The sequence below is a fragment of the Pinus tabuliformis genome, chromosome 1_1 (assembly GCF_031772625.1).
Source record: "Pinus tabuliformis cultivar Carrire ecotype Pingquan chromosome 1_1, CPIR1, whole genome shotgun sequence".
Classification (NCBI taxonomy): Eukaryota; Viridiplantae; Streptophyta; class Pinopsida; order Pinales; family Pinaceae; genus Pinus; species Pinus tabuliformis.
Genome location: NC_142297.1, coordinates 857516718 through 857588806, shown reverse-complemented (window position 1 = coordinate 857588806; position 72089 = coordinate 857516718). Strand labels below are relative to the sequence as shown.

The 72089-nt window shown below is 35.4% G+C and overlaps 1 pseudogene; it reads left to right on the top strand.

Moving 5' to 3' along the window:
* The first annotated feature begins 25653 nt into the window (after window positions 1-25653).
* LOC149216974 (uncharacterized) lies at window positions 25654-53377 on the top strand (annotated as a pseudogene).
* The last annotated feature ends 18712 nt before the right edge of the window (window positions 53378-72089 follow it).

Below are 72089 nucleotides of genomic sequence, written 5' to 3'. Positions count from 1 at the left end.
CGACATTCAAAAGCGACTAAACAAGGAAGTGATAATAGAACTAGTGTATTCTTATCATAGATAAAGAGGTAATGGAGAAAGATATTGATATCCCAACTATCAAAAAAATGATAAGGGTCTCTTTTATAACATCTGTCTCCAAATGTGGAGTATACATATTGTGCTACATATTTAGTTAGAATCTATTAAATTATAGAAGTTATTGCAAGAAGTACAATGATTACCAGTAACATTAAGGAAATTTCTACGATGAGGATGCAGCTCACCAACAATAGATGCTACATATTATTCATAATTCTAGCTCAAAATGTGTGGCTCTAGTGAGAAAATTGTAGGTTAAGTTACATAGTAGAATATTTAAAACATTGCCTAAAAAGGATGGATTTCACTACTACACCAAGGGTACTTTTAAGACATTTGTTAAGACAAAATAAATCTTGTCTTAAAAAAACAATAATATGAAATACAATATGTGTCTCTTAACAAAAAAACAATTATGAAAGCCAAAACACTTACATCTCTCATATCCCATATAAACTTAATTTACTTTGATCACTCTTGGAGAATTACAATCCCTTCTAAAATGCAACTTCTAACCACTATTACCATTAAGAAAAAATGGCATTGATTGCCTTATAATCCTTAAGGGACTAATTCTAATATTAAGTAAACCATAGTGCAATTCGAGTTCCACATGTGCAGGACAGGGGTGGTTGATAATCCCTTTCTTGTTGAGAGGGAGCATTGAAAAATGGAGCAAAAAATTATCAATTTGATTTTTCCTTGATTAAATTGATAAAATTTGAATTCCAACATCAATAGACAAATTGGATGCAGTTAACTTGAGTGACATGACTTGTGTCACCCGGTTTACTCACTAAATTTGAGTTGGAGGAGTTAGAGTTTAGTTAAGCATGTATGATTGCTAATTTGTAGAAATCAAAGACAATGATGTGAATTTATTTTCAGATAAACTAGTTCCAACTGTTGGAGGAACTAGTGGAAGGTCAGTTGTGCAGTGGGACTTTAGTAGCAAGGCACATGTGGATGGTGACTACAAAGTGACTTGTGAATGATGAATCCAACAATAAACCTTGTTGATGATGGTGAAATTTCTTATAAAGAAGTGAATAACATGTTTGATCTAGTTGGTATGATTGTAGTTGATGGTGACCTCTTTGCATCAGAGTTTGAGAATATAATCAAAAGATGGTATTATTGGTATTGACTACACCTTATTTGGAGATATCATTTGTATTTTAGGGGTTGGTACCTTTCCATTGGATGTGGTTGGTGATGTGAAGACTACTCAACTTCTAGGAAAGATTCATACTGACCCTAACAATCCTATGGATGCTTCTTTACAAAAGGCGACCACTCTAGACTCAAATCATTGGATTCTTTTTTTCATACTATTTGTTGTTCTCAACTTTCACTACAACAGAAAAGGTCATTGGTGAGTGTCATGCCTATGACATAGCTTTAAGGGTCATCACCAATGTTGCATATGGTGACGGTCCCTAAAAAACTATTGTTGTAAGTGGATATAGTGATGGTACTTTAAGGATTGTCCTAAATACATTTTCAATGACAATTTTGGTGACGTTTGTTAAGTGCCCATCACTGATTCTTTCTTTGGTGACACTTCTAGTGACAAACTTTTATTGGCCCTCACCAATACTCTTTTTGGTTACTTTTAGTGATGACAAAAAAATGTTCGTCATCATTTATCATTCCAATGAGTTTTTTTTATGTTATGCGACTCTTACTATATTTTTTGTCAAAAGATAATGATTTAAGACCATTGTTATGTAGTCATTATAATTATGTGTCCAAGGCCATAGTTGTTAGAGTGAATCAATTTTTTAAGAAGTAATTAGTGTATATCATTACCCTTAATTAATTAGAATATAGTATGTGTTAATACATGATTCATCTCTCTTAGGTTTATTATTTAGAAAAGTCCCTCTAGATGAAGTTCCACTAATGTGTGTAGGAACCATATTATTTAATGCATAATCAAGCTTTGTAAATTCTATTAATGAGAGATGTGTGAAACTCCTAAACACTCTTGGCACACCTTAACATGCTTTTTGTAACAACACTAGTGAAAGTTCCATGTAATAAAAGTTACTAAAGGCTAAAATAATAACCATGGTTGATGCAACACTTATTTCAAGCTGAATGTTGGGCAAGACATCTTAATGTGGGTGTTCATTGGTTTATTATAGCTAAGGAAATTGGCAAAGGCTTTGGAAAGGAAAAATGGCATTTTAGGCACATTTATTTATGAAAATAATGGAAATTAGGAGGAAATGTGGGTGAAAGGTCACACATTGCATGTGAGGAGAAAATTGAAGGAAAATAATGGAAAATGTAGAAAATAGAGGCCTAATTGAAGAAAGGGTTTTGAGGATGACCGATGAATTGGTGATATGCGATAAAGCCAAGAGGTGTTTGCCATTTATTAGGCCTAGGAATTGTTGTCAGTGAATTGTGGGATATATGGTAAAGCATAGAGCGTGGTGTCTCGATTTAGGGCCTAGTGATATTTGGATCAGACTGTGGATTGTGGTAAATCCTGAGAGACTAGGAGACAAGAAAATTCCTCATGGTGTAGGTGGAGAAATCTGGTGGCATCCATTCTTGTTTTGGCCCAGTGATCTGGGTTCGATTACAGTGAAACTTGGTTTCCATTGAGGACAGTGAGGTAGTTTAGCCTCGGAATGCCCTTGTTGGTTCTTTTGGTTTTAGTCCTACATTAATGCTTCGAATATGGCACAATGTTCAATGGATGAAGAGTGAATTGGCTCAGCCATTCTATGGTTGGGTGGAACGTGGTAGTCCCATCCCGGGTTGGATTTTGCTTTCATTAATAAGAGGTTCTTTCCTTGATATCTTATGTATAAATGTGTTGGTTTATATGTGGATTTTATGGCTAATGTATCCTTGATATTTCTGTTGTTATTATGCTAGTTATAAGCATGTTTTATGATAGTGATGATGTATGGCTCTCCTCATGTTATTATCTGTAAACTAACAAAAAATGTATCTATGACGTAATAGATGATAACGCAACTAATGATATAAGGGGTCAATGCTTCAGCGATTCTCAAATAAGTATGAGACCCCAATGCTCATATTTTTTATTTACACCTATAGATTACATATTTGTGATATGTTTGACGAAATTCTTGTCATGATCAGTAGGGGTCCAGTTAATCCCTTTCTCAAGTAATTGCATTTGTATCATCATTCCACTATTATCTTTATGTTCTGAAGGTGTCATTTATTTCCGCGCAGTGACCTGGGCTCTAGGCATGAAAAAGTTTCTCAAATTTTGGGGATGCAGGTGTAACACTAGCCAGAAAAATGTCCCTGGACATTGACATCCATGTTGTGAGAGCATCCAGAGCCCTCTTAACACATGCATGCCCATATCATGGGAGCATCCAAGGGTTAATTGGTCTAAAAACTCAGTGGGAGCCTTGTTGCCAATGTGGAAGGTTTGTATGGTGTGCTTCTGTTAGTTCCACTTCCTTAAGGTCATCTAGGAGGTTTAATCCCATCATAGTACCCTCTCGTCACATGTTTACCCTGATTGGTCAGTTACTTGGGTACATGTGGGAGGAGGGTTTTACACTTTGGTACACACTAATATTCCTTAGTACCTAGCATGTCTTGGAACATATTTGTACCTACCACATATTGTCATGCCCTATCACATCATAGCACTCCCTTACCATGTGTTGCCATTCCCTGTAGTCACATTGGCATGCATTGACATACATTAACACTTGGCACACATTCAGAATTGGCATGTATTGGAACCTATTATTAATGTGTATGTCATGCCCCTCTTTAAAATGATAAAGTGTTGACTTATTAACCCTCTTATGTGTTCTTTCCTTGCATTTTAGCTTGGTTCTTCCTTTTATTTCCTTGACACATGTTGGCACACCTTGACACCCTGCGCATCCTGGAATAGCTTAGTAATTGGCATGCCTTGGCATCCCTTAGCACTATTTAGCACATGATAGCACACTCTAGAACTTATTAACATGCCCTGGCATTACTTAGCACACCTTACCATTGCCTAGCATACCTTGTCACTCCCTCGTTCGCATGAATAACACTCTTTGAAACTCCTTGACACACCCTCATGTTCATTCACTTCCATTCATTTTGATCTAATTCTCCCTGGTGTTTCCCTTGTACTCCCTCACGCTCTTTGACATGCATTGCCACTCTTTGGAACATATTAGCACTCTTTAGCATGCCCTTTTACTCCATGGAATACGTAACACTCCATGATGAACATTTTGAATTGGCACGTATTGGCACCACTTAGAAAGTCTTGGCATGCCTGACATTCATTGAGATGCCTTGGTATGTTTTTTTCATGTGTTGGCATGGTTTTTCATGGTTTAAGATTAAATTTATTTAAGATTAATTATTGGAAAGTAGGAGAGAATCAATAAAGGAAGATTTGGCACTTACAATGCACTAACACTTGGTACTCAGCATATATTAGAACCTGGTGTTGGTGTGCCTAGCATGCCTCTCTAGGAATAGGTAAATTGATGACTTATTAACCCCCTTATGTGTTCATTTCCTTGTAGTTTAACTTGTTTCTCCCTTTTGTTGACTTGACACTCCCTTCCATGCATTGTCACACCCTTACACATCTTCGCATGCCTTTGCACTTGGTACATATTAGCATGTTTAACACGGATTTTCATTATCTGTCACATATTAGCATGTCCTAACATTCCATAGAACGCCTTAGCACTCATGCCCTCACAGCTAGCCTTACATTTTTCGCAACTTGGGAACCTAATCAAGTCCTTGATACAATAGTTCATGTGACATTGGCTTGCTTTAGCTACATCAACTTGACCAGTTGCACCTCCTACAACTAGAATATGCCTTGTTCACCTTAGAACCGCCTATAACTCATCTTAGGAAACACATGTCCATGCTTAACTTGTTCCACTTAATAAGTTACGAAGACAAGGATCACATCTAGACATCGCCATAAAACAACTAAAAAACACAAGTTACACTTCATATAAACAATAGAGCATTAATTGAGAGTTTTCCAGAACCAAAAGATGCATAAGGCACACAAGATATAATTTGGCACAAGCTGAGTGCCCCAAAACTTATACCCAACAATTTACAATATGTAATAGTCTAGAATAGTTTAAAACATGACCACGTGATTGAAGTGTGCCACATCTCATATAAAAATAATAACCAAAGGAAAATTATTGTTGTGCCCAACACAAAGTCTCCCTTTGTTTGAAACTCCTTTGTCCAACCACTTATTGCAACTATAGGCTTACCTCCTGCAAATCCTGTTCTCAACTTCTCCTAACACAATTTTTCCTTGACACACATGGAATTCGCTTATACTCCCTGACACACACTCTTATTCATTTCCTTCCCAGTAGTTCTGTGCTTCACAACCCTGGCTTGTCTATTTGGTGAATCTTGCATCCTCATTTCATTGCAGGTATGGGTGTACCTATTGCTATCAAACTAGATGGTTTCCTAGTTTTCACTCTTAACCTTTCTTTTAGGATTTCAATAGACCACTATTCAATGTAAACCCCATGACTGGTTGGTTGTTTGAATTCCAGTCCCAACATTTGTCAATTTGTTGTTTCTTCCTTCAACAAGGATGGCAGCTCTCCACTTGGCTTCCAGTAGCCATCATGCTTCCAAATTCGCAAGGGTTGTTATCTTTTTTCCTCTCGTAAGAAGTTTAAGTTCGGGTTATTTTCTTTCTTCATTTAATGCTTTCTTTGTTCATTGTTTTCAAACTTATGGAACCACAACGCTCTGATATTAACCCCGCTCCTCTATCTCGCGGGTTTTTCTTCCTAGGTCAGCCTACTACCTACTAACCCTCGTCGGTAATAAATTGTATTAAAAAGTAGTTCTCATTTTTGGAATTTCTGGTCCATTTTTCTGACACTGCCCCACTGTTACTCGTGGGCTTTGTCTTTGCAGGGGAGATCTTTAGAATTTTTCCATCAATGGTCTCCAATGAACATCCATGGTGGTCAAGTCACCTCTCCACTTTAATCGTAAAACATGTCATTTCTAAGTTAACGTTAACCTTGTGTAAATTTCCACCAAGATAAGGCATGGTTGTCATTGTTTTATCATTGTTTTTTAGAGGTCGAACTAAGGGTTCGCTTTAGGTTGTACTTATATGAAGTACCCAGGCGAGCTCTAGCAGAGCTACTATTCCAATTGACTCAATTAGAGCATTCGTTGTTTCAGAATTGTGTTTTAACAGATTAATGGAATTGGGACTTGATAAACTATTTTTCCTTTTTACATATGGTTGAAATATTCTTAGTTGATAGCCTTGTATAGTAATTTTCCTTTTTACCATTCATTAAAAGCTTGGGAACGCTTCATTTCTTGACTGCGCTTATTTAATTGTGTCCCAATTCTAAATTTCTCGTACATGAGGCAAATGTTGTTTAGTCCACAATTGCCTATATCCTCATCTTTATTTTTTTAATACCGTACAATTCACTTATCTGTAGAGACAGGACTAACCATAGGATAGGCACAACTAGCCTCCAAAACTAATCTGCCACCTAGACTGTGAACTAACAAATTTGCCATGTTTTCACCGGTAAATTCTCTTTTTAAGAATGATTTCTTAAAAATTGAATAACTTTATGTTTAATGTCAGTCATTCTACTTGTCTTGGGGCATCTTCTTCATTAGATTCCATGTTCAATTTCTCATTTGGTTGCCAATGATGGGTTATACTTATCTTTTCCTCCTAGAGATTTCCTAATAGAATGATTACATTTTCCTTTAAGATTAAGATTTCATTTGTACTGTTCCAACAAAGAATACATTTATTTTGAAGTCTCATTAGAATAGTTTCATTAAGAAAAAGAGGGAGCAGCCCTTAAATTGTCACTTATTCACTTATTTTCTTTTCATTATTAAATATCTCAGATTAATCATAAGAGAAGGATTCTACATAAACCATAAGAGAAATTTGTCAATAGAATTATTCATTTCTTTGTTCTTCTTCTAGTATTTTCAACAATCATAACAATTACAGAAATAAAATTACAACATCATTTCTCTATTCTACTTTTACTGTTTACAATAGTCATAACAATTAGAGGAATAAATTCACAGTACTTATCTACATATTGATGAAAACTCATAAACAACGACCACACCTGCCTTCCAATGAGAATGGCCTAGAAACAAATTCTCCCCTCGAGCTCTCCTAACTCCCAGACAGTGGTTATAGTAAAGAGCTTCCATTTAAAGCTTACTCAAGGGAATCAGAGTCTCACTTGACCTAGCCTATATGTTCACGATAGAGTTAAAGCCTTCCATTGGTCTTTACTAGATCAATAAATTGGCTCTTGGGAAGTAGATATCCTCAACCCATCTCTCTATTGTTACTTTTCTTGAAAAAAATACCAACCCCCTTTGTTTCCTCGGATTCCTCTTTTGAAGAAAATCTAGGAATAAGGAGTAATTGTTTCTTCCAACTCTCTTCGGAGTTAGGAACTCTTATGGTCATGATCCAGGTGGATATTGGTGGCCACCCACCATTTTTTCTTTTAGTTTTTTAGTTTCCTTATTTGTAGCACAAGTTACTACTTTTGGTAGTTTTTTGGGTTGTGAACTTCTAGAGCCGCTTGGAGGCCCTAAACGATGTTTTTTGTGAAAAATGTGAGCAACATGGATTCTAGTACAATGTTTCATACTCAAAAGTTGTAGTCCTCAGATATATCTTTCTAACGAGGTATTGTGCATGTCAAACAAAGATCATATGCCAAAGTTACGACCCCGGGAAGTTGATGTACCAATTTACCCAAGCAAGGCCCATAGTTTGGCACTTCATCTGGTAGGGTTAGGTTTTTGTATGTTTAGGGTTTTCCATTGTTTCTCAATAATAAATAGGCCTTGGAGCCTCATTGTAACACAGTTCAGAGGCATGTAGCCACCACATCTCTTGTCAGAGATAAGCTACCATCGCCCGAGCTAGTCTTATTTCTACTCTATTTGTAAGCATATTTCAGTATTTGATATTAATGAAATGAAGTGTTATTTCTACTACATCTTTATATTGATGGTTATATCTGTAATTTTTTGCGTTCCTATTTAAATCCAGATCAGTGGTATCAAATTCATTTGCTCCTTCTCTATTTTTCTTTGCACGTCCTCCACCTCCTTCTCCATCGCCTCCATCTTCTCCTGCTCCTCCACCTCCTCCACCACCACCTATATCTCCACCACCTCCTACTCCACCACCACCTCCACCTCCACCACCTCAACCTCCACCCTCTCATCCACCTCCACCCTCTCAACCACCTCCTCCTCCTCCACCTCGGCCTCCACCTCCTCCTCCTCCTAATCCACCTCAACCTCCAACTCCACCTTCACCTCCTCCTCCACCTCGAACTCAACATCCACCTCCTCCTCCTCCTACTCCACCTCCTTCTCCACTAGCTCCAACTTCACCTCCTCCTCCACCTCCTCCACTGCCACCTATATATCCACCACCTCCACTTCCACCCTCTCATCGACGTCCTCCTCCTCCTCCTCCACCTCCACCTCGTCCACCTCCACAAGCTCCTCCTCCACCACCTCCCCCTCCCACTATGCCTCCTCGTCCACCACCACCTCCTCCTCTACCACCACCATGTCCACCTCCACTTTCACCTCATGCACCTCTTCTTGCAGCTAAACATTCACCTCCACTACCTCCACCTCCACCTCCTCCTCCACCACCTCCACCTACACCTCCTCGACCACCTCAACCTCCCAATCTTCCTCCTCTTCCAGCTCTACCTCTGCCTCCACCACCACCTCCTCCTCCACCACCTTCCCCTCCCGCTCTACCTCCTCCTCCACCACAACCTCCACCTCCACTTTCACCTCCTCCGCCTCTTCTTCAAGCTGCACATTCACCTCCACCTCCTCCTCCACGATATCCACCTAGACCACCTCCTCCTCCACCACCTCCACCTCCACCTCCACAGCATCCAACCCCTCCTCCTCCAACTCCAGCTTCACCTCCTTCACCACCACCTCCTCCTCCTTTTCCTCCTCCACCTCCACTCACACGTCTTCCTACACCTCCAACTCTACCTCCTCGACCACCTCTTCCTCCTCCTCATCCTCCCCGTTTTCCTCCTCCACCACGTCCACCTCCTCCACCTCCATCTCCACCTCCTACTCGACCACTACCACCACCTCCTCCTAATCCACCTCCTCCTCGTCCACCATGTCCTCCACCTCCACCACCACCTCCACATCCACTGCCTCCTCAATCTCCACCTCCACCACCTCCACCTCCTCCTCCTCCACCTCATCTTCCTCCACCACCACCTCCACCTCCTCCACCTCTGCTTCTACCTTTGCCTCCACCTCCACCTCCACTTCCTCCTCCTCCTCCTCCTTCACCACCACCTCCACCTCGTCCTTCTTCTCCTTCACCACCACCACCACCACCACCACTAACCATGCCTCCTCCACCTCCACCTCCACCCACTCCTCCACCAGCTCCGCCAACACCTCCCCCACCTCCACACTGGCGTCCTCCACCTCCACCACCACCTCCACGTCTGCGTCCTCCTCCATCTCCACCTCCACCACCTCCTCCACCTCCAACACCTACACCACCTCTACCTCCGCCTCCTCCTCCATCACCTCAACCTCCTCCACCAACACCACCACCTCCCCCTCCACCTCCGCCACCTCTTCCACCTCCTCCTCCTACTCCACCTCCATCATCACCACCACCTCCACCTCCTCCTCCACCTCCTCCTCAAACGCCTTCGCCTCCTCCTCCTCCTCCTCCACCTTCCTCGCCTCCTCAAAAAACCTAAAAAAAAAATCAAAATTGCATAACACTTAATTCTTTATTTATAATACTTATTGATTCATTTTTTACAGTGCTAATTCATATATCAATATATACATGATAATATAACAAATAATATGTATAAAAAATTGCAATATAAATAAGCAATTATGAGAACAACAATTTAATTTAAAAAATTGTAAAATTTATATAAATAATATCAAGAGCTATTAAGAAAAATCGCACCCAACTCAATATTTATTCTTAATGTCTAGAACTTTTTAGAATCAATAAAATAATTATATAAAATCACAAAAAAACACAATTACCATAAATTAATTATATAAAATCTTTAAGAAACAAAATAAACAAAAATCACAATTACTTTAGATATAAATCATGGAAACCCCAAGTAACATACAAACGCAAAACACAAGGAATTCATCAAACCTACACTGGTCATAAGTGTGTTCCACGGTACTTAGTGAAGGTTATTGTTATGTGTTGTGTTCTATTTTCCTCCTCGATGCCCATGCAGCTTGATCTAACAGTTGTTTGCAACATATGGAGCGTTTTTTTCTCGACAGTATATATATAAAATATAATTTTTATTTATTCAAAAGCTAATTCTATTGCATTTATAAATTGATTTTCCTTGTATGGTCGAAAATAATAATTTAGTTTCTTGATAATCACTCCAATGATTGGAAATAAGAAATTACAAACCCTAACAACATCAAGAAATTTTAAAACACTGAAGCTTGACAACAAGAAGATCAAATAGTACTTGCCTGGGCCGGAGGTAGACACAGTCGCCGACTATGAAAACCTGTATGGATTCATGAAGCGATTTGACAGCTTCCATGGAGTCTTCCTCTCCCGAAGACTACATACAAATCTTCAATTTCCGAGAAATGCAAGAGCCGGTGCAATCTTTTTAATAGAAAATCGATCGGCATGATTACGTCCTCGGCAGATATGTTCAGACACAGGTGGTCTCTGCATATTTATTCCACTTGCCAGCGATTGTCATGGATCACCATCTGTCGGACATGGGATTGCGCGAGTATAACCACTCGCCGGCTTTGCAGAAACTACAAATTGAACGTGTTGAAGCGAACAGGCTCCCAAGATACAGAAGCAACAACATTGTGTATCGAACACACGACCTTGATACTCTCCCGATAAAGATACAGAGGAGCGTCGATCGAACACACGACCTTCATACATTCAGTCTGACAATACATAGGCGACAACATTGTGGATCGATTTGGGCACATCTTGAAACAATGGGAGAGATTGCTAATTTTGAAATCGGCCTTTAAGAATGAGGAAACGGCTATGAAAGAAACGGATCGAATTCCTCCCTCATATCTTAACTAAATGCTCACGTTGAAGAGATCTCCGTTGTGAAATCCGCCCAAATGGCTGCAATTCCTCTACACGCCGTCCGTTAAATAAATGTTAGTGTTGAATTCAAAAAAACATTAATTACAACAGTGGGAAAAAGAAAAAAGTTATCTAAATTTAGAAAGGAATATTGAAAAAGAGAAAGGTTATCTAAATTTAGAAAAAGAATATTGAAAAAAGAAAAAAGTTATCTAAATTTAGAAAAGGAATATTAAAAAGTTACCTAAAAGGAATATTAATTACATTTTTGAAAGCTTCACAAAAAAACATTAAATTATAAAGAATAACAAACCAAAATAATTAACTTTTAAATTTTAAAAAATGAAAAATTTAAAATTAAAAGGTAAATTTAAAATAAAAACATTTAATTGTTTTTGAGATAAAAGATTGACAATTTCAAAGTTAGAATGATGGAAGTGTTGATGAAAAACAAAAAAAAATTAAATTAAATTTTAAAATAAAATTCACTTTTTTTTTTTTTAAAGTAAAAAATTGGCAGTTTCAAAATAAAACATAAAATATAGAACCCATTTCTAAATAAATTGTAGCTTGAAATTCACATAGTAACTTTTCTATAATTAATAATTTAGAACATAATTTAAATGTTGAGAACAATAAATTCAATAAAATGTACTTCCCATATAACCCTATAAATTTGTTGTGCATAGACTTTAGTGAGAGTATTTCAATTTTTATTTTTGACATCTGTATATTTTGGTGTATTTTGTCAATGGAGATACCTTGTTCTCTATATTTAAGTTGAATATGACAACCAAATTTATCAAGTAAAAGGGTTTAGTTGGTACTAATCATTTAAACCTTGAATAGAATATTAAAGAGAACATAAATAAATTTTCTACTTCAAATTATATTGTTGTTTCAATAATTGTAATGCTTAAGATGGACCATCTAATCTCCAAAGTTTGTTGTTCTCAAGCATTACTATGGAGGTGTGAATCACTTTTTTTTTTTGTCTAACCTAGAAATGATTACTTATCTTCAATTTATTCATAGACATGTCCATATTGAAACAATCCTTGCAATCTATTATTACATGGTCTATTAAAAAAATATAAAATGGTGTGCATAATATTTTTATGCTTGATATTCTCTATACATATAGAATAATTCTTAAAATATTATAATAATTATCTACACTAATTAATAATATTATAAAAAATTATATATTGGGAGTTGTTTTCAACTAGGATTAATACTTTGCATCAACACTAAAAATATTTTACAATAATAATAAATAAATAATATTTTTGTTTTCATTAATTTTCAATAATATTATAACAATAAATTATATTAGTTAATATAAATATAGAATAAATCCTTTTTGTATTTTGCTGAATCTAATTTATAATTTAATAATATTGTATTATGAATCACCCTTCACAATGGAAAACAATATTGATGGAATAGAATATTTCGTAGAGACCATCATGAAAAATAAAACACTAAATATAAATAATATTATTTCTAATAGAATAAATATTATTTGAAAAAAAATTGTACATCTTATTTATAGAGCTATTGGCTTTTTCATTAGAATCCATCAATAAAATTTCAAGAAATATCGTGATCTTTCATTGTTTTAAATTAGCTTGAAAAAATTCAGTGAAAAGGCCAATTTTTCTATTAGTTAGACTACGTGGAAAAAAAAAAAAAACCTTGATTATCAAATTTTCAAAAATATGTATTTTATATGTTTCGAATTTTTTCTAACTTTATTGATAATTCTAATTGAATATTCAATCCATACCTACTTTGACATGATAAAAGAGATTAGAAATAAGTGTTATATGTTATTTTCTATATGCCTTTCCATTATCCTCTTTATAAACACCATTCTGCATGCACATTACCATTTTTTGTTGTGACTAACTTAGATAAATGGATTCCATGGAATGCCTTTCAGAGAAATGGATTCCATGGAATGCTTTTCAGTTATGGTGATGGACCATCCATGGAGAAGGATTTTCTTTATGATGTAGCCCGGATGAATATCATGGATCTGGGTTAAACATTTTGGCAAGAGAGGGAGTGTTTAGGTGAAAAAAAGAGCACGTGATCAAGTAGTTTAACCACCCAATCTAGCCATCTATTTGTAAGTGGTCGATCAAGCTTCTTGAGTGCTAAGAAAATAGATTTATTAATATATTTGAATTGAAAATTCATGAGCTCGTTCTAGTGTTTAAGCTCTCCAAGCATGATTGAGCTTTCGAGGTCTTAAAATACACATTTCTAGTACCTCTTATGCAATTTTTTTTGCACCAACTTTTTGTACCCTAGTGAAATTAGAGAAAAATTTGTCCTTAAGTGTTGGATTAACGAAGGAATATTTTATCCAACGCATATGATTTTGAAATCTTCTAATTCATAATATATTTTTCATCTATTTTTCTCTTAAACATAATGCTTCATTTTTTGACAAATTTAAAGAGGCTGGATGAGAAAACAATAACAAAGAATAAAAAAAAAATTCAAAAGTTACCGCTATCTTAGTTTACTATTCATGTAATAGTTGAAAAAAAACTTATGGAAATACATATGTTTGCAAAATCCAATTGAAATATTTCTTCATAATCATAAAAAATAATAAAAATATATTTTTTCATAAACAAATAAATTTTTGATATCAAAAACATAGTTCTCTCGTTGTAGATCATGCTATATATATATATATATATATATATATATATATATATATATGATTTTTTTAATATTAAATTTTTTGTTTGTTTTTGTTTTCATTTTGTCTAATCAATTCTAAGTTAAATCTTGATGTTGTGTATTGGAATAAAAGGTATTTTTAGAAAAATAATTTAAATGATACAAATAAAAATATGCATGAATCCATTATACACATATTAATGTTTCACTAACCTCGTTATTCACTAAAAGCTCCCTTTGTATGAATGTGAGATATGTAAGACACCTTCCAAGTGATTTGGAAGAGAATGGTATTACAATATAAAAATATATTTTTTATGGTTATTGACAAATTAATAAAATTATATGTTACATGGATTTCCTTCCAATATTGTACAATCTTTCGATAATTTTCATTCTATGATCTGACCATAACTCGATTCTCATCTCGATATAATTTTTTTTTGTACAAGCATATATGTACAATACTATTGTTATTCCCTTTACTACAGAGCATCAGATTGAAGGATGTCATCTATATTACTAATGCTAGACTCTACTTATCTCAAAACCCTTTGTAACGTTCTTTTGACTAATTAATTTAAAGTGATTCCCCGAATCTTGATAAATTTCTGATGGTAGCAAATATACATCTTGTTCATAAATGCGAGGAAGCTAATTAAGATATTAAATTATTAGATACCACGTACTATAGATTTTTTTTGGGGCTAGCATTTAGAGTGGGTTAATTTTTCATGATTTTTCAAAAGAATATGATTTGTCAATTTCTATTTTTTTCTAAAAATGGTTTGCTCAAAATTTATACTATAAAATTATTTTAGCTTAAATTTTTTTAGGAATATCAATACTTCTAAGAAAATATAACCAAACATGTTATATTATGCATACTAGGGAGTAGTAAGAATAACCAAGGTTTATAAAATTAAAAAAAAAAAAAAATCCATCCTTAAATTTTCCCCTACTTGATATAAACCTTACAGAAGAAATAAAAATATGGTTCTAGTTAAAAACAAGGAAAATATATAAAAGAATTGAGTAGAAAATAAGAAAACATGAAAAATTGTTGATTAAAACTAACATATGGGGATAATCAATGGAGAATAAAGTTGTAGCTCATTCAAATTTTGCATTTTGTGAGTCTCTATGATATATTATTGACCACAATCCTCAATGCAAACAATGTGTACTTTTCATGATATTTTATCTTTGAAATGATGAAAGACATTTTAGTATGCATGGAATTAATCGTATTATAATTTACTAAAATAAACATTGGATGTCTCTTTTATTTGATTGTAGTTTTCTATGCACATTCAATTTTATTTCAATTTCATGCATCTATTTTATTGCAGAGAGAACTAAGGAATTTGTCTTTGTACCTATATACTAAAAATATCACCACTTTTAGTAGAAGACTTTCCATAGAAGGCGATATAAGTGTTACATAACCTAGACTATGTGTCATGTTGAACATTTATCTCCCTATTAACCAAAAAAATGATTAGCTTTCCCATTGAATTTAAGTATATTTTATTAGTTTTGCATATATTTTAATGTGTTTACTAAAACATATTTATTAGGTTGTCAATAACTATCTAAAATTTTATTTCCATATTGTAATATCAATCTATTCTGAATCACATGGAAGGTGTCTTACATATTTCACATTCATTTGAAGGGGATTTTTGGTGAATAAAGAGGTTAGTGAAAATATGTAATATCAATCTATTCTGGATCACATGGAAGGTGTCTTACATATTTCACATTCATTTAAAGGGAATTTTTGGTAAATAAAGAGGTTAGTCAAAATATATATTATCGTTTCATTATATTTTTGTTTCTTTCCTTTAAATTCCATTCATAAAGAAAAAAAATGAAAATGTATTCAAGTTTCGAATAATTTTAATAGAAATATATATCTCTGAAAGTTGTTGAAATTGAACACAACAACAGCAATAAATGACCTCCACATTTAACTCATCATTAGAAAACGTAAATGAAAATGAATATATCAAATATTTAAAAAATTATATTACAAATATATATTTATGCTAATTAATATAAATATTAGTGATTAAAAATATATATGGGAATAGAAAATTCAAAAATATCATACACATATAACTGAATTTGTTAAAACATATTTAAGCTTCGTTAATTGTCAAAGACTTTCGGGTTCAACTTAACGTGGATGACGATTTGTTTATTTTTGTTTTTATTTTTTTAATTAACCTTTCTAGGTTGATTGCCAAGGGAATATGGGTAGAAGATGCTTCATCTGAATTCTTATTAATGGTTGTAGTGTGTTACAAAGTTTGTTAGGTTTTATTGAATTTTAATAAATTAAAAAATTTAGATTCCCACCAATTTCCTACGGATTTGAGATTATTTCAATTTTACTATGGAATTTTTCTTTACCAAAAATAGTTGAATTTATAATAAGATGTGTAATTCTTTTTTTATCCTCAAGTTAAAATTGGCAAATAGCCTTTTTATACATGGTTAATTACGTAAATTTGTACCTTATTCTTTGTGTTGCAATAGTTTTTGTTGTTTTATTTATGAAGCCTTTGACTGTATCAACCATGTTAATAGTTTTAATGTGATTGTACTACGTGTATTACATTCATGAATAAGGATTCCGGATTTTTACTTTAATTATCAATAATTAATAGGTTTTCTCATAGGGAGTCAATCTGAATGCCCACTAAGTATTTTTAATATTACACATGAATAAAGGATTGAGATTTATTTAAAATTTAGCTTTGACTTATTTTCCTTTTCAATTTAATTAAAAGGTTGTTTGCAAAATTATATTAAAATATACTATATATAAAATATTTTGACAATAAACTGATTTATTCCTTTTATTATGACTATTGTAATGATATAAGTAAATGCTTGGTAAAATCATATAACAATAAATCCACGAAAAGCATCACCCTCTATTTAAGCATGTGCCATGATTTGCATCTTCGCATCAACCTCTATTTAAGCATGTGCCATGATTTGCATCTTCATCCAGTCCTGATGATGAACCACACTTGCTGGTTAGAAACACGTTGGAAAAATTTCTCCTATGTGACTTCTACCAAAAAGACTATTCTTAATATACTATGGATCACAAAAGCCCAAAATCAAGAATCAAAACCTTAAGAAATTTCCAAAAATAAAAAATCATAAAACTTTATTAAGTTATAACTTTATTATTATCGTTATTATTATTAATTGTAAGCCAACTTTTGATCTTTCTTTTTTGTTCAAAAATAAATATTGTACACGCATGTTCAAAAATGAACTTGATGGGCTCAACCTACACAGAGGAAAACCAAGACTTTTGACCATCTCGTGGAGTCATATGCTGACAAAAATTTAATAGCATTGATCAAGTATAATAGCACTAAAAAAATTGCAATATCATGCTAACCTCTAACACTAACTACAAATTACCCATAGGCTGCTAATTGTGAATAAAAGGTATCAATCATTAGATGATTCAAATGGGGATGGATAATTTGCAATGGATCCATGTTGGTCCAGTGGGAGATTACATGGGATATGAGTATATACTCTTTCCAATCACCCTATCACATGATTCAAAATAAAATTCACCTACTCTATGTCTTGATGGAGCAAGTCTAGCTCCCCCTATAACTCAATGGGGTTTCTAGTTCTGTTTCCATAAGTTTGACCATCAATGTCTTCATTGTCTTCTTTTAATAAAACCTTAAATGCTAAAAATTACAAAACGCTTTTTAAAATGTTATAAAATGCTTAGGGTTTAGGTTTTAATGTTCACTGTTTGGGGTTTAGCGTTTAAGGTTTAGGGTTTAGGGTTTATGATTTAGGGTTTTGGGTTTAGAGGTTAGGGTTTAGGGTCTATAAGACTTTAGTAAATTCTTTTAATAAAAACATAAATAAAAGTTTCAAAACACTTTTTAAAATGTTATAAAATGATTAGGGTTTAGGGTTTGGGGATTGGGATTGATGGTTTACGGTTTAGGGTTTAGGGTTTAAGTTTTGGGGTTTTGGGTTTAGTGCTTAGGGTCTAGAACATTTCCATAAATGCTTTTGATAAACACTTAAATAAAAGTTACAAAACAATTTTTAAAATGTTATAATATGGTTAGGGTTTAGGGTTTATAGTTTAGGGTTTAGGGTTTGGGGTTTTGGTTTAGGGTTTAGGGTTTAGGTTTTGGGGTTTAGGGTTTTGTTTTTATGGTTTAGGGTTTATAACACTTTGGTAAATTCTTTTAATAAACACTTAAATAAAAGTTACAAAATTCTTGTTAATCTGTTATAAAATTCTTAGGGTTTAGGGTTTAGGGCTTGGGGTTTAAGGTTTAGGGTTTAGGTTTAAGGGTGCATGTTTTAAGGTTTATAAAAATTTAGTAAAATCTTTTAATAAACACTTAAATAAAAGTTACAAAACTCTTTTAAAATGTTATAAAATGCCTATGTTTTAGGGTTTAATTCATTGAATTTAGGGTTTAGGGTTTATTTCCTATTAACTAGTTGTGCATACAACCTTTCTTATCGATAACATGATGAATTTCTTCAATATGGATCATACACTTTTGTAAGAGTATTTAAATTTTTCTTTCTGAAATCTTTATATTTTTTTGTATGTTGTCAATGGAGATACTTCGTTCTCTATCTTTAAGTTGAATATGACAATGAAATTTATCAACTAAAAGGGTTTAGTTGGTACCAATTAGTTAAACTTTGAATAGAATATTGATGGGAACATAAACAAATTTTCTACTTCAAATTATATTCTTGTTTCAATAATTGTAATGCTTAAGATGGATCAACTAATCACCAAAATTTGTTGTTCTCAAGTATTACTATGGAGGCGTGAATAATTTATTTTTTTGTCTAACCTAGAAATGATTACTCATCTTCAATTTATTCCTATACATGTCCATATTGAAAAATCCTTAGAATTATCATTATCTTGCATAACCAAATCCTAATTCAAATTATTAGAGAAAGTTTATATTAAATGGTCTATTAACAAAATATAAAATGGTATGCATAATATTTTTATGCATGATATTCTTTGTACATGACTAATTCTTAAAATATTATAATAACTATCGAGGCTAATTAATAATAATATAAAAAATTATATATTCGTAGTTGTTTTCAACTAGGACTAAGACTTTGCATCAACACTAAAAATATTTTACACTAATAAGAAATAAATAATATTTTCGTTTTTATTAATTATCAATAAGATTATAATAATAAACTATATTAGTTAATATAAATATAGAATATACCATTTTGTATTTAGCCAAATATAATTTATAATTTAATATTATTGTATTATGTATCACCCTTAACGATGGAAAGGAATATTGAAGGAATAGAATATTTCGCACCGACCATCATGAAAAATGGAACACTAAATATAAATAATATTATTTCTAATAGAATAAATATTATTTAAAAATTATTTGAAAAAAAAGTTACAATCTTACTTATAGAGGAATTGCCTTTTTCATTAGAATCCATCAATACAATTGGAAGAAATATTGTGATCTTTCATTGTTTCAAATTAGCTAGAAAAAATTCAGTGAAAATGCCATTTTTTCTATTAGTTAGACTACGTGAAAAGAAAAACTTATTATCAAATTTTCAAAAATATGTATTTTATTTGTTTTCAATTTTTTCTTACTTTAGCGATAATGCTAATTGAATATTCAATCCATACCTATTTTGACATCATAAAATAGAGTAGAAATAAGTTTTATATGTTATTTCTTTGACTAACTCAAAGAAATGGATTCCCAGGAATGATTTTCCGTTATGATAATGGACCATCAATGGAGAAGGATTTTATTTAAGATGTAGCCCGGCTGAATAAGAATTTTACCATTTTTTTCATAGTTGTATATATATATATATATATATATATATATATATATATATATATATATATATAGCATGGATCTAGGTTACACATTTTGGCAAGAGAGGGGGTGTTCAGGTGAAAAAAAAGAGCAAGCGATCAAGCAGTTTAATGGCCTGTAAGTGGTCGATCAAGCTTCTTGAACGCTAAGAAAATAGATTTATTAATACATTTGAATCGAAAATTTATACCTAGCATTTAAGCTCTCAATTTTGGATGCTCGATTGGGCTTTCGAGGTCTTTAAATACACATTTCGAGTACCCCTTATGCAAAAAAATTTGCACCAACTTTCTGTACCCTAGTGAAATTAGGGAAAAATTTATCCTTAGGTTATGGATTGATTCACGAAGGAATATTCCATCCAATGGCATATGAGTTTGAAATTTTCTAAATCATATGATACTTTTCATCTATTTTCTCTTAAACATAATGCTTCATTTTGTTTTGACAAATTTAAAGAGGCTGGATAGAAAAACAATAACAAAAAATTTTCAAAAGAAAAAAATTCAAAAATTACCACTATCTTAGTTAACTATTCATGTAATAGTTGAAAAACACTTATCGGAATACACGTGTCTACAAAATCCAAATATCCACGATATATATATATATATATATATATATATATATATATATATATATATATATATATATAATCAAGGAAATCTTCTCCTCCAATATCAAAACATTCTCCTCCTCCTCTTCTCCTCTTGAATTGGGTTTAGGAGAATGAGAATTGATTCATCAATGGTATAGCCCTTTAGAAATGATGTAATTAATCAAAGAGGTATGGATATAAAATTTATTGAAGTTACCTTTCATACATAAATAACCATAAAACCATCAATCTCTATGGAGGATGTCGTGGGTGAATTTTTTTTCTACAAATCCAGAAGGAAATACATTGGAGAAATTGAAATTCTATGGGAGATTGAAAAATACTTCCATGATCAAAACACATGTGTGAAACCATTTCCATAAAACCCTAGTTTTATGATGTGCAAGGAAATTAGTTTAAAATAACAACCTTTTTTGAGAAATTAAGGCAAATCACTTACAAAAATTACGGACTGTAAACATAAAAGGAAATTGAGCATTTGGTCATTGTATAGGGATGGGAACTCTTGTTTCTATGAATTTTCTTTTTATTTTATGGGAAGATAATGGCATAACATATAACCATTTTAACTTAATATTTGGGATAATTATCCTTAATGTTAATTGAGCGTTTGGTCATTGTATAGGGATGGGAACTCTTGTTTCTATGAATTTCCTTTTTATTTTATGGGGAGTTAATGGTATAGCATATAAATATTTTAACTTAATATTTGGGATAATGATCCTTAATCACTATTTCGATAAAAAATCAACCCCCAAAGATTTGAAACCTCGAATTTTAACTCTGGTAAAAAAATATCCCCTAAATGAAGACTATAAATGAATTCCAAAGAGTAATTTACAAGAGAAAGGTTTTGTAGAAAAGTGTAGACTTCAAGAGGGAAAGGAGAGCATGCTCGATGTATTGAGATGTAAAGCAAATACACAAGCCTCATCTATTAGATCTGACAATCATTATTTATATGAAAACTTAGAAAATGGAAAGGAGACTATTGAATACTTAAATGTGGGTTTTTCTCTACAAATTAATCTGAATACCATGATATCAGGGCTAGTGAAATAAAGATCTCATTTTAAACCAAATGAGAAGGGAGAAATGGCTACCATAAATCCTTTTCCTTGAAAATTGGGGAAAATGGAAACTAGTAGCTGGAGCTATTTTATTTTTTGTAGATCTCCCTTGAAATAAGGCTATGCTAACCTCTATACCAAATTTTCTAATAAAATAATTTTGGGGCTACTATTAATAATGCACTATGATACCAAAAAGTATTCCATTCAAAATTTGAAGCCCTTAAATTTTGTCCCAGGGCTAAATTTCACCCCTAAAATTTTCCACTAAGATTATTTTTTTTGAAATATGCATGCAAATAAATTACTATAGATAAACACACTATAACTTGTAATAAAGTTATAATTTAGTTAATTTCTATGTATTTTTAATTTATATGGCTTCCCTAGTTCGTTAATTTAATGTTAATATTTTCTTTTAACTTAAATTGAAAACAAATTCCAATATAGATATGCCTATAATTATGCTAATTGGAAGAATAGATCTTCCATAGTTATAATTTAATTATTAAGTTGATGGAATATATTTCAACTCGATGGAATATGTTGGAACATTCATAGTAATGTTTTAATATTTAAAAATGATTCAAATTCTTGGCCAAGGTATTAGATTTAAATGTCAAAGAAATTTCATGTACTTGAATGACTATATTTGTGCACGGAGGAAATCTTCCTATATGTATTACTTATCATTTAATAGTAGGATATTATGCATGTGAAGAGATATGTTCTTTATTCATGAGAGTGTAGCTTTCATTTCCAACAGTGGAGAAGAGAGTGACAATTTAATATTTTAACTTCAAACATGAATCTTAAATTAAATTTCTTATCTCCATCTCCAACTCCATCACCTCCTCCTCCCCCTCCACCTCCTCCTCCACCTCCCCCTCCTCCACCTCAACCTCCACCTCCACCTCCTCCTCCTCCTCCTCATCCACATCCACCTCCTCCTCTCCTCCACCTCCACCTCTACCTCCTCCTCCTCCTCCTCCTCAACCACCACCTCCTCCTCAACCTCGACCCCCTCCTCCAACTCCACCTCCATCTCCCCCTTCTCCTCTTTCTCCTCCTCCATCTCCACCTCTTCTTCCCCAAACTACACCCCAACTTCCTCCACCACCGTCACTTATGCCTCTCCCTCCACCTCCTACACCACCACCTCATTCTCTTCGTCCACCTCCACCACCACTTCCTCTACATCTACCTCCAACTCCACCTTCATCTCCTCCGCCTCATCGTCCACCTCCGCCTCCGCCTCCACCTCCACCTCCTCTTCCTCCAACTCCACCTCCAACCTCCAACTCCTCATCCACCTCCTCCTCCTCCTCCTCCCTCTCCACCTCCTTCTCCATCGCCTCCATCTTCTCCTGCTCCTCCACCTCCTCCACCACCACCTATATCTCCACCACCTCCTACTCCACCACCACCTCCACCTCCACCACCTCAACCTCCACCCTCTCATACACCTCCACCCTCTCAACCGCCTCCTCCTCCTCCACCTCCTCCTCCTCCTAATCCACCTCAACCTCCAACTCCACCTTCACCTCCTCCTCCACCTCGAACTCAACATCCACCTCCTCCTCCTCCTACTCCACCTCCTTCTCCACTAGCTCCAACTTCACCTCCTCCTCCACCTCCTCTACTGCCACCTATATCTCCACCACCTCCACTTCCACCCTCTCATCGACGTCCTCCTCCTCCTCCTCCACCTCCACCTCGTCCACCTCCACAAGCTCCTCCTCCACCTCTCCTTCCTCCTCCTCCACCACCTCCCCCTCCCACTATGCCTCCTTGTCCACCACCACCTCCTCCTCTACCACCACCATGTCCACCTCCACTTTCACCTCATGCAACTCTTCTTGCAGCTAAACATTCACCTCCACCTCCTCCTCCACCATATCCACCTACACCACCTCCTCCTCAACCACCTCCACCTACACCTCCTCGAACACCTCAACCTCCCATTCTTCCTCCTCTTCCAGCTCTACCTCTGCCTCCACCACCACCTCCTACTCCACCACCTTCCCCTCCCGCTCTACCTCCTCCTCCACCACAACCTCCACCTCCACTTTCACCTCCTCCGCCTCTTCTTTAAGCTACACATTCACCTCCACCTCCTCCTCCACGATATCCACCTAGACCACCTCCTCCTCCACCACCTCCACCTCCACCTCTTCCACCACCTCCACCTCCACAGCATCCAACCCCTCCTCCTCCAACTCCAGCTTCACCTCCTTCACCACCACCTCCTCCTCCATTTCCTCCTCCACCTCCACTCACACGTCTTCCTACACCTCCAACTCTACCTCCTCGACCACCTCTTCCTCCTCCTCATCCTCCCCGTTCTCCTCCTCCACCTACACCTCCTCCTCCACCACGTCCACCTCCTCCACCTCCATCTCCACCTCCTACTCGACCACTACCACCACCTCCTCCTCATCCACCTCCTCCTCCTCCACCATGTCCTCCTCCTCCACCACCACCTCCACATCCACTGCCTCCTCAATCTCCACCTCCACCACCTCCACCTCCTCCTCCTCCACCTCATCTTCCACCACCTCCACCTCCTCCACCTCTGCTTCTACCTTTGCCTCCACCTCCACCTCCACTTCCTCCTCCTCCTCCTCCTTCACCACCACCTCCACCTCTACCTCGTCCTTCTTCTCCTCCACCACAACCACCACCACCACCACTAACCCTGCCTCCTCCACCTCCACCTCCACCCACTCCTCCACCAGCTCCGCCAACACCTCCCCCACCTCCACACTGGCGTCCTCCTCCTCCACCACCACCTCCACGTCTGCGTCCTCCTCCTCCTCCTCCATCTCCACCTCCACCACCTCCTCCACCTCCAACACCTACACCACCTCTACCTCCGCCTCCTCCTCCATCACCTCAACCTCCACCACCTCCTCCACCAACACCACCACCTCCCCCTCCACCTCCGCCACCTCTTCCACCTCCTCCTCCTACTCCACCTCCATCATCACCACCACCTCCACCTCCTCCTCCACCTCCTCCTCAACCGCCTTCGCCTCCTCCTCCTCCTCCTCCACCTTCCTCGCCTCCTCAAAAAACCTAAAAAAAAAATCAAAATTGCATAACACTTAATTCTTTTTTTATAATACTTATTGATTCATTTTTTCAGTGCTAATTCATATATCAATATATACATGATAATATAAAAAATAATATGTATAAAAAATTGCAATATAAATAAGTAATTATGAGAACAACAATTTAATTTAAAAAATTGTAAAATTTATATAAATAATATCAAAAGCTATTAAGAAAAATCGCACCCAACTCAATATTTATTCTTAATGTCGAGAACTTTTTAAAATCAATAAAATAATTATATAAAATCATAGAAAAACACAATTACCATAAATTAATTATATAAAATCTTTAAGAAACAAAATAAACAAAAATCACAATTACTGTAGATATAAATCATGGAAACCCCAAGTAACATACAAACGCAAAACACAAGGAATTCATCAAACCTACACTGGTCATAAGTGTGTTCCACGGTACTTAGTGGAGGTTATTGTTATGTGTTGTGTTCTATTTTCCTCCTGGATGCCCATGCAGCTTGATCTAACAGTTGTTTGCAACATATGGAGCGTTTTTTTCTCGACAGTATATATATATAAAATATAATTTTTATTTATTCAAAAGCTAATTCTATTGCATTTATAAATTGATTTTCCTTGTATGGTCGAAAATAATAATTTAGTTTCTTGATAATCACTCCAATGATTGGAAATAAAAAATTACAAACCCTAACAACATCAAGAAATTTTAAAACACTGAAGCTTGACAACAAGAAGATCAAATAGTACTTGCCTGGGCCGGAGGTAGACACAGTCGCCGACTCTGAAAACTTGTATGGATTCATGAAGCGATTTGACAGCTTCCATCGAGTCTTCCTCTCCCGAAGACTACATACAAATCTTGAATTTCCGAGAAATGCAGGAGCCGGTGCAATCTTTTTAATAGAAAATCGATCGGCATGATTACGTCCTCGGCAGATATGTTCAGACACAGGTGGTCTCTGCATATTTGTTCCTCTTGCCAGTGATTGTCATGGATCACCATCTGTCGGACATGGGATTGCGCGAGTATAACCACTCGCCGGCTTTGCAGAAACTACAAATTGAACGTGTTGAAGCGAACAGGCTCCCAAGATACAGAAGCAACAACATTGTGTATCGAACACACGACATTGATATATTCATCCTGAGGCTCTCCCGATAAAGATACAGAGGAGCGTGGATCGAACACACGACCTTCATATATTCAGTCTGACAATACATAGGCGACAACATTGTGGATCGATTTGGGCACATCTTGAAACAATGGGAGAGATTGCTAATTTTGAAATCCACCGAGGAAACGGCTATGAAGGAAACGGATCGAATTCCTCCGTCATATCTTAACTAAATGCTCACGTTGAAGAGATCTCCGTTGTGAAATCCGCCCAAATGGCTGCAATTCCTCTACACGCCGTTAAATAAATGTTAGTGTTGAATTCAAAAAAATATTAATTACAACAGCGGGAAAAAGAAAAAAGTTATCTAAATTTAGAAAAAGGAATATTGAAAAAGAAAAAAGTTGTCTAAATTTAGAAAAGGAATATTAAAAAGTTACCTAAAAGGAATATTAATTAAGTTTTTGAAAGCTTCACAAAAAAACATTAAATTATAAAGAATAACAAACAAAAATAATTAACTTTTAAATTTTAAAAAATGAAAAATGAAAAATTTAAAGGTAAATTTAAAATAAAAACATTTAATTGTTTTTGAGATAAAAGATTGACAATTTCAAAGTTAGAATGATGGAAGTGTTGATGAAAAACAAAAAAAAATTAAATTAAATTTTAAAATAAAATTTACTTTTTTTTTTTTAAGTAAAAAATTGGCAGTTTCAAAGTAAAACATAAAATATAGAACCCATTTCTAAATAAATTGTAGCTTGAAATTCACATAGTAACTTTTCTATAATTAATAATTTAGAACAAATTTAAATGTTGAGAACAATAAATTCAATAAAATGTACTTCCCATATAACCCTATAAATTTGTTGTGCATAGACTTTAGTCAGAGTATTTCAATTTTTATTTTTGACATCTGTATATTTTGGTGTATTTTGTCAATGGAGATACCTTGTTCTCTATATTTAAGTTGAATATGACAACCAAATTTATCAAGTAAAAGGGTTTAGTTGGTACTAATCATTTAAACCTTGAATAGAATATTAAAGAGAACATAAATCATTTTTCTACTTCAAATTATATTGTTGTTTCAATAATTGTAATGCTTAAGATGGACCATCTAATCTCCAAAGTTTGTTGTTCTCAAGCATTACTATGGAGGTGTGAATCACTTATTTTTTTTGTCTAACCTAGAAATGATTACTTATCTTCAATTTATTCATAGACATGTCCATATTGAAACAATCCTTGCAATCTATTATTACATGGTCTATTAAAAAAATATAAAATGGTGTGCATAATATTTTTATGCTTGATATTCTCTATACATATAGAATAATTCTTAAAATATTATAATAATTATCTACACTAATTAATAATATTATAAAAAAATTATATATTGGGAGTTGTTTTCAACTAGGATTAATACTTTGCATCAACACTAAAAATATTTTACAATAATAATAAATAAATAATATTTTTGTTTTTATTATTTTTCAATAATATTATAACAATAAATTATATTAGTTAATATAAATATAGAATAAATCCTTTTTGTATTTTGCTGAATCTAATTTATAATTTAATAATATTGTATTATGAATCACCCTTCACAATGGAAAACAATATTGATGGAATAGAATATTTCGTAGAGACCATCATGAAAAATAAAACACTAAATATAAATAATATTATTTCTAATAGAATAAATATTATTTGAAAAAAAATTGTACATCTTATTTATAGAGGTATTGGATTTTTCATTAGAATCCATCAATACAATTTCAAGAAATATCGTGATCTTTCATTGTTTTAAATTAGCTTGAAAAAATTCAGTGAAATGGCCAATTTTTCTATTAGTTAGACTACGTGGAAAAAAAAACCTTGATTATCAAATTTTCAAAAATATGTATTTTATATGTTTCTAATTTTTTCTAACTTTATTGATAATTCTAATTGAATATTCAATCCATACCTACTTTGACATGATAAAAGAGATTAGAAATAAGTGTTATGTGTTATTTTCTATATGCCTTTCCATTATCCTCTTTATAAACACCATCCTGCATGCACATTACCATTTTTTGTAGTGACTAACTTAGATAAATGGATTCCATGGAATGCCTTTCAGAGAAATGGATTCCATGGAATGCTTTTCAGTTATGGTGATGGACCATCCATGGAGAAGGATTTTCTTTATGATGTAGCGTGGATGAATATCATGGATCTGGGTTAAACATTTTGGCAAGAGAGGGAGTGTTTAGGTGAAAAAAAGAGCACGTGATCAAGTAGTTTAACCACCCAATCTAGCCAACTATTTGTAAGTGGTCGATCAAGCTTCTTGAGTGCTAAGAAAATAGATTTATTAATATATTTGAATTGAAAATTTATGAGCTCGTTCTAGTGTTTAAACTCTCCAAGCATGATTGGGCTTTCGAGGTCTTAAAGTACACATTTCTAGTACCTCTTATGCAATTTTTTTTGCACCAACTTTTTGTACCCTAGTGAAATTAGAGAAAAATTTGTCCTTAAGTGTTGGATTAACGAAGGAATATTTTATCCAACGGCATATGATTTTGAAATCTTCTAATTCATAATATATTTTTCATCTATTTTTATCTTAAACATAATGCTTCATTTTTTGACAAATTTAAAGAGGCTGGATGAGAAAACAATAACAAAAAATAATTAAAATAAAAAAAATTCAAAAGTTACCGCTATCTTAGTTTACTATTCATGTAATAGTTGGAAAAAAACTTATGGGAATACATATGTCTGCAAAATCCAATTGAAATATTTCTTCATAAACATAAAAAATAATAAAAATATATCTTTTTCATAAACAAATAAATTTTTGATATCAAAAACATAGTTCTCTCGTTGTAGATCATGCTATATATATATATATATATATATATATATATATATATATATATATATATATATATATACATGATTTTTTTAATATTAAATATTTTGTTTGTTTTTGTTTTCATTTTGTCTAATCAATTCTAAGTTAAATCTTGATGTTGTGTATTGGAATAAAAGGTATTTTTAGAAAAATAATTTAAATGATACAAATAAAAATATGCATGAATCCATTATACACATATTAATGTTTCACTAACCTCGTTATTCACTAGAAGCTCCCTTTGAATGAATGTGAGATATGTAAGACATCTTCCAAGTGATTTGGAAGAGAATGGTATTACAATATAAAAATATATTTTTTATGGTTATTGACAAATTAATAAAATTATATGTTACATGGATTTCCTTCCAATTTTGTACAATCTTTCCATAATTTTCATTCTATGATCTGACCATAACTCGATTCTCATCTCGATATAATTTTTTTTTGTACAAGCATATATGTACAATACTATTGTTATTCCCTTTACTACAGAGCATCAGATTGAAGGATGTCATCTATATTACTAATGCTAGACTCTACTTATCTCAAAACCCTCTGTAACATTCTTTTGACTAATTAATTTAAAGTGATTCCCCGAATCTTGATAAATTCCTGATGGTAGCAAATATACATCTTGTTCATAAATGCGAGGAAGCTAATTAAGATATTAAATTATTAGATACCACGTACTATAGATTTTTTTTGGGGCTAGCATTTAGAGTGGGTTAATTTTCCATGATTTTTCAAAAGAATATGATTTGTCAATTTCTATTTTTTTCTAAAAATGGTTTGATTAAAACTAACATATGGGGATAATCAATGGAGAATAAAGTTGTAGCTCATTCAAATTTTGCATTTTGTGAGTCTCTATGATATATTATTGATCACAATCCTCAATGCAAACAATGTGTACTTTTCATGATATTTTATCTTTGAAATGATGAAATACATTTTAGTATGCATGGAATTAATCGTATTATAATTTACTAAAATAAACATTGGATGTCTCTTTTATTTGATTGTAGTTTTCTATGCACATTCAATTTTATTTCAATTTCATGCATCTATTTTATTGCAGAGAGAACTAAGGAATTTGTCTTTGTACCTATATACTAAAAATATCACCACTTTTAGTAGAAGACTTTCCATAGAAGGCGATATAAGTGTTACATAACCTAGACTATGTGTCATGTTGAACATTTATCTCCCTATTAACCAAAAAAATGATTAGCTTTCCCATTGAATTTAAGTATATTTTATTAGTTTTGCATATATTTTAATGTGTTTACTAAAACATATTTATTAGGTTGTCAATAACTATCTCAAATTTTATTTCCATATTGTAATATCAATCTATTCTGAATCACATAGAAGGTGTCTTACATATTTCACATTCATTTGAAGGGGATTTTTGGTGAATAAAGAGGTTAGTGAAAATATGTAATATCAATCTATTCTGGATCACATGGAAGGTGTCTTACATATTTCACATTCATTTAAAGGGAATTTTTGGTGAATAAAGAGGTTAGTCAAAATATATATTATCGTTTCATTATATTTTTGTTTCTTTCCTTTAAATTCCATTCATAAAGAAAAAAAATGAAAATGTATTCAAGTTTCGAATAATTTTAATAGAAATATATATCTCTGAAAGTTGTTGAAATTGAACACAACAACAGCAATAAATGACCTCCACATTTAACTCATCATTAGAAAACGTAAATGAAAATGAATATATCAAATATTTAAAAAATTATATTACAAATATATATTTATGCTAATTAATATAAATATTAGTGATTAAAAATATATATGGGAATAGAAAATTCAAAAATATCATACACATATAACTGAATTTGTTAAAACATATTTAAGCTTCGTTAATTGTCAAAGACTTTCGGGTTCAACTTAACGTGGATGACCATTTGTTTATTTTTGTTTTTATTTTTTTAGTTAACCTTTCTAGGTTGATTGCCAAGGGAATATGGGTAGAAGATGCTTCATATGAATTCTTATTAATGGTTGTATTGTGTTACAAAGTTTGTTAGGTTTTATTGAATTTTAATAAATTAAAAAATTTAGATTCCCACCAATTTCCTACGGATTTGAGATTATTCCAATTTTACTATGGAATTTTTCTTTACCAAAAATAGTTGAATTTATAATAAGATGTGCAATTCTTTTTTTATCCTCAAGTTAAAATTGGCAAATAGCCTTTTTATACATGGTTAATTAGGTAAATTTGTACCTTATTCTTTGTGTTGCAATAGTTTTTGTTGTTTTATTTATGAAGCCTTTGACAGTATCAACCATGTTAATAGTTTTAATGTGATTGTACTATGTGTATTACATTCATGAATAAGGATTCCTTATTTTTACTTTAATTATCAATAATTAATAGGTTTTCTCATAGGGAGTCAATCTGAATGCCCACTAAGTATTTTTAATATTACACATGAATAAAGGATTGAGATTTATTTAAAATTTAGCTTTGACTTATTTTCCTTTTCAATTTAATTAAAAGGTTGTTTGCAAAATTATATTAAAATATACTATATATAAAATATTTTGATAATAAAATGATTTATTCCTTTTATTATGACTATTGTAATGATATAAGTAAATGCTTGGTAAAATCGTATAACAATAAATCCACTAAAAGCATCACCCTCTATTTAAGCATGTGCCATGATTTGCATCTTCGCATCAACCTCTATTTAAGCATGTGCCATGATTTGCATCTTCATCCAGTCCTGATGATGAACCACACTTGTTGGTTAGAAACACGTTGGAAAAATTTCTCCTATGTGATTTCTACCAAAAAGACTATTCTTAATATACTATGGATCACAAAAGCCCAAAATCAAGAATCAAAACCTTAAGAAATTGCCAAAAATAAAAAATCATAAAACTTTATTAAGTTATAACTTTATTATTATCGTTATTATTATTAATTGTAAGCCAACTTTTGATCTTTCTATTTTTAACAAAAATAAATATTGTACACGCATGTTCAAAAATGGACTTGATGGGCTCAACCTACTCAGAGGAAAACCAAGACTTTTGACCATCTCGTGGAGTCATATGCTGACAAAAATTTAATAGCATTGATCAAGTATAATAGCACTAAAAAAATTGCAATATCATGCTAACCTCTAACACTAACTACAAATTACCCATAGGCTGCTAATTGTGAATAAAAGGTATCAATCATTAGATGATTCAATTGGGGATGGATAATTTGCAATGGATCCATGTTGGTCCAGTGGGAGATTACATGGGATATGAGTATTGATTCTTTCCAATCACCCTATCACATGATTCAAAATAAAATTCACCTACTCTATGTCTTGATGGAGAAAGTCTAGCTCCCCCTATAACTCAATGGGGTTTCTAGTTCTGCTTCCATAAGTTTGACCGTCAATGTCTTCATTCTCTAGTATAGAAGAGAATTTTCAGTGTAGAAATTCCTTCTCTCTCTGTGTTGTCTCGGGCCTATTATAATGTTTCCCTAGTCACAAGCTAGCTCTGCCCTACTTGGCTCCAGTCTAAAATTAACATTTCCTCATGTTCTTCTAGTCTCACATCAATTTTTGATAAGGACGAGGCTCTTTGAAATATTGTTGCCCCCGCCTTTAGTCATGACCAACCTTCGCAGATAGTTCCTCTTCCAGCTCGACACTTTATGCCACCTAGAATTCCATTGTTCAACCATCATTCTTTGCCTCAGTCCCAACTTAGCATGGTGGAATATCATTGTCTTAGACCCATATGAGCCATACCTTTCTTTATCTTGCAACACCTAAGATACTTATGATTGTTTCTTGAGAACTAGTCATTAGGGTTTTTAGAATTGTCTTCTCCAAATGATATTCCTACATTCACATACCCAAGTGTGGTCTTCCCTTACTATAGATACTTGTAAAATTCTTAGGGTTTATGGTTTAGTTATTAGGGTTTGGGGTTTAGGGTTAAAGACTTTGGGTTTATAACATTTTAGTAAATTATTTTTATAAGCACTTAAATAAAATTTTCAATTAGTTTTTAAAATGTTATAAAATTCTTAGGCTTTAGCGTTTAGGGTTTAGGGTTTATAACACTTTAGTAAATGTTTTTAATATACACTAAAATAAAAGTTACAAAATACTCCTTAAAATGTTATAAATTAATTAGGGTTTAGGTTTTAGGGTTTATGGATTAGGGTTTAAAGTTTATAACACTTTAGTAAATTCTTTTAATAAACACATAAAAAAAGTTACTAAACACTTTTTAAAATGTTATGAAATGCTTAGGGTTTAGGTTTTAGGGTATAAGGTATATGGTTTAGGGTTTGGGGTTTAGGGTTTAGGTTTTAGGTTCTATGACACTTTAATAAATTGTTTTAATAAACACTTAAATAAAAGTTACAAGATGCTTTTTGAAATGTTATAAAATGATTAGGGTTTAGGTTTTTCAGTTCAGGGTTTAGTTTTTATGGTTTAGGGTTTATAACACCGTAGTAAATTATTTTGATAAAAACTTAAGTAAAAGTTACAAAACTCTTTTGAGAATGCTACAAAATTCTTAGGGTTTAGGGTTTATAAGACTTTACTAAATTCTTAAAATAAACACTTAAATAAAAGTTAAAAAACACTTTTTAAAATGTTATAAATTGCTTAGGGTTTAGGTTAAGAGTCTAGGGTTTATATGAATTTAGTAAATCCTCTTAATAAACACTTAAATAAAAGTTATAATTTTTTTTAAGATGTTATAGAATGCTTAGGGTTCATGGTTTAGGGTTTATGGTTTTGGGTTTGGTGTTTAGAGTTTAGGGTTTAGGGTTTATAAAACTTTAGTAAATGATTTTAATAAACACTTAAATAGAAGTTACAATATGTTTTTGAAAATGTTATAAAATTATTAGGGTTTAGGGTTTAGGGTTTAGAGTTTAGGGTTTATGGTTTAGGGTTTCAGGTTTAGAGTTTAGGGTTTAGTGTTTAGAGTTTGTGGTTTACAGTTTAGGGTTGAGGGTTTATAATAATTTAGTAAATTCTTTTAATAAACAGTTAAATAAATATTACAAAATGATTTTTAAAATGTTATAAAATGCTTAGGGTTTAGGGTTTAATGTTCACAGTTTGGGGTTTAGGGTTTAAGGTTTAAGGTGTAGGGTTTATGATTTAAGGTTTAGGGGTTTGGGTTTAGAGGTTAGGGTTTAGGGTTTATAAGACTTTAGCAAATGCTTTTAATAAACACTTAAATAAAAGTTTGAAAATGATTTTTAAAATGTTATAAAATGATTAGGGTTTAGGGTTTATTGTTTAAGCTTTGGAGTTTTGGGTTTAGGTTTAGGGTTTACTTTTAAGGGTCTACAAAATTTTGGTAAGTGATTTTAATAAGCAATTAAATAAAAGTCACAAAATAATTTTTAAAATATTATAACATGTTTAGGGTTTACGGTTTTTGGTTTAGGGTTTAGGGTTTGGAGTTTAGGGTTTAGGTTTTAGGTTTTGGGGTTTAGGGTTTATGTTTTTGTGTTTATGATCTAGGGTTTGTGACACTTTGGTAAATTATTTTAATAAAAACTTAAATAAAAGTTACAAAATTATTCTTAAATTGTTATAAAATTCTTAGGGTTTATGGTTTATGGTTTATGGCTTAGGGTTTAGGGTTTATGGTTTAGGTTCTGTGGTTTAGGTTTTAGGGTGTATGGTTTAAGGTTTATAACAATTTAGTAAATTCTTTTAATAAACATTTAAATAAAAGTTACAAAATGTTTTTTAAAATGTTATAAAGTGCCTATAGTTTAGGGTTTAGCTTAAGGGTTTAGGGTTTAGGGTTAATTAAAATTTATTAAGAGCTTTTAATAAACACTTAAAAAAGGTTACAAAAAACCTTTTAAAATGTTATTAAATGATTAAGGTTTAGGGATTAGGGTTTGGGGTATAGGGTTTAGGGTTTATGTTTTATAACACCTTAGTAAATTCTTTTAATAAAAACATAAATAAAAGTTACAAAATTATTTTTAATAGAACATAAAATGCTTAGGTTTTAGGGTTTAAGGTTTGGGGTTTGGGGTTTAGGGTTTAGTGTTTAGGGTTTAGGGTTTAGTTTTTATAACACTTTAGTAAATTATTTTAATAAACACTTAAATAAAATTTACAAAACGCTTTTTAAAATGTTATAAAATGCTTAGGGTTTAGGGTTATAAAACTTTATTAAATACTTTTAATAAACACTTTAAAAAGTTTCAAAATGTATTTTAAAACGTTATAAAATTCTTAGTGTTTAGGGATAGGATTTATGTTTTAGGGTTTGGGATTTATAACAATTTGATAAATTCTTTTAAGAAGAACATAAAAAAAAAGTTCCAGAGTATCATTAAAATGTTATAAAATGCTTAGGCTTGATGGTTTAGGATTTAAAATTCTATAAAATGCTCATGGTTTAGGGTTGAGGGTTTATAACACTTTAGTAAACACTTTTAATAAACACTTCAAAAAAAGTTACAAAAAGCTTGTTAAAATGTCATTCAATGCTTATGGTTTAGGTTTAGGGTTTAAAATGTTATAAAATGCTTAAGGTTTAGGGTTTAGGGTTCACAAGACTTTCATAAATTCTTTTTATAAACACTTTAAAAAAGTTACTAAACGATTTTTAAAATATTATAAAATGCTTAGTGTTTAGTGTTTAGGGTTTAGGTATTATAACACTTAAATAAATTCTTTTAATAAAAACTTATAAAAAAGTTAAAAAATCGTTTTTAGGGTTTAGGGTTTTTGGGGGTTTTCAGGGCTTAGGTTTTTTTTAGGGTTTACAGTTTTTTAGGGTTTAGGGTTTATGGTTTTGTAGGGTTTAGGGATTTTTATTGTTTATGGTTTTTTAGGGTTTAGGGTTTATGGTTTTGTAGGGTTTAGGGTTTTTTAGTGTTTATGGTTTTTTAGGGTTCTTAGTGTTTAGAGTTTTTCAGGGTTTATGGTTTGAGGTTTAAGGTTAAGGGTTTAGGGATTAGAGGTTTATGGTTTATAGCACTTTAGTAAATGGTTTTAGTAAGCACCTAAATAAAAGTTACAAAACACTTTTTAAAATGTTATAAAATCTTTAGGTTTTAGGGTTTGGGGTTTAGGGCTTAGGGTTTAGGGTTTAGGTTTTGGAGTTTAGGGTTTAGAGTTTATAAGACCTTAGTAAATGCTTTCAAGCTTTAGGGTTTAGGGTTTACGGTTTATAAGACCTTAGTAAATGATTTTAGGGTTTATCCTTTAGGCTTTAAGCATTAGGGTATAGGGTTTACGGTTTACGGTTTGGGATTTAGGGTTTCGGGTTTAGGGTTTAGGTTTTAGGGTTTATGGTTTAGGGTTTATGGTTTAGGATTTATAACACTAAAGTTACAGAATTCTTTTTAAAATATTAAAAAAATTAGTGTTTAGGGTTTAGAGTTTAGGGTTTAGGATTTATAACACTTTAGTAAATTATTCTAATAAACACTTGAATAAAAGTTTAAAATTATTTTTAAAATGTTATAAAATGATTAGGGTTTAGGTTTTAGGGTTTGGCGGTTTAGGGTTTACGTTTTCGGGTTATTGGTTTAAGGCTTATAACACTTTAGTAAATGCTTTTAATAAACACTTAAATAAATGTTACGAAACACTTTCTAAAATGTTGTAAAATTCTTAGGGTTTAGGTTTTAGGGTTTATAACACTTTAGTAAATGCTTTTAATAAACACTTAAATAAAATTTATAAAATGGTTTTTAAAATGTTATAAAATACATAGGGTTTAGGTTCTAGGTTTTAGGTGTATTGTTTAGGGCTTAGGGTTTAGGTTTTATAACACGTTAGTAAATTATTTTTATAAACACTTAAATAAAAATTACAAAACAATTTTTAAAATGTTATAAAATGATTAAGGTTTAGGGTATAGGGTTTAGGGTTTGGGGTTTACGATTCAAGGCTTAGGTTTTAGTGTTTATAACAATTTAGTAAGTTATTTAAATAAAAAGTTAAATAAAAGTTACAAAACACTTTTCAAAATGTTATAAAATACTTAGGGTTTAGGGTTTTGGGTTTAGTTTTTAGGGTTTAGGGTTTTGGGTTTATAACACTTTAGAAAATGCTTTCAATAAACACTTAAATGGAAGTTACAAAATGATTTTTAAAATGTTGTAAAATGATTAGCATTTAGGGTTTGGGGTTTGGGGTTTGGGGTTTAGGGTTTAGGGTTCATGTTTTAGGATTTAGGGTTTACAAGGATTTAGTAAATTCTTTTAATAACACTTAAATAAAAGTTAAAAAAAATCTTCTTAAAATGTTATAAAATGCTTAGGGTTTAGGGTTTGGGGTTTAGGGTTTATAAGGGTTCAGTAAATGATTTTAATAAACACTTAAAGAAAAGTTACAAAACACTTTTTAAAATGTTATAGAATGCTTAGAGTTTAGGATTTAAGGTTTAGGGTTTAGGGTTTCATGTTTGGGGTTTAGATTTTAGGGTTTAGTGTTTAGGGTTTATAATGCTTTAGTAAATTAGTTTAATAAACAGTGTAATAAAAGTTACAAAATGATTTTTAAAATGTTATAAAATGATTAGGGTTTAGGGTTTAGCATTTAGGGTTTGGGGTTTAGGGTTTAGGGTGGTTTAGTGTTTAGGGTTTATGGTTTATAAGAATTTAGTAAATGGTTTTAATCAAGTTTAAAAAAAGTTACAAAATTATTTTTAAAATGATACTAAATGCTTAGGGTTTAATGTTTACGGTTTGGCCTTTGGGATTTAGGGTTTGGGGTTTATAAGACCTTAGTAAATGCTTTTAATAAATACTTAAATAAAAGTTCTAAACGCTTTTTAAACTGTTATAAAATGCTTAGGGTTTAGGGTTTTGGGTTTTGATTCTGGGTTTTAGGTTTAGGGTTTAGGGTTTATAACACTTTAGTAAATGCTTTTAATAAACACTTAAATAAAAGTTACAAAATGGTTTTTAAAATGTTATGAAATGCTTAGGATTTAGGATTTAGGGTTTAGGGTTTAGGGTTTTAGGTTTTGGGTTTAGAGTTTAGGGTTTAGGATTTATAACACTTGAGTAAATGCTTTTAATAAACACTTAAATAAAAGTTACGGACTGCTTTTTAAAATTTTATAAAGTGCTTAGTATTTATGGTTTAGAGTTAAGGGTTTGAGGTTTATTTTTTGGGGTTTACGGTTTAGGGTTTAGGGTTTTGAATTTAGGGTTTATAACACTTTCGTAAAATATTTTAATAAACACTTAAATAAAATCTAGAAAATGCTTTTTAAAATGTTATAAAAGGCTTAGAATTTACGGTTTAGGGTTTAGGGTTTGGGGTTTACGGTTTAGAGTTTGGGGTTTAGGGTGTAGGGTTTAGGGTTTTGTGGTTTAGGATTTAGGGTTTAATGTTTAGGTTTTAAGGTTTATAACACTTTTTAAAATGTTATAAAATGATTAGGGTATAGGTCTTACGCTATAGGGTTTAGGGTTTAGGGTTAAGGGTTTAGGGTTTATGGTTTATAACCCTTTAGTAAATTCCTTTCATAAACACTTAGATAAAAGTTACAAAACCATTTTTAAAATGCTAAAAAATGTTGAGGGTTTAGGGTTTGGGCTTTAGGGTTTAGGGTTTAGGTTTTTAAGTCTAGGTTTTAGGGTTTAGAGTTTAGGTTTTATGGATTATAACACTTTAGTAAATGCTGTTAATAAATATTTAAGTAAAAGTTACAAAATAATTTTTAAAATGTTATAAAATACTTAGGGTTTAGGGTTTAGGGTTACCGGTTTATGGTTTAGAGTTTAGGGTTTAGGGTTTATAGCACTTTAGTAAATGTTTTTAGTAAACACTTAATTAAAAGTTACAAAACGTTTTTAAAATTGTTGTAAAATGCTTAAAGTTTAGGGTTTAGGGTTTAGAATTTAGGGTTTAGGATTTAGGGTTTCGGGTTTAGGGTCTAGGGTTTAGGGTTAAGCGTTTTCACTTTAGGCTTTAGGGATTAGTTTTTATCATTTAGGGTTTATAACACTTTATAAAAATCTTAGGGTTTAAGTTTTAAGATTTTAGGTTTAGGGTTTAGGGTTTAGGTTTTAGGGTTCATGGTTTCACGTTTATAACACCTTAGTAATTGTTTTAATAATCACTTAAATAAAAGTTAAAATACACTTTTTAAAATGTTATTGAATGCTTAGGGTTTAGGGTTTAGGATTTGGGGTTTAGGGTTTTGGGTTTAGGGTTAAGGGTTTAGGGTTTAGGGTGTAGGGATGAACCACCCCACCTTAAGCGGGTATCCATTGCTACATATTACTCATAATGCATTCATCCCATGGAGCCTCGAGGAGTTATGAAGAAAAATAAGTAAAAGGAAAAAGGTTTATGAAGAAGGGTGGAAAAACAAGGGTCGGGTATCTCATGTACCATAATTTTCTCGCTCCTACACTCACATACCCAGGTGTGGTCTTCCCTTATTATAGATACTCATAAAATTCTTAGGGTTTATCGTTTAGGGATTAGGTTTTGGGGTTTAAGGTTTAGGATTTAGAGTTTATAACATTTTAGTAAATTCTTTTAATAAGCACTTAAATAAAAGTTACAAATAGTTTTTAAAATGTTATAAAATTCTTAGGCTTTAGCATTTAGGGTTTAGGGTTTATAGCACTTTAGTAAATGTTTTTAATATACACCTAATACTTAATTAGGGTTTAGGTTTTAGGGATTAGGGTTTAAAGTTTATAACACTTTAGTAAATTATTTTAATAAACACGTAAAAAAAGTTACAAAAAACCTTTTAAGATGTTATGAAATTCTTAGGGTTTAGGTTTTAGGGTATAAGGTAAAGGGTTTAGGGTTTGGGTTTTAGGGTTTAGGGTTTATAACACTTTAGTAAATTGTTTTAATAAACAATTAAATTAATGTTACAAAACTCTTTTTGAAATGTTATAAAAGGATTAGGGTTTAGCGTTTAGGGTTTAGCTTTTTCGGTTTAGGGTTTATAGTTTAGGCTTTAGTTTTTATGATTTAGGGTTTATAACACCTGGGTAAATTATTTTGATAAAAACCTAAGTAAAAGTTACAAAAATCTCTTTATAATACTATAAAATGTTTAGGGTTTAGGGTTTATAAGACTTTAGTAAATTCTTATAATAAACACTTAAATAAAAGTTAAAAAACACTTTTTAAAATTCTATAAATTGCTTAGGGCTTAGGGTTTGGGGTTTGGTGTTTAGAGTTTAGGGTTTAGGGTTTATAACACTTTAGTAAATGATTTCAATAAACACTTAAATAGAAGTTACAATATTTTTTTCTTAAAATGTTATAAAATTATTAGGGTTTAGTGTTTAGGGTTTAGGGTCTAGAGTTTAGAGTTTAGGGTTTCAGGTTTAGAGTTTAGGGTTTGTGGTTTACAGTTTAGGGTTGAGGGTTTATAAAACTTTAGTAAATTCTTTTAATAAACACTTAAGTAAAAATTACAAAATGCTTTTTAAAATGTTATAAAATGCTTAGGGTTTAGGTTTTAATGTTCACTGTTTGGGGTTTAGCATTTAAGGTTTAGGGTTTAGGGTTTATGATTTAGGGTTTGGGGTTTAGAGGTTGGGGTTTAGGGTCTATAAGACTTTAGTAAATTCTTTTAATATAAACATAAATAAAAGTTTCAAAAGACTTTTTAAAATGTTATAAAATGATTAGGGTTTAGGGTTTGGGGATTGGGATTGATGGTTTACGATTTAGGGTTTAGGGTTTAAGTTTTGGGGTTTTGGGTTTAGTGCTTAGGGTCTAGAACATTTCCATAAATGCTTTTGATAAACACTTAAATAAAAGTTACAAAACAATTTTTAAAATGTTATAATATGGTTAGGGTTTAGGGTTTATAGTTTAGGGTTTAGGGTTTGGGGTTTGGGGTTTTGGTTTAGGGTTTAGGGTTTAGGTTTTGGGGTTTAGGGTTTTGTTTTTATGGTTTAGGGTTTATAAAACTTTGGTAAATTCTTTTAATAAACACTTAAATAAAAGTTACAAAATTCTTGTTAATCTGTTATAAAATTCTTAGGGTTTAGGGTTTAGGGCTTGGGGTTTAAGGTTTAGGGTTTAGGTTTAAGGGTGCATGTTTTAAGGTTTATAAAAATTTAGTAAAATATTTTAATAAACACTTAAATAAAAGTTACAAAACTCTTTTAAAATGTTATAAAATGCCTATGTTTTAGGGTTTAATTCATTGAATTTAGGGTTTAGGGTTTATTTCCTATTAACTAGTTGTGCATACAACCTTTCTTATCGATAACATGATGAATTTCTTCAATATGGATCGTAGACTTTTGTAAGAGTATTTAAATTTTTCTTTCTGAAATCTTTATATTTTTTTGTATGTTGTCAATGGAGATACTTCGTTCTCTATCTTTAAGTTGAATATGACAATGAAATTTATCAACTAAAAGGGTTTAGTTGGTACCAATTAGTTAAACTTTGAATAGAATATTGATGGGAACATAAACAAATTTTCTACTTCAAATTATATTCTTGTTTCAATAATTGTAATGCTTAAGATGGATCAACTAATCACCAAAATTTGTTGTTCTCAAGTATTACTATGGAGGCGTGAATAATTTATTTTTTTGTCTAACCTAGAAATGATTACTCATCTTCAATTTATTCCTATACATGTACATATTGAAAAATCCTTAGAATTATCATTATCTTGCATAACCAAATCCTAATTCAAATTATTAGAGAAAGTTTATATTAAATGGTCTATTAACAAAATATAAAATGGTATGCATAATATTTTTATGCATGATATTCTTTGTACATGACTAATTCTTAAAATATTATAATAACTATCGAGGCTAATTAATAATAATATAAAAAATTATATATTCGTAGTTGTTTTCAACTAGGACTAAGACTTTGCATCAACACTAAAAATATTTTACACTAATAAGAAATAAATAATACTTTCGTTTTTATTAATTATCAATAAGATTATAATAATAAACTATATTAGTTAATATAAATATAGAATATACCATTTTGTATTTAGCCAAATATAATTTATAATTTAATATTATTGTATTATGTATCACCCTTAACGATGGAAAGGAATATTGAAGGAATAGAATATTTCGCACAGACCATCATGAAAAATGGAACACTAAATATAAATAATATTATTTCTAATAGAATAAATATTATTTAAAAATTATTTGAAAAAAAAGTTACAATCTTACTTATAGAGGAATTGCCTTTTTCATTAGAATCCATCAATACAATTCGAAGAAATATTGTGATCTTTCATTGTTTCAAATTAGCTAGAAAAAATTCAGTGAAAATGCCATTTTTTCTATTAGTTAGACTACGTGAAAAGAAAAACTTATTATCAAATTTTCAAAAATATGTATTTTATTTGTTTTCAATTTTTTCTTACTTTAGCGATAATGCTAATTGAATATTCAATCCATACCTATTTTGACATCATAAAATAGAGTAGAAATAAGTTTTATATGTTATTGTCTATATCACTTTCCATTATACTCTTTATAAACACCATCATGCATGCACATTACCATTTTTTGTAGTGACTAACTCAAAGAAATGGATTCCAAGGAATGATTTTCCGTTATGATAATGGACCATCAATGGAGAAGGATTTTATTTAAGATGTAGCCCGGCTGAATAAGAATTTTACCATTTTTTTCATAGTATATATATATATATATATATATAGCATGGATCTAGGTTACACATTTTGGCAAGAGAGGGGGTGTTCAGGTGAAAAAAAAGAGCAAGCGATCAAGCAGTTTAATGGCCTGTAAGTGGTCGATCAAGCTTCTTGAATGCTAAGAAAATAGATTTATTAATACATTTGAATCGAAAATTTATACCTAGCATTTAAGCTCTCAATGTTGGATGCTCGATTAGGCTTTCGAGGTCTTTAAATACACAATTCGGTAGCGTCGACCTCTGATAGCCATGTTGACTGCTCACCGTCAACTAGCGGGAGTGAAGCCCCAGGACAGAGAGGGAAAGCTAAATTTCCCTGCAGACTGTGTGAAGGCGATCATGCCATCCACCGTTGTCCCTTCTTAGACGAGGCAAAAAGAGTTTTGGAAGATCGCCCGATTTTATGAGCGCAACTTCCTCCTGGATATCAAAGACTCCTGCCAAGTCCTTCGATAGTTGAGAACCCGGCTGGCCCGCTCAGGTGGTCAGCCGAAGCACCTATCATTGAAGATGAACCGTCTGAATCCATACCTGACGAAAGTCTAAAGGTTGAAACGGCAGTTGACCCGGTTTTGCCTTCAGAGGCTCTATCTTCGAATGATTCCATCACAGAGGAGAATAAAGACGACACCGTCCAAATTCTCTTCATCAGCACTGACTCCGATGAACAAGGGGGCAATGCCCCCATTCCTTTATCGCAGGAAGGAAGTTCATCAGAGCGATATCCGGCCGTCTATTTGTTCCCACCACCAAGCAACCTAGTTGTCTCGTTCGACTGGAACCAACAAGGCAGACCCCGGTTGCCAGCCAGTATACCATTCAGAATTATCGTTCAAATATATCGAATGGTAATGGCTGGCACTATCATTGATGAGGGGGCATCTGTGAGTATCCTTTCCTCTATTGCTTGGAAAGCGCTTGGTTCACCAGCGCTTTTGCCTAAAATGAGAAATCTATCAGGCTTTGATAAAGGAACCAGTCGACCTTTAGGGATCCTCCCCAATGTGCCCGTAACATTGAAAGGGAAGACCGTTCAAATGAACGTGATGGGCGTTCAAGGACCCTTGGATTATAACCTACTCCTTGGACGAGACTATATATATTGCATGGGAGCCGTCGTCTCCTCACTCTTTAGAGTAATGTGTTTTCCGCATGAAGGAAGAGTGGTCAAGCTCGTGGACCAACTTTCATTTCCCGGATCACGCATCGCAAATAGTCATGTACCATCCCTAAATGGTCTCTTCACGTAAGAAGTGTCTCAACCCACGGTCCGTCCTCCTGATGAGCGCGAGTAATCCGGGAGGATATGACTGGAACCCAGGGGGCATGCGTCCTGGTCTGCTTCGGCAGGAAAACTTTGGGTATAGGGTAGGTTTCCGCGGGAGAATATGACTAGTCCGTACCCCGTCCGGCAGGGAAGAGGGGTTGTTCTAGAATAAGATTCTTTTGTCAAAGTTATGTGAGTTGACAGATGGACTCTCTCACCTTTGTCTATTTCGGTAGACATCGCCGAAGAAGTGTTTTATTCGTAGCCGCGAACGAGACAATCTTTGGGTAACCTGAAAGAGGTAAGCCTCTCTCGTTAAAACAAATGTTTTGACGGAAGAGAAGTAGAGGTAACCTTGAAACTCTGTTTTATACCTGGGGGCATGCAAACCTTTTTGAATGCAAGCAAGGAGTGGCTATTTATTTTTTAAATTTTTAGGTCCTTCCCTTTAAACCTGTAGGTCTAACCCTTTAAACTCGTAGGATTAGTCGTTTCCGAACTTGCATAACGAAAGGATCCGGAGAAAAGCTTTGTGAGATCTAAGCTCCCTAAAAAATAGCATCTTCAATGAGACACTCTTATCATATGACTGGATAAACGAGCAGTTTTAGCACACAGTTCATGCTCGTTAAAAAATAAACACAAGATACGAGCAGTTTTAGCACACAGTTCATGCTCGTTAAAAAATAAACGCAAGATCCGAGCAGTTTTAGCACATAGTTCATGCTCGTTAAAAAATAAACATAAGTTTGAGCAGTGTTTTTCCGCGTTCAAGCTCATTAAAAAATGAACCTATCCCGGTAAATAACCACTGTGATTGTAACTTTATCAGCCATTAAAGCCTTGGTCGTGTTTGCACCATCACCTCCACTTTTCATTTGGCCGATCGTTCACCTCCATATGATTGTTTACCCATTTTGAGGAACAGCTGCGAAGAGTGATTTCACCTAGCCATCCTTGTGACACTGCCGTGATTGAAAAATTTCAACCTGTACCTGGAATCAGCTGCTAACCCTGTTTATCACTCGTTCCTCAAAAGACGAGTCTTCTTTAAGCTCTTTTCAACTGACTCGTAAAATATGAAAAGATTGCCGAGTTTTGGCCTTCCAGCTCGTTAAAGCGACAGGAAGTGCTATCCCTCCTCTAGATTTTAATCTTTTTGGACCTGAGGGATTATTGCACAAAAAGATCGAGCGCTTGTTTGTTCGGCTCGTTAAAACTATCGAAAACTCATCCCTTCTGTATTGTTTTATACTATTTCGGACTTAAGGGATTAAATGACGAAAAAGGAATTTTGGAGTTAACTTTATGTACCTTTTCAGACTCTCTAAAAATGAAAAGGACCGAGTTATCCTTGTCGTTAGACTCGTTAAAATCACTAAATAGCGACAAACTTGTCTTTAGACGAGAACGAGTTTCACTATCGCTAGGCTCGTTAAAACATAGCGATGGGCTTGCCCGAAGGGCAGGTTATAGAACAAGCATATGTTATCCTCCTCAAGCTTGACAAAAATAAAGAGGTACTGGTCAGCAATGACTGGGGAAAAATTGGGAGAAACTAAAGAAAACTTTGATGGTAGCAAGTCGCTCTTGAACATGACACTTTTCCTCCGTACCACAATCGGGTTGGGTTGTTTCATTCACCGGTCACATCACCATGGTCTCGCCATACCATCCATATTTGGGGTAATGCTACCGATCCATCGCATCAGTGTCGCCATATGTTCAAGAGAAGTCGTTCAGAAAAAGTCAACCGTGTCCCATCCACTGCCATACATTATCCTTCATCCGTTCATGACCGCCACCCTGAATCATATGTCACAGATCGTTTTCACCTCCATCAAAATCATTAGCTCCGTTCCGTGTCACTGATGTGGGATTCATTAAGGCCCTCCTTTGACGGATCGCTTCTTGTCGACATCAACTCATTATCCAAGAAGTTGATCTAGGAACAACCCCTTCAGTACTTTGAAGCTTGCATGCCTCAATGGCAAGTTTCTCACTTCCGGCGACAGGTATACATCAATGACCTTCGACCAGAAGATTTTGCGTGGTGTTCAACGCCAAGTCCTTTATTCACACCATGTGAATTGTACTGCAGTACCTTGAGGGTCATTATCATTATCGGTGATTCCTCTCGCGCTTGTTAACGGTTTACCTCATTGACCGGTAATCGAGCGATGTCTTTCCATGTTCGACTTCAGAACAATTCTCACATGGATCGACTTGTACTTAGAGTGAAGATCGAACGAGTTTGAAGACCCCGGATCTAGTTTCATCCATCCGGGCTGCGATATATATTCAGGAAAGATAAAGACATTTGACATGTACATCATTGCAGCAGATGATCATCCTACTCAAAGGATGATAATTTCATCAAAATTGTCAGTCTACCATCAGACGGTTGTCTGTTCTATGTACAGAAAATGAATTTATAAAGCTGAGCATGGGAATGCCCGCCTCAGCTAGATCATGAAAGCAGTATGAAAAATAATGTATTGTATTGTATCTTATTATAGGTCTCCTCCCAGCATTGGATGAACTTCGGACCCTCCTGGATAAAGCATTTCACCCGATAAACGGCCTCATACTTTAGGGGGCAACTGTTATAGACATTTTTGTGCCTTACAGCATTGAGCATGAAATGTCCATAATCTAAGGGATCCAAAGTTCCTAAACATGTTGTTCCTACCCCTAGAGGAACAAGGCTAACAAACCACAGCAATTCACAGAAGTTCTCCACCAGAAATTGCTCAAAAACAAGTCAATTCAGGATCATGTCAATGGCTCCACTGGCTGTCTACGCTGAATGTCAATGGATCCACTGGCTACCTGCGCTGAATGTCAAAGCCAACACTGGCTACCTGCGCTGAGCGAGAGTGGACATGTGGCAAGCTCATTTCTCAAGGTGTCAAAACCCAGGAAGCTTCCAAAATGACACTTGCCTCAGGGAATTCGACTGGTGATGAGTAAGAGGTTCCAAATCTCCAAGTGGAAGCAAGAACCTCCAAGTGGAATCAAGAACTGACAGAGGGAGAGGACACTAGTCAGATCTCAAGTTGACTCATCCTCTCTCCAAACATCTATATATGGATCTCTCTTCCATGAGATCTAGAGGCTGGAATTTTGTTATTGCAAAGAATTGTTGTTGGTTTGAGACTGGAATCATTGGGTGCTTAATGCTTTGAAGGGAGGTGAAGATAGGAATTCCATTTTGCTGGGAAGGAGATGCTGGATTGGAACCCTCTGGGTTGTATCTCTTCCTGAACCTTGTTATTCATCAATAAAGCTATCTTGGTTTCTCCTATATACTGATGTATCTTTGATGTATGATTGCATTAGTATGTTTAGTTTACTTCTAATCCTGAACTAGTTATGTTTATGAATCTATGTCTTTGTGTAGTGTTCTTCTCTTGTAATCTTGCAGAGACCTGTTGAAGCCGGGCGAGCGAGAGGACAAGTAGCCGTGAACACCCAAAGAGAAGAGAAACCGGATCGAGGGACAAACGGAAGACACCGGTTAGTCCATCCATCTCTCTTCATTCTTAATTCATAAAGGAAGAATACTAGAATAGCTGTCTCTATTTGTTGCTAAGGCACTATCACACCTTAGGTGGATAGGATCGTCCTGCATAGGCATTTTTCCCCACAACAGGAGGGAGAGGAGGATAAGGTACGAGAGGGAGAGGGGGTGGAGCAGAGGGAGGGGGAAGGGATGTGAGTGGGAGAGGGGGTGGCAGAAAGGGGGAGGGAGGGGGGAGTATAGGAGGAGAGGGCATGAGAGGGGGAGAGGAGGGAGGTAGGAGAGAGAGAGTGCAGGTGAGGGGGAGAGAGAGAGAGAGGGTAGGTGAGGGGGAGAAAGAGAGAGAGGGAGAGGGATAAGAAGGGAGGGAGAGAGAGAGAAAAGGAGGGAGGGATATATATATATATATATATATATATATATATATATATATATATATATATATATATAAAGCAGGTTGAGAGAGAAGGGAGGAGAGAGGAGGAGAGCAAGATGGACAAAGAAAGGGAGGCAGAGGAGGAGGGAGAGGAGAGAGTGGGAGAATGGGAGGGGAAGAGGGAGAAGGAGGAATGAGAGGAAGAGAGGAGGGAGGGGAGAGAGAGAGAGAGAGAGCGAGAGGGGGGAGAGAGGGGGGAGAGAGAGCGGGAGAGACAGAGATGGGGGAGTGGGATAGGGGGAGAGGGAGAGGCGGAGCGGGAGCGAGAGGGGGAGAGAGAAAGAGAGGGGGGGAGAGAGAGAGATGGAGAGCGGGTAGGGAAGGGGAAGAGAGGGGGAGGAGAGAGAGAGAGAGAGAGAGAGAGAGAGAGAGAGAGAGAGAGGGGGTGGGGAAGGGGAAGAGAGGGGGAGAGTTAGAGGGAAGGAGAGGATGAGGGAGAGGAGGAGAGGGTGGGAGAGGGGGAGTGGCTGGGAGAGGGAGACGGAGGGAGAAAGAGGAAGAGATTAGGGAGAGAGAGAGAGAGGGAGAGAGAGCGAGAGATGGAGAGAGGGTGGGGAAGGGGAAGATGAAGATAGCGGGAGAGGGGGAGATGAAGAGGGAGAGTTAGAGGGAGAGGGAGGGTGAGGGAAAGGGTGAGGTGGAGGAAGAGGAGAGGGGGAGGAGGAGAGGGAGGGAGAGAGAGCGAGAGAGGAAGGAGGGAGGAGAGAGATAGAGAGAGGGAGGGGGTGGAGGGATAGGGAGAAACAAGAGAGGGGAAAGGGAGGAAGTGGGGAGAAAGAGATTCTGAGGGGGAGAGAGAGAGAGAGAGAGAGAGAGAGAGAGAGAGAGAGTGACAACGGGGGGAGAGGGAGAGAGAGAGGGGTAAGGGGAGGGGAAGAGAGTCAAATATGGTGAATGGGAGGGTGAGGGGGATGGGCAAGGGGAGAGAGAGAGGGAGAGAGAGAGTGGGAGAGAGAGAGGGGGTGGGGAGAGAGAGAGGGGGTGATGAGCCCCAAAAATGTACAATTATTTGGGCTCATTCAACTTCCTAATTTGGCTTAGTCCACCATTCTCATTTGTTTATTGCATGTTTTTGTTTATTTTTATGTTAATAGAGTGAATTTGGTTAGTCATTATGCCAACAAGTCTAATGGGTGCTTTGTGTAGCCTTTTTGGTCAACTTGGAGACAAAATTGAAGGTCTTAATGAGCACTTGGCAGCCAAATTCGTGGGAGAACAAGCTAGAGGATTTGTAGGAAGGTGTCCCCCTCATTTATGGACCCTTACCTCGAATTCTCCACCATCAGCTCGGAGTTCAAAGGCCACCAAATCAATGAGCTCAAGGGCAGCCAAGCAAGTCAAGTTGGACTACTGTTAACTCCAAGTCTTGGGCAGCCAAGTCCCTAACTTTTAGGAGGACTGTTGGGTCCTCAAATTGTATAAATAAGAAGGCTTGGGGCCTCATTTGGGTTAGCTAGTTGGTAGTCATTTTTTGGTAGCTAGTGGTTAGTCATTTCGTAGCAGCTAGTTAGTCAATTTGGTTTTTTTCTCTTTGTAAGCCAGTTTTGGCATGACATTAGACTTTTGATTATGAATAAAAGCAAGCAGTTTTGGATCAGATTTTGAGTTTTTAAAGGAGCCTAAAGCTCTCGGGGTTGGGCCCAACCTGAGAGCTCAGGCCTCCTTCCTTTGTATCAATATTGTTCCTTTAGCATTTCGTTTCCATTTTCCTTTACATGCATTCGAGTATAGTTGCTGATTTGGATTTCCTGTAGAAGTCAAACAGATTGGTTTTATCAGTTAGAATTGCTGTAGTTGTTTGGAAGTAGGCTGAGGCATTACTTAGATCCATTCATGCACTTTTATATTTAGCATTACTTCTTCATTCCACTGCCATGCATGAGTTTCCTTCACAATTTATATTGTTGTTCATTGATTTTATGTCACAGGTAGCTCAGGTTGAAGCATTCTCGTTTTGGCGACACTCATAAACAATTTGTTTCATATACACTGCTCCATACCACTCCATTACCTTCCTCCTCTTGTCAACCGCACCTAAAGCCACTCAGCCACCCTCTGTTCAGCTCATTCAACTTCCAGCTCTTCTATTACTCACATAGCCCCATCTACTTAACCTTTCATAGATACCATCCTTCCATTCACCAACCCACTCCATGCACTCTTTCCCCATCTGACTTCTCTGTCTCTGAGCCATCACCAGTCCCATCTCCATCTCACCTATCCTCCCATACCACTCCATCACTTCACCATCACTCAAAACCCTCACGGTCAAACATCCTGTAGAAATTCCTTAGTTTCCTGTAGAAACCCCTGCAGACTTCCTGTAGAAGCCCATAAACACGGTTCCTTGACGGCCAAACTTTGTGAGACTCTCTGGAAGGGTGTTAGGGACCCCTTAGACCCTCTCCTAGCCTCCCCAACCTTTCCCACGCTTTCCTTCCTGCTCCATCCCATCTGCACAACCAAACCCTAATAAGAACAAAATCACAATCACTCCATACACTTAAAGGAAAAATACAAAAACATGTCTTTTATGATGCAAGTAGCTTAGATCCATGCATTTTCACTTATTAGAGGTAATGACAGCATTGGTAGAATTTTTATTCACATTCTTTGCATTGTAGAGGTTAGACTAGTCAAATTAGGGTTTCCTAGGTTTACATGCTTTGATTTGCTTTCAGTTCATTTTCGCCAAGTAGATTAGTTTTCTCTGAGCTAGCTTTCGTCCATCATTTAGCAAGCTTCTTCTGAGAGCCTATAGAAGTTGGCTTGAGCCCTAGCAGACTTGTGCCAGCTGACCAAGTGACAGCTGCGACAAGAGCTAGTACTTGTGCATATAGCACCGCCGCTTCCAAGTTTGTACGAACTACCGGGTTGATAAAATTAAGAGACAGGAAGCCCCAGGAGTTGTAGCATTATTGCTACAATACTGGAGCTCACCAGGGGGAGAGAGAGAGAGAGAGAGAGGAGAGAGAGGGTGGGAGGAGAGAGAGATGAGATATGGAGATTAGAGAGATAGAGAGAGAGAGGGTGGGGTGGAGAGGGAGGGGTAGAGAGAGGGGGAGAGGGGATAGAGGGAGGGAGAGAGAGCGGAGGAGGGAGGGAGAGGGAGAGAGATAGAGGGAGGGAGTGAGAGGGATAAAGAAGAGAGGGGGATAGGGAGGGAGGGAGGGAGAGGGATAAAGAAGAGAGGGGGAGAGAGAGGGAGAGAGAGAGTGGGGGAGGGGGAAGGGGAACAGGAAGGAAAGGCGGAGGGGCAAGAGGAGAGAGAGGGAGACTGAGGGGGGAGAGAGAGAGATAGGGAGAAGAAGAGGGAGAGGGTGAGGGGAAGAGGTCAAGAGAGGGAGAGGGGAAGAGGTCATGAGAGGGAGAGGCAGATGGGTAAGGGGATATGGAGGGAGAGAGAGTGGGGGAGGGGGAGAGGGAGAGGTAGATGGAGAGGGAGGGATACAATGGGATAGAGGAGTTATGGAGAAGAGGGAGAGGGAGATAGAGGGAGAGAGAGAGAGATCGGGAGAAGATGAGTGGGAGGGAGAAGGGAAGAGGTTGGGAGAGGGAGAGGGAGAGGGGGGAGGGGATATGGAGAGAGAGTGTGAGGGGGAGAGGGAGAGGGATAGGGAGAGGTAGGGATAGAGTGGGATAGAGGAAGAGGGAGAGAGAGGGAGAGAGGAAGAGAGAGGGGGGGACAGGGAGAGTGATAGACGAGAGAGAGGGGGGACATGGAGAGTGGTAGACGAGAGAGAGGGAGGGTGTGAGTGAGAGAGAGAGAGAGAGAGAGAGAGAGAGAGAGAGAGAGAGAGAGGGAGGGGGGAAGGAGAGTGAGAGAGGGAGGGAGGGGAGAGAGAGAGGGGGGAGAGGGGGAGCTAGAGAGAGAGAATAGTAGGGGAAGGAGAGTGGGAGAGGGAGGGAGGGGAGAGAGAGAGGGGGGGAGAGGGGGAGTGAGAGAGAGAGAGATGTGGGAGGGAGGGGGAGGTAGTGTGTAGAGAGAGAGAGAGAGGGAGTGAGAGGGAGGGAGGGAGGGAGAGAGAGACAAAGAGGGAGGGAGAATAGAGGGGAGGGAGAGTGAGAGAGGGAGGGAGGGGGGGGGAGAGAGAGATGTGGAGAGGGAGGGGGGGAAGGCGTGTAGAGAGAGAGAGAGAGGAAGGGAGGGGGAAGGAGGGGTAGAGAGAGGGAGGGAGGGAGGGAGGAGGGAGAGAGAGACATAAGGGGAGGGGGGGAGATGGAAAGGTAGAGAGGTAGAGAGAGAGGCGGAGGGGCAAAGAGAGATGGGAAGGGAGGGAAAGGAAGAGAGAGGTGGGGAGAAAGAGAGGCGGTGGGGGAGAGACGGGGGGAGGAGAGAGGGAGGGAGGGGAAGAGAGGGTGTGAATGGGGGAGAGAGGGGGAAGAGGGGGAGAGATAGGGGAGAGGGAGAGTGGGGGGGAAGGGAGAGGGAGAGGGGGGGAGAGAGACAGATGGGTGGGGTTGGGGGAGTGGGACAGGTGGAGAGGCAGAGGGGGATTAGGAGTGGTAGAGAGTGAGAGAGGGGGAGGGGTAGAGAGACAAAGAGGGAGATGGAGAGGGGGTGTAGAAGGGGAAGGGGAAGGGGAAGGGGAAGAGAACAGGAGAGGGGGAGAGGGATATGGAGAGAGAGAGGGAGGGGGAGGGTGAGGGGGAAGGGGAGGGAGAGGGGGAGAGGATGGGAGAGGGGAGAGGGAGAGAGAGAGAGAGAGAGAGAGAGAGAGAGAGAGAGAGAGGGGGGGGGGGAGGGAGAGAGAGATAAACGGTGGGAGAGAGAGGGGGAGAGATAGTGGGAGAGTGGGGGGAGAGAAGGAGAGGGAGAGTGGGAGAGAGAGACAAAGGGGTGGGAGAGTGGGACAGGGGGACAGGGAGAGTGGGAGAAAGAGGGGGAGGGGGAGAGAGAAAGAGGGGGTGTGGGAGATAAAGATAGAGATAGGGAGAGAGAGCGAGAGCGAGAGATGGAGATGGGGTGGGGAAAGGGAAGTGAGATGGAGAGGCATAGAGAGAGGGCGGCAGGGGGGGAAGGAAGAGGGAGAGGGGGAGACGGTGAGGGGAGAGGGAGACAGTGGGAGATAGAGAAAGAGAGGAGGGAGGGAGGAGAGAGAGAGGGAGGGAGAGAGAGGGGGGGAGAGAGAGGGCAGGAGATGGAGAGGGGTTGGGGAAATGGAAGGGGAGGAGAGCAGAAGTGGGGGAGAGGGATAGGGAGAGACAGAGGAAGAAAGGATGGAGAGAGAGAGGGAGAGACAGGGAAAGATATCAAGAGATGGAGAGTGGGTGGGGAAGGGGAAGGGGAAGAGAGCGGGAGAGGGATAGCTAGAGAGAGATAAAAGGAGGGTGAGGATCAGTGGGAGGGTGAGGGAGGGATAGAGCAGGAGAGATGAGGGATGGAGGACAGGAAGAGGGAGAGGGATGTGGGAGAGAAATAGGGGTAGGTGAGAGAGAGTGAGGGAGCAAGAGGGATGGAGAGAGAGAGAGGGGGGAGGGAGGAAGTGGGAGAGAGAGGGGGGGGGGGGAGAGAGAGAGAGAGAGAGAGAGAGAGAGAGAAATATGGGGGGGGAGGGAGGGTGTAGGGAGAGATAGATAGGGATGGAGGGAGGGATGGCAAGGGAGGGACGGGTAGTTGGAGGGAGAGGGAGGAGGGAGAGAGAGAGGGAGGGAGAGAGGGAGAGAGAGAGGGAGGGAGAGGGGAGAGAGAGAGGGAGACGGAGAAAGAGAGGTGTAGGGAGGGAGATAGATGGGAAGGGGGGTGGGAGAGAGAGAGAGAGAGAGAGGGAGTGAATATAGGGGGAGGGAGGGAGAGAGAGAGGCGGAGGAAGGGGGAGAGAGGGGGGACGGGGAGAGAGAGAGAGATGGTGGGGAGGGGTGTTGTAGCATCCATTGTCATTTTATTTTTATTTTCAGTTTTATCGCAAAAATAAAAGAGAGAGAGAGCTGGTGAGGGAGGGGGGGAAGGCGTGTAGAGAGAGAGAGAGAGGAAGGGAGGGGGAAGGAGGGGTAGAGAGAGAGGGAGGGAGGGAGGGAGGAGGGAGAGAGAGACATAAGGGGTGGGGGGGAGATGGAAAGGTAGAGAGGTAGAGAGAGAGGGAGAGGGGCAAAGAGAGATGGGAAGGGAGGGAAAGGAAGAGAGAGGTGGGGAGAAATAGAGGGAGTGGGGGAGAGACGGGGGGAGGAGAGAGGGAGGGAGGGGGGGAAGAGGGGGAGAGATAGGGGAGAGGGAGAGTGTGGGGGAAGCGAGAGGGAGAGGGGGGGAGAGAGACAGATGGGTGGGGTTGGGGGAGTGGGACAGGTGGAGAGGCAAAGGGGGAGTACGAGTGGGAGAGAGTGAGAGAGGGGGAGGGGTAGAGAGACACAGAGGGAGATGGAGAGGGGGTGCAAAAGGGGAAGGCGAAGGGGAAGAGAACAGGAGAGGGGGAGAAGGATATGGAGAGAGAGAGGGAGGGGGAGGGTGAGGGGGAAGGGGAGGGAGAGGAGGAGAGGGTGGGAGAGGGGGAGGGGGAGAGAGGAGAGAGAGAGAGAGAGAGAGAGAGAGAGAGAGAGAAGGGGGGGGAGAGGGAGAGAGATAAACGGTGGGAGAGAGAGGGGGAGAGATAGTGGGAGAGTGGGGGGAGAGAAGGAGAGGGAGAGTGGGAGAGAGAGACAAAGGGGTGGGAGAGTGGGACAGGGGGACAGGGAGAGTGGGAGAAAGAGGGGGAGGGGGAGAGAGAAAGAGGGGGTGTGGGAGATAAAGATAGAGATAGGGAGAGAGAGCGAGAGATGGAGATGGGGTGGGGAAGGGGAAGTGAGATGGAGAGGCATAGAGAGAGGGCAGCAGGGGGGGAAGGAAGAGGGAGAGGGGGAGACGGTGAGGGAGACGGTGGGAGATAGAGAAAGAGAGGAGGGAGGGAGGAGAGAGAGTGGGAGGGAGAGAGAGGGGGGAGAGAGAGGGCAGGAGATGGAGAGGGGTTGGGGAAATGGAAGGGGAGGAGAGCAGAAGTGGGGGAGAGGGATAGGGAGAGACAGAGGAAGAGAGGATGGAGAGAGAGAGGGAGAGATAGGGAAAGAGATCAAGAGATGGAGAGAGGGTGGGGAAGGGGAAGGGAAGGGGGAGAGAGGGATAGCTAGAGAGAGATAAAAGGAGGGTGAGGATGAGTGGGAGGGTGAGGGAGGGATAGAGCGGGAGAGAGGAGGGATGGAGGACAGGAAGAGGGAGAGGGAGGGGGGAGAGAAATAGGGGTAGGTGAGAGAGAGTGAGGGAGCAAGAGGGATGGAGAGAGAGAGAGGGGGGGAGGGAGGAAGTGGGAGAGAGAGGGGGAGAGAGAGAGAGAGAGAGAGAGAGAGAGAGATGGGGGCAAGGAGGGTGTAGGGGAGAGAGAGAGAGAGAGAGAGAGAGAGAGAGAGAAATATGGGGGGGGAGGGAGGGTGTAGGGAGAGATAGATAGGGATGGAGGGAGGGATGGGAAGGGAGGGACGGGTAGTTGGAGGGAGAGGGAGGAGGGAGAGAGAGAGGGAGGGAGAGGGGGAGAGAGAGAGGGAGACGAAGAAAGAGAGGTGTAGGGAGGGAGATAGATGGGAAGGGGGGTGAGAGAGAGAGAGAGAGAGAGAGAGATAGAGAGAGAGAGAGAGTGAATATAGGGGGAGGGAGGGAGAGAGAGAGGTGGAGGAAGGGGGAGAGAGAGGGGGGACGGGGAGAGAGAGAGAGATGGTGGGGAGGGGTGTTGTAGCATCCATTGTCATTTTATTTTTATTTTCAGTTCTATCGCAAAAATAAAAGAAAAAATCAAATATTATGTTCTAACAAAATTAAAAGAAAATGTGGAAATCCGAAAGAAGTGATTTATTTTATATTATTGATGGCTTTTAAACGTGAGAAACCAAGGAGAAGATCTGAGCCATGTGATTGACAGGTAACATATCTAAGGGTAATTGTGTGCTAACAAGCGCAAAGGATAACTCCAAAATTAGACGTGAAAAGTTATAAAATTGAGTTTAAACCTCAGTTAATTAGGGTCATCCGATTGAAGGATTTAGATCCGACGGTAATCGTGTGGTTAACTAGGACAAGGTTTAATGCAAAAAATGGGTGCGATGGTTTATGGAATGTGATTTAATCCGTTGAAGTCCGAATCAATCATAGCTACTCATCAAGAAGGGACGAGATCCAAAGGATATCGCGTCGAAAAGTGCACAGGTTTTATTGTGAATTTCGGACCTGATAAGTTTATGAACTGCAGTTTTGTTTCCTTTTCATTTCGTGGGGAAGGTAAAGGTTTGTGGAAAAGGTAGACCTGATATGTTTTGAACTAGATTTTATGTCCTTTTGGGTTCCAGCCATAAGTATTTAAGGAAGGATTGACGGTGATTGGTCGGGTTTCTTTGTGCTTCCGCCAATTAGAACACTTCTGATATATACGTGGGTCGTAACAGTTTCTTTGTGTTTTCGCCAATTAGAATGCTTCCGATATATACGTGGGCGCATAACCCACAGGTCCACACATAGAATTTTGTAAAGATGCAGCCTTATGGTGTTAAAGTAGTTCAACTATCATCAGGACATATATAGGATTATAGCTTGTGGAATACAGGACCACATACTCAAGCCACAGATTCGAACATCAAGCAACCATCACCAGTCATATTCTCATTTCAGTTACTTCTTGTTATGTTTTTTCTTGAGAAGAATGAGGTATCTTTTACCCTCCAATGTAATATTTTGTAATAACTTTTACTTTAGATAGCTAGGAGATAGTTAAGAAATTTGACAGTTTTGGCGATTACCAACTGTCCCATGATCTAAAAAAGGAGGAAAAATTATAGTTAAAGGGTCCAAATTTTGAAGAGCCTGGAGGCTATGCTATTGTATTCTTGATAAAATTGATGATTAATGAAAGAATCAAGAGTTTTCCACACATTGTTGGGTATGATTTTGTAATTTCTCTGTTATGTGTCATCATGTGTCTTCCTTTCTTTAAGTATGGTAATGGAGTTGTGGGTCTTTGTTTACTTATGTGAATGAAGTTAAAATTCCTTAAAAGAGTGCTCCTATACTTAAATTTCCTACTTCTACTAGTCTTCTAAGTTATGGATAATAGTTTCTGTGAAAACAACAACATATTGTCTCTAACTTCTCAAAGCATTACAAATAATAGTTTCTGTGAAAAACAACATATTGTCTCTAACTTCTCAAATAATTCTTCACTCAACATTTATATCCAGCAACCATATGGTATTCTGAGACTTTCTTATCAGCTAAATATTAAGGGTTAAAAGTTAGGCCCTTCAGGTCCTTCACATGAGGATATATCATACAGATAAGTGACAAGAATAATAAACATTAATGTCTTAACCACAATTTCTACATAGCCAAGAAATTGGTTTCTTAAGGGACAACATTAATTGGTGCCATTGCCAGGGAACAAATTCAAAAACACTTTTCCCTCGGTTTTTAATATTTTCCTATGGTTGTTCAATGAGGAGGAAATATTTGGTTGTATTGAACAAGAAATAATAACTTTGGCTTCAAAGAGGTCTCATACGAGGTCATATACCTCACAGCAAAAAGTTCAAGCCCTTTCAGACCCTGAGAGACTAGTTTCCAAGAGGGTTTGCAGGCTAGAAGCTCCAGTTACACCAAGTCCTACACTATCTACAACTGAAAGTAGTTCACCACATCTTTCATCCAAACATTTACCTTTTATTGATCAAGAGCTACCTTTTACGTCCACTTCATTTCAAGAACCCAACTGTCAAGAACAATCTTTAGAGTCTGTTTCTTTCTCAGTATCTGCTATTCAACCTAAACATATAACTACATTACCACCTTTTCATACTTCATTTACTCCTGAGTCAGGTTCTACATCTATTGGTACTCAAGGTTCAGTAAGTTCAGTAGCAAACATGGCATGGGGGTTGGGAAGAAGGGGAAGGGGGTGAAGTGGCATGGGGGTTGTGGGTCGGTAGGGGGGCTAAGGGGTGGAGGGGGGCATGGAGGGGAGGTGATTGGGGGGTGGGGTGCTGTGGGGGTAGGTGGAGGTGTGGAAGGGGGTAAGGGTGCAGTTGGATGGCTGTCCTATTGTGGGGTGGGGTGGCGAGGGTCAGTTGAAGGGGAAGAGGGGTAGGGGGGCGTGCGGGGTAAGGGGTGGGGAAATCGCTTGCCACTCTGTAGATGGACGAGGTGGTGTCAGTGGGATTCTGCCATTTCTTAGTGTTAATATTTTTTTAATTTCAATTATCTAATTATACAAATTAAAATTTTAGGATATATTTTCGTTGTGGATTTAAGTTAATATGTTTTCGTTGTTTGCTAATTTATGTGTTTCTATTTTTCAGGAAAATGGCATCAAAGAAAATTTATGTGAATATGTCTGGACCAAAGACACTTAAAGATGCATATTCAAAAAACATTGGTGAACGAACTCCACTTGAACTCATGGCTACAAATCTTTAAAGTGCCTCAAATGATAAGAAGATGATTTCGGACTGGAAGAATTCAAAAGAGGTGAAATTCCCATCAAGAATCTGGTATGTCAAAGAAAGAGAAAGCCAAAATGTGAACGTATCTATATATTGATATCCGAATGAAAATGGAATTTTTGAGCTGATGGGAAGAGTCATAGATATGTGTTCGGTACCAGACACTGAAGTTGTTTACATACTTACAAAAACTCCCAAATCACATGAAAGGATTAAATATCAACTAACATATTCATTGTATGACATGAGAGAGGTATCTACAAAGTTGTGTAAACAAATTTTAAATGATATGAATCAAAACATCGTAAGTATTTTTATTTTTATTTGTATTTTGTTCTCTTGAAAGTGTCTTGTTATATTTTTTTAATTTTTTTTTTATTGACATATGATATTTTGTTTGGCAGAATTTTGTTGAAAGTTTTTCAATTAGGTTGGGAGGCATTCATTTCATAGAGCATGATATCATGAAAGTTATCAGTAGTTTTTACTCAGTGTTAGAAAAATATATCGAAAACAAGCAAAATGTAGTAATTGGTGATGCTACAAATCTACATCCAAAGGATCAGAAAAAAAGGCATCTAGTGGATAAATCTAGCAAGGGTAAACAAGTTAATTTTGAGGGCAATGAATTCTAAACTGTTAGTGAAGCATATGTTACTGTTACTGAAGATGACATTGGAACTGAGAAGAGCCGTAAAAGACCAAAAGTAACAATGCCCAAAATTAAATCTGTTGAGAATGACAAAGAACAATAAAGTTGAAGATTTTGAAGTAGTCATTACCAGCAGTCAAGAACCTAGTGAAACTTCAAAGAAAAGCAGGGAAATCATTACACTAGGAGCTGATTTAGAGGATTGCATTATCAAAACAAAACAAAATTCCATTCGATAGAATTTGACAAAGAAAAACTTAATTGATGGTGGTCCTACATTTCAGCTTAATGTCAGACAAACCTATAAGGCAAGTGAAGGAAAGTGTCAATATCAAGTCAGAAAGCCACACCATCTGCATGTTCACAACTTGAAGACATTGATGAGGTATAATCCATATGATCATGTTGTTAATTATGTGCTTCTTGTTGATCCAGTTCAAGTTCCCAACAAAGAAGCATTTGATAAGCCAAAATGTTTTGAATACAATAATTATGTGCTTGGGGGAAACCATTCTGTAGAAGCTCAAAGACAATTGATGGAGGAATATCGCAATAACCCACTTTTTGAAACAATGAAATGTATCAGTTATGCTAGTTTATCAGATACAGAAGCAAAGTTAGTGGCATGGGATCATAATTTAGATAATGAATATAGGATGTCTATGAATTTCATCCAAAGGGTTAGATTTATTCATAATGAATTTCAAGAAAAATGTGGTGGGGACAGGATAAATGTTACTGCAGATTTCCGAAAGGAATGTTGTATGGAAATAGGCTATGAAATTGAAGAGAAACCCAATTCAAAAGGTGGAAAACACAACCTTCCTAGTGATATATTTAGAGGTGTTGATAACATTTTCCAATTGGCATTTAAAACTGGAGATGTTTCGAACTTGATTGATGAGAATTTTAGCATGTGGGAAAACATTAGCATTAAAAACTAGAAGGTTAAAAATTCTAAGCCATTGATATGTGGCGGTAATAAATTAGGTCCTGACTTGAAGCAACTTCCAGAAGATATGAATATCACACCTTGGAGAGCAATGCAAGGAGTGAAAGATGAAAAAATTGTTAAAAAAATATTATCTCGTGTGAAGTCAGGGGAATTATCATTGGAGGAAATGTCCAAGGAATTTCAAAAGTAAGTTTGTTGAATTATTTTTATTTATTTCTAGATTATAATTTTCTTTTAAATAAAACATGTTGTTCTTGGTAGTATTTGTTATACATATCATTATATTGAATTTTTGTTACTTTATCTATGTAGTCACAAAGTTTACATGAAAATTCGAGAACAAATGGTTAGATTGTTGAATGAATATAGTTGGGATGATGTCGTATGCAACTATACAGATTCAAGTTTTACATCAACATTAAAAGCTTTTTATCTTGCATTTAAAAATGTATCTTGATTTACACATTCGTTTTTATTCATCTGTGTACTATTTTTAATTTATAACTTACACATATATTTGTTTATTTTATAAAAGATGAAGAAGGATGATAATGGAGCACCAACTAGCTTCAGAACCTTTATTGAAAAAATAAAGACCGAAAGACTGAGGAAGAAACATGTTAAGAATGTTGAACTTGATCCAACTCTTACTCATTTCATTTCGAATGGGCTAGACACTATTCAATATCATGTAATACAAGGCGACTGTGAAGACATTGCTAAACTCATACCTAAAAGGGAGTATGCCCTAGTTATTGCAGATATTCGCCATGGTTTCAATATTCCAAATATTGACTATGACAGTGACCCTTATACTTATCAAGATTTTAGTAAATTGGTTGCGGGATTTGTAGAAGCCACGTCATCACCATTATGGAGATCTGTGACATTTCATTCAGACACACAATTGACAATGATATTGTCAAGCTTCAAAGGGAAAACAAATTCAAGGATGCAACTTACATGGTAAGATGTTTAAAATGTATATTTGATTAATGTTGAAAAATTCATTTATGTACAAGTTGATTGAACTTTTACTATTTCATGTTACAGGAAAAAGTCAAATCTTCTTAACTGTGACGATCAAGTATTTATAAATGATTGTGAGTTCATTCATATTGTTGGGCAAAAGATGATAACTATATCTCTATGATTTTTAATCGGGTGGATGGAAGGATTCGTAGCCAAATACATATGAAGACAAAGAAGCAAAAGGAGAGATAGTTAACAGTTATCAAAAACCACAATTATTGATTAACTATCTTATAGACATATGTTCAAATGAAGGAGATTGGGTTCTGGATTTATTTTTTGGCTCGGGTAAGTTTTATTATATAAAATTGAATTTCAATATGTTATTTTTTTAATTAATATGTCATTGTACTAATTTACTTCATTATTTCTTTTGTGCTTGATAACTAGGTACAACGCTAGCATGTCGCCTTCAAAAAGGAAGAAATTGCATTGCAATTGAAAAAGATCCATTACAATGCAATTTCATTCAGCAAAGAATTAATGCTCTTCAATTTCTTCTAGATGCAATGCAAGAAATTGGGTTGAAAAAAGGGGACTTTAGTGAATCACGTGTGGCAAAAAAGGCAAAGGAACCTCAACCACCATTACATGGGATGTTTGGAAAGACATACATTGGGATATTGACAGACATGAAAGATCCATTAGAAGACGAAAATGAGCAAAAGGAAGTAGAAAATATTGAGAAGAAAACAATGGTGAAACTTTGGAGGACGAAGAGTTTGGATTACATGACATTTTTGATTAAATTTAAGTTATGCTTGGAAATCAAGCTCATTTTTTGTAACTATTAAGTAGTTATACTTGCAATGTTTTGACTTTGATATTTTATGAGAAGAATATACACTCAATTAAGGTTGTTATGCATTCAATATTTGTAATATGTGATTTTCACATTAATTTTTAAGTTAACCATTATTCTTTGAAAAAAAGTTATTATTATTTTTTTTTGACATGAAATTCATAAAAAAAAAAAAACTATTATTTAACTATTTTTAGTTAAAATTTTCGTATAAAAATTGTGATTTTCACATGTCAATTGTAGCAAAAAATTATCAAAACGTGTAGTTTTTTTATTATATTTATGTTAAAAATGGCTATTTTTATGTCAATTGTTAGAAAATATTGTTTTTTAGAAACAATTATTTCTTGTGGATTGAAAAATTAATTAACAATGTATAAATATGTAGAATATCGAAAATTCAAAATATCGACCTTCTTCTTTAAATATGCAAAACAATAAAAACCTCACTACAAAAAAAATAAAATTAAAATAAAAATAAGAAAATATGAAGAAAAAGACCACATCAAAAATTATTAAGTTTACAAAATAATTACTTACATTTCATACATTAGAAAATTAAAAATGTAAAAAAAAAACCTTTTAAAAAAAGGGTCTGGTGCAAAATTACCACGTTTTTAAATCAGCATAAAAAACACTACCATTATAAAACGCAATGTATAACATTTTAAAAGGCATTTTGAAAATTTTATTTAAGTGTTTATTAAAATCATTTACTAAAGTCTTATCAACCCTAAACCCTAAATCATAAACCCTAAACCCAAAACTTTGAACATTAAACCCTTAACCCTCAGAATTTTATAACATTTTAAAAAGAATTTTGTAATTTTTATTTAAGTGCTTATTAAAAGAATTTATTAAAGTGTTATAAACCCTCAACCTTAAACTATAAATCCTAAACCCTAAACTCTACATCCTAAACCCTAAACACTAAATGCTAAACCCTAGTAATTTTATAAATTTTAAAAAACATATTGTAACTTTTATTTAAGTGCTTATTAAAATCATTTACTAAAGTGCTATAAACACTAAACTCTAAACACCAAACCCCAAACAATAAAACCTAAGCATTTTATAACATCTTTAAAAAATTCTAACTTTTATTGAAGTGATTATTAAGAGGATTTACTAAAGCCTTATAAACCCTAGACTCTTAGCCCTAAACCCTAAGCAATTTATAAAATTTTAAAAAGTGTTTTTTAACTTTTATTTAAGTGTTTATTATAAGAATTTACTAAGGTATTATAAACCCTAAACCCTAAGAATTTTATAGCATTCCAAAAAGAGTTTTGTAACTTTTACTTATGTTTTATCAAAATAATTTACTAAGGTGTTATAAACCCTAAACCATAAAAACTAAACCCTAAACTATAAACCCTAAACCACAAAACCTAAACCCTAAATGTCAAACCCTAAGCCTTTTATAACATTTTGAAATGCATTATGTAACTTTTATTTAAGTGTTTATTAAAACAATTTACTAAAATGTTATAAACCTTAAAGCCTAAACCCTTAACCCCAAACCCTAAACCCTAAACCTTGTACCATAAAATATAAACCCTAAGCATTTCTTAACATTTTAAAAAGTTTTTTGTAACTTTTTTTACGTGTTTATTAAAAGAATTTACTAAAGTGTTATAAACTTTAAACCCTAATCCCTAAAACCTAAACCCTAATTAATTTATAACATTTTAAAGAGTGTTTTGTAACTTTTGTTTAAGTGTATATTAAAAACATTTACTAAATTGTTATAAAGCCTAAAGCCTAAATGCTAAATCCTAAGAATTTTATAACATTTTAAAAACTATTTGTAACTTTTATTTAAGTGTTTATTAAAAGAATCTACTAAAATGTTATAAACCCTAAATCCTAAACCCTAAACCCCAAACCCTAATCCCTAAACCATAAACCCTAAGAATTTAATGAGTATCTATAAGAAGGGAAGACCACACTTGGGTATGTGAGTGTAGGAGGGAGAAAATTGTGGTACATGAGATACCCCGACCTTTGTTTTTCCACCCTTCTTCATAAACTTGTTTCTTTTTATTTATTTTTCTTCATAACTCATTGAGGCTCAATGGGATTATGTGTAATATGTAGCAGCAGATACCCCCTTAAGGTGGAGAAGGACTGGTGTCATTCTTGTGAATTTGAGTTGTAACTCTTTGTAAATATATAATTAATAAATTGTAATTTTCACTTCATTGATCTCATTGTGATGCTATTTGGATTTCTATGCAGGTTTCTTGCATTTTTCTTTCTACAGAAAGTAAAAAGGAATATTTACTCTTTTCCATATCATGGGGATACTTGCAAGCCATAACAAATGCATAACTCTAAGCTTGAGCATAATTTAGGGTATAAGTGAAGGAAGAAGATACATAGAAAACAAGCTTCCAAACTTTACTATGGTTTTATGGATACTTGTAATGGCATTTGAGCTCGCTAATGCACCAATAACATTCCATAGATTGATGAATGATGTATCAAGATATTATCTAGCTTATTTTGTCATTGTGTATTGTGATATCATTCTCCTCTATATCAAAATATGAACACAACACTTATAGAATCTCAAAGTCGTATTATGAAAATATGTAAGGCAAAAGAAACCTTTTATGAATTTCAAGAAGAGTTTATTTTCCATGCACTTCATAACTTGCCTCGACTATATGGTAGGTGTAGATGCATTGTATATCAACCTAGAGATGATACAGGTCATAAATTGAGTGGTCAATGCCAACCTATCTCAGTGACAAATTTGAAGTCTACATCACATTACTTTGACATCTCATTGTGTTTCAATTCCTTAACCAAGGAAAATGCAGACAATAAATAGGAAGATGAACAACAATATTTTGATGAAGCCATGCCACAAATCTATAATGAACCTTTGGTGATAATGTTAGAGAAATTGCCATTACAAGTGGAGCTTGATATTGATATGTAGCAAGGGAGGCATTCTTAGTGGTGCAAGAAACACTTAAAAGGTACAAGAAGCACTTGAATAATATTCTTTGAAGTGATGATGTTATGAAACTAGCTCAAGAAAAAGATAGAAAATATAGATCAATGCCTTAGAATTTAGCCTCTTCGAGGGGGCAAGCTCCTTTACATTACATAAATGAACAATTCTTCGATGATTCAAATGAAAAAACCTCCTTTCTATATATACGAGTCTAAGGAGTCACAATATAACCCAGCCGACCTAAAAATAATAATATAAAGCCAAAAAAATAACAATAGAGGGATTCTATGGGGCACAGTAATAACAATATGGGGACAATAGGGGCACAACAATATTAATAAGGGATAGAACTACAATAATAATGGGGTAATACTAGTATTATAGGGACCCAACATGCCCCTCTCCTTCAAAAAAGTGTTGTCCTCAACACTTGAGTAGTTATGGATGCTTTTGTATAAAATTCTCATCCTCCCATGTGGAATCTTTAGCGGATAAGTTCTTCCACTTGATAAGATACTTCAAAATCGATCGATTTCATAGCTATCAAGTTCTTGTTTCTGTGACTACTTCTGGTTCCAATATAATTTTTCATTCCTCGTCAAGTTCTGGCAATATTGTTTGAACTGGGAGCTTCTCACCTATAACCTTCTTTAAACATGAAATATGGAAAACGGGGTGTATTCGAGAAGCTTCAAGAAGCTCCAATTTGTATGCCATAGTACCAATCTCTTACAACACCTTGTACGGGCCATAATAATTTGGTGATAATTTATTATCCTTCTTCGCTTGCTTGAGGGACGTTTGCTTATATGGTTGTAGTTGTAGGAATACCCAATCACCTACATCAAAACTTCTTTCATTGTGATGTTGATCTACCTGTTGTTTCATTCTATTATGTGCCAACATGAGGTTATGTTTTAAGACTTGGAGGACTTGTCGTTGATGTTCGATATGATGTTCCACTGCATGAACCTTAGAATTTTCTCTTAAATATGATGTGATGGATGGCAGCTGATATACCTAAAGTGCCATAAATGGGATCATTTTTGTTGTTGTATGGAAGGAAGTGTTATACCACCATTCAACTAGAGGCAACCATTTGACACATTGTTCCTGTTTATCAGATACAAAGCAACGAAGATATCCTTCCAAACATTTGTTTACTATCTTAGTTTTCCCATCAGATTGAGGATGATAAGATGAGCTATGAGCTAACTGAGTACCAAGACAAGAAAATAATTCTATTGCAAAAATTTCCTGTGAAAATGGGATCTCTGTCACTTACAATAATCTTTGAGTTTCCATGTAGATTTTGAATTGTTTCCCTAAATGCAGTAGAAACTGTATTGGCTTTAAATGGATGTGATAATGCACAAAAGTGTGCATACTTGGTAAGTCTGTCAACTACCACCATGATGACACTCTTTCCCTCAGACTTGGGTAAACCGGTGATAAAATCCATTGAAACCTCCTCCCAACATTGGCTTGCAATGGATAAAGGTTGTAATAGACCAGGTGCCTTAATTGTTTCAACTTTATTTTGTTGGAAATCCAAAAATTCCACCACAGACTTTTGAATATCTGATTTAAGGCCATCCCAAAAAAATTCCTTCTTAACCCTATGGTAAGTTTTTAAAAATCCTGAGTGCCCTCCTAAGGGAGAAGTTTGCAATTCCATAAGAATTTTTTGTTTTAGCTGGGAATTCTTACAGTGGTATAAGCGATCTTTGTACCATAACGAATCATTTTTCCAGCTAAATTTATCAAAGGTACTGGAATCTTGTTGTAACTTTCGAATAAGTGCCCACACTTCTCTGTCATTCTTCCATTCCTCCCTTACTTCGTTTATCCAATCTGGCTGGATAATAGAAATGGTGCACAACAATGCTTCCACATCCTCATCCTTTCTTGAGAGTGCATCTGCCACCACATTTTGCTTCCCTTTTTTTGTAGATGATTTCAAAGTCATAACCCAACATCTTTGTGACCCACTTTTGTTGCTCTTCAGAGGATAATCTTTGTTCTAAAAAGTATTTAAGGCTATCATGATCCGTTTTTACCTTGAAGTGTCTTCCCATTAGGTAGGGTCACCATTTCTTAAGTGCATGGAGTATTGTCAACATTTCCTTCTCATAAATAGTTTTGTGTAAAAACTTTCCCTTGATTGGACGACTCTCAAAAGCAATGGGTCTTTCATCTTGCATTAAAACAGAACCAATTCCATTTCCTGAAGCATCACATTACACAGTAAAGGTTTTTGTGAAGTCCGGTGTAGCTAAGACCAGTGCTTGGCACATTGCCTCTTTAAGATGTTCGAAGGCCTTTGTTTCTTCTGGAGTCCATGAAAATGCATCTTTCTTCAATAATGTTGTTATAGGTGTTGCTATTCTCCCATAATTCTTAACAAACTTGTGATAATACCCTGTCAACCCGAGAAATCCTCGTAGATGCTTTATGGATGTGGGCATTTTCCATTCCTTAATGGCTTTAATTTTGCTAGGGTCTACATTAACTCCTTCATGAGATACAACATGACCCAAATATTCCACCTCTTGTACTCCAAAGAAACATTTGGATCTTTTAGCATATAATTGTTTCTCGTCCATAGTTGTAGCACCCTGTCAACATGTTCAACATGATCCTTCCAAGACTTGCTATAGATTAGTATATCATAAAAAAAAACTAACACAAATTTTCTAAGGAATGGTTTGAAAATGGAATTCATCAAACCTTGAAATGTTGAAGGTGCATTAGTAAGGCCAAAAGGCATGACCAAAAATTCATTATGACCCTCATGAGTTCTAAATGCTATTTTCGGAATGTCTTCAGTCTTCATTCTGATTTGATGATATCGTGAACAAAGATCCAACTTGGTGAAGTAAATTCATCCATGCAATTCATCCAGTAATTCATCAATGACAGGAATGGGAAACTTATATTTAATAGTGAGCTTGTTGAGCTCCCTATAATCTGGACATGTGCGCCATGATCCATCCTTCTTGTGCACCAATACTACTAGATTAAAGAAAGAACTTTGACTCGGTTGAATTATACCAGCCTCTAGCATATCTGCAACCATACGTTCAATTCCACTCTTTTGGGCATAGGGATATCTGTACGGACTGATGTTTGGAGGAACACTTCCTAGAATCAAATGAATAGCATGATCATGATCACAAATAGGTGGGAGACGTTTGGGAGTCTCAAATACCTTGGAATGATTGTTCAAGACTTTTTGGAGATATGGAGAAATAGATGATTCCAATGTGGAAACATCTAGCGAACATAATTGTGCAGTTACACCTCTTTGTTTCTTTTTTAGAAGCTTTGTCATATCGTTAGAGCTGATTATCTTTCTTGGTTTCCCTGTAACACCCCTTAATTCAAATTCCTTTCCTTCCACAGAAAATTTCATGAAAAGTTCTTGAAAATTAAAATCATTGTACCCAAGTATTGTAGCCATTAGACTCCTAGTACAACATCAACACCTCCCATTGGAATGGAAAGCATTGGGCTAGTCAATACATATTCTCCCATGGATAGCCTGATATTATGGCACTTTTCAGAGCAATTTATTTTTCCTCCATTTGCAACCATAACTTGACACTCTGGTGCTGGATATAAGAAGAAATTCAATTCTTTTTCTACCTTACAATGAATAAAATTGTGGGTACTTCCTGAATCAATCAACACTATTACCTTTTTCTTCTTGATTTGTCCTTCTATCTTGATGGTTTGAGGAGTGGTAATTCCAACCAATGCATTACAAGATATGGTCGGATTCATTTCTTCTTTATCTAGGCTTTTTTCCTGGAGTATATCCTCTTCTTTTGATTGTTCTTGCTCCTTTTCTTCTTCCTCTTCACAATCTATGTAGTATAATTTCTTCTCAACACACTTATGACGTTTAGTGTATTTTCTATCACAACTGTAACAAAGCCCTTTTTCTCTTCTTTCTTCCAATTGCTGTGGTGTCAACCTTATAGGTTGTGGAAGGCTAGGGGCAACAACACTTCCATCTTTATAGTTGTGAGTGGTATGCTTCCTGGTTGCCATAATTTTGCTTTCCATTTTTATTGCTAACCTGAATGCCTTCTCTAATGAATCAGGTTCCCAAAATCGAATATCATGCTGGATATTATCTTTTAAAGTCCCTATGAACACATCAATCCTATGCTCCTTTGGAATATTTTTTACCCTTATGTTCAATTTTTGAAACTCTTCAATGTGCTCCATTATTGAACCCTTTTGCTTGAGACTTATCAATTGGCTAAAAAAAGTGTTTCTTTTTGTATCCTCATAATGTGCTGTCAATTCTTCCGTAAAAATTGCCTAAGTGATAATTTGTTTATGAGAGCAAAGCCATTGATACCATACTAACTAATTTGGTTCCAAATATAAAGTTGCAATACGTACCTTTTGTGTGTTTTGCACATTATTGAGATCGAAAACTTGCTCCATCTGTAATATCCATGTTGCAGGATTCTTGCCATCAAACCTCCTCATATCAATTTTCGGAATATGGTGGATCTTTGATCCCACATTAGAGTCTATGAAATCATGATTAACATTCTTTTTGTTCAGATCATGAGTTTCCTTTACTACCTTTTCACCATCAATAAGTATTTCTTGTAGAAAATTTGTCAAATCTGTCTTCAAATCTGCCATGTCTCTCTTCAAATTTGTCTTCAAATCAATCTTCAAATCGTCCATCTTAGCTTCCACATCCTTTATCTTAGCTTCTATTAGCTTTTGTGAGAGTGACATTTGTTGCACTTGGTCTTGTAATTTTGATATATCCTGTAGCATTTCTTCCTCTTCTTCACGAATCATGCTAGAGCTTTCAGGTTGCTTACTAGGTGTTTAAATTTGGCAAGAGAGGGAGTGTCTTGGTTAAAAAAATAGCAAGCAATCAAGTAGTTTAATGACCTGTAAGTGGTCTGTCCAGATTCTTGAGCACGAAGAAAATAATTTATTAATACATTTGAATTGAAAATTTATGCCTAGCGTTTAATCTCTCAACGCTCGACCATCGATTGGGCTATCAAGGTCTTAAAATACACATTTCCAGTACCCATTATGCAAAATTTTCTGTACCAACGTTCTGTACCCTAGTGAAATTAGGGAAAAATTTGTCCTTAGTTGGTGGATTAGATCATGTTTGATTGACGAAGGAATATTCTATCCAATGGCATATGTGTTTGAAATTCTCTAATTCATATGATATTTTTCATCTATTTTCTCTTAAACATAATGCATCCTTTTTTTTTTGACAAATTTAAAGAGGCTGGATGAAAAAACAATAACAAAAAAAATTCAAAAATTACCACTATCTTAATTCACTATTCATGTAATATCTTAGAGAAAACTTATGGGAATACATGTATCCGGAAAATCCAATTGAAATATTGCTTCGTAAACATAAAATAATAAAAATAAAAAATATATTTAAAATGTTATAAAATAATTAGGTGATAAAATCAATCTAAAAGAACAATAATTTTCATGTCCTTTCTCATTCGTACCTAAATGGTTATTTCCAATGCATCTTCAAACCCCTTTGGTGATAGTACATGTTGATATACGATAATAACTTATTTAATTTTCACATACTATTATTTTCAGAAATCTAGAAATGTTCCAATAATTTTGGGCTTGGCACATAATGTATTTTAACAACGAAGAATGCTCAATTATATCTAAATTTTATTTCTAATAAAATTGTGACTTGGACTATCTACTTAGTAAGAAAATACCCTCACATATGAAGAGTATTTATAAGAGATGTCTTTCCAATATCTCAATGTCACATAGTTTTAGGATTAATAATTGCATCTCCTATTTAATAATATTTATTCCCTACAAATACTTCGTGATACTTTGAGTATATTCTCAATTACATCTGCATCCCTATATTTCATTTTGTTCTTATTCAATGTAGTAAATATACGATTTTAATTAGAATAATATATTAATTATAAGCCTATCTAGAAGCGTAAACCATACTATTAACACTCTCAAATAAAAGCTATTATCTAAATAATAACTACTTACAATTGGAATTATTGATAAATATTTTTGACGCTATAAATATTTCACATAATTGTATTAAGACATCAACTAAACAATACATGTATATTCATGAAATTAACTACTCCTTGTAATGTATTATAATACATGTAAAATTATCATTAATATCGTTTTAAGCATTACAATTATTATTCTAAAACCGTGGATATAACATAATTACTTCTCCTTGGTGAAGATCTCATATTCCAAGTGTGTAAGGAAATAGAAAGAAGGTTAATGACCAAATACCATGAGGCATCTGATACCTTGTCCCTTGTCGACCACTAACATGTCATTCCACATGCAGTAGTTATCATTGAATAATAGTAATGAGTTAGATTGCATTCATGGATAACAATAAAAAATGATTATCTTCGCCAATAATTATAGATTTTTCTAGTGTTCTTATATTACATTGGTTTAAAATTATAATATTATTAAAGGATATATATTTAAAAATTATATTAATTATCCCTTTAATATCATTATTAAATTTACTTGGAGTCTAACTTATATACGAAATGAGTTTTTTCACTATCATTTTTTTATTTACTTTTAATTTTAACCAAATTCTTGGAGATATTTTTAGAAGCTTGAGTTTAAGTTGCTTAATTTGTATAATTTGATTGTCCCAAGGTTTTTTAGGGAATGAATTCATTTATGCATTCAAAAATGTATTTGAGACAAGAAAAAATCATAGTCTTTCTTGAAATTGTATCCCGGATTATGAAAAAAACTTTTTCATCTATAAATTAGACAAATTATTTATCTATTTAAATATTTTTTAATTTATAGATTTTATTATATTTTTTTGAAAATTTTTCTATTCAATATGCTTACAATGCTTAGTCATTTTTATCACTAGATTTATATGGATAACTAATTCAAATGTTAATGATATTTTAAGTTAGTACATTAAATACTTACCTGTAGCAATTAAGCTTTCTTCTCAATGTTGTCAACATAATATTCCAATTATATTTCTTGAAAAGATTATGATGGATAACTATGCACAAAATGATTTGGCTTTGGCTTGTAGTAAAGACAATTCTTAACTAATATAAGGTTCAACCTTTCTACCTAGCACAGATAATGGTGCATGCATATGATACATGATTGTTAATCAAAATTCGAAAATAATATTCTTCGTTGCGACTTAGTGAATATTTAGAGACAAATACAATAATATTAAATTATAAATTAACTTAGATAAATATCTAATGAGAAGTGAAGATTTAACTCAAGTGTACTCTTACATGTTAGCCTGAATGGTTTCTCATGGCAATCACAATGCTGCAGACAAAATTGTTAATGGAAATTTAAAAATAATATTTTTTGTGAATGCTTAATGAAAATTTGGAAACAATAAGTAACTCAAGGCATGTCTATGATGGGTTGAAAAACAATTACACCAAACATTTCTCGCTATCAAGTTCGGTTGGGAAGACACTGCTCGTTCCAGCAAATACTAGAGTGTCATCTTTGCCTGCCTCACTTGAATTAAAAATTAACGGATAGATTTGAAATTACATCAACGATTGAAGTAGTAGTCTTGTGGACTTG